Below are 72,089 nucleotides of genomic sequence, written 5' to 3'. Positions count from 1 at the left end.
CATAAAAGAGATCAGAAGAAACTCAAATAAGATTCATAGATAATCTGATCATAAATCCACAATTCATCGGATCTCGACGAACACACCACAAAAGAAGATTACATCGGATAGATCTCCATGAAAATCATGGAGAACTTTGTATTGAAGATCCAAGAGAGAGAAGAAGCCATCTAGCTACTAGCTATGGACCGGAAGGTCTATGGTGAACTGATGACCCACCAGCGTATGGGATCGCAGCAGTTTCGAGGGTAGAGTATTCGACCCAAATTTGTTGATTCGCCAAGACGGGAAGCGAAAGAATATTCTCAAGTATTAGCAGTTGAATGTGTCAGATTCGACCACACCTGAAAGATTAGTGTCTGCAAGCAAAGTATCAGTAGCAAAGTAGTATGATAGCAACGGTGCGAGAAACGATCTATGGACGACAGACTATTCCTAACTGTTGTATCAATGGCGCTAGTAGGTTGCACGTAGACGAGTAACTATTCTTCCCCGACAACAGGGTCAGAAAAGATCTTGCAACAAGTAACAATGAAGTAGCAAGGAACAGCAGTAGTAGCACCACCAAAGTAACAAGTAACAGAAGTAGTGACAGCAGTAGCAACAGTAGTAGCAAAGTGGCCCAATCCCTTTTGTAGCAAGGGACAAGCCTTGGCAAGGTAACATAGCGAGGACCAGTAGTAAAAGACTCGTAGGCAGTGGATCGGTGATGGATGAGTATGACGAATGTGATTCATCATGTAACAGCTATAACACAGAGAGATATGTAACTAGCTCCCATTCGTCAATCTAATGTAGGCATGTATTTCGTATGTAGTCATACGTGCTTAGGGAAAAGAACTTGCATGACATCTATTGTCCATCCATCCCGTGGCAGCGGGGTCCTAATGGAAACTATGGGATATTAAGGTTCTCCTTTTAATAAAGAACCAGACCAATGCATTAACACGTGGTGAATACATGAATTCCTCATACTATAGTCATCTCCGGGAGTGGTTCCGGATATTGTCACTCCGGGGTTGCCGGGTCATAACACATAGTAGGTGACTACAACTTGCAAGATAGGATCTAAAACACACATATATTGGCGACAACATAATAGGTTCAGATCTGAAATCATGGCACTCGGGCCCTAGTGACAAGCATTAAGCATAGCCAAGTAGTAGCAACATCAATCTAGAACATAGTGGATACTAGGGATCAATCCTCGTCAAGAACTAACTCAATTACTGTAACGACTAAGATGCGGTCCTTTCCGATTTGGGGATCAGGGCCCCGAATTGGAAAGAAGCGCATCGAAGTGTTTCGCAAACATGGTAACATAACACATACATAAATTATAGAGGAATGACAATAAGGGATTCAACTGTCATCTCATAAATATCTCAGAGTTACATCATGCATCCAAACAAGGTAGTTCCGCTATGGACTACAAAATAAGGGAAATGCCTATGCTACCCTGCATGCTTGCCCATGATCATGACCACGCCTCAATCTTCTGGATAGTTCACGTACAGGCGGTCGTTCTCCTCATCATACTGCCACGCCAGCTGCGTGCCGTCGGGATCACCTGTCTCGGGGGTACCTGAACCAGTTGGTGTTGTGAAGGAATCTGTGAGCCACGGGGACTCAGCAATCTATGACCTTGGTGCCAGAACTAGCCAAGTTATTAGGTTGGTAAGGTGGAGTATTTAGATTGCATCATCCTAAGCTTTATATGGTGGCTAACTTACGCAGAACTTGAATTGAAGGTGGTCTATTCTAGCGGTCGATAATAGATGATCACTAAGTGATCCTGAACACCTACCTACGTCAATCATAACCCCACCGTGTTCCCGATCGAAGAGAGATCTTCGAAGGGGACAGTCACGGTTACGCACACAGTTGGCAATTTTATTAGCTTATGTTTAAGTTATCTAATACCGGATGTTAACAAAATATTCCAAGTTGCCACATAACCGCGGGCATGGCTTTCCGAAAGATTAAACCCTGTAGGGGTGCTCCAACTAGTCCATCACAAACGTACACGGGCCGCAAAGTAATCCTCTATCACGAATCTCGTGATCTCGTCGGACTCCTTAGGGCCTCGTTTCGTTAAGGGGGATTGGGGAGGTTTTGGGAGGGAGGGATTTCAGGGGATTGGGTGAATCCCCCTCTTCCACCCAATCCTCTCAAATCCCCTCAAATCCTCTCAAATCCTCTCACATCCTTTCTATTTGATACACAAGGATTCATACACAGGAGTATACTATAATTAAAAATGTAATTTTTACACCTTCAAAAAATTATCGACAGCAAAGAAGATGCTACACGAATCACCATATAGAAGATGCTACACGAATCACCATAAAAGTAGAAACGTGAGAAATAGTATCGACAGCAAAGAAGATGCTACACGAATCACCATATAGAAGTGGATTCCAAAACCACGAATGGTCCACGAGAACTAAAATCTACTGATTTATCATTCGAGGCATGCAGTATAGATATAGGAACTCAAAACACATATACTGGATAGTTGGATACTTTTTAGAACGACCAAGCTAATGTTCACACCATCCATTTTAACACACAGTCACATGATTGGCAGCCGCGAGACCCCACCTGCTGGTGACCCTAACCCCGTCGTCCTCCTCTCCCCTTTCCAGCTCCCCCTCACACAGGAGCGAGCCGAGGCCCCCGCCATGGCCAAGGTGGCAACGAAAGCGCGTCATCCTTGGCTTATTTAAAGCCTCGACGTCTGCACCCCTCTAGGGTTCCTCCAAACCGAGGCCACCTCCTCTCTCTTCTCTCCCCCTCCTCTGTTTAGGGTGAAGCAGAGCAGATCGCCATGGGCCATGGCCGACAGGTGGTCGTCGTCGCCGGCGGTCTAGGGAGCATCTTCGTAGATGCCGTCGGTGCCAGGAGCTGCGCCGTCGTTGGGTGGTTCCATTCCCATGGAGTGGAGACGGCAGGACCCTCTCCAACGCGTCGTCCTCGTTGCCCCGTTCTTCTCCAGCTCCGACAGGAAGTAGCGGCATCAGCAGCAGGCCGTCGTCCCCGTCGTCGTCGTCTGATCCATGACGAGCCTACCCTCTGTAAGCACACGACCTCATCGCCTCCTTTGGATCACGTCTGTTTAGCATAAACATCGTCGCCGTCGCATATCGTCGCTGCCGTCTGATTCTGTGGCAGCAGTAGTAGCAGCAACGTGAAGTAGCAGCGGCAGCGGCACCGCTTCACAGTAGCGGCAGCATCATCGCAGCCAAAGTAGCAGTACAGTGCCCGCGTGGTGGTGCGCATCGCCTCGCCGTGGCTCGTCATCGCCGGTGAGCATCTCTGTCGCGGAGAGGAAGAGAGGGCTTTGCTACCTTATCTAGGTTGCATCCCCCTGTAGTGAGTAAACGACGCACACGCGCATAAACCCCCCTTTTATTCCATGTACTGTTGCATGCGAGCCACTGACAGTGGGCCATGTGGCCCACCTGTCATGCTCTTTAGGGCTCTGGTGTTTATGCTAGTGGGACTCCCATACAGTATTTCTTTTCCTGTGTTATTTTTATGTGTTGTGGATAATTCTAGATTTGGAATATATCCAAATATGGACATTGCCAAATCTGGCATATTCCATTTTAGTGTGTGATATGACATACAAGCCATATGTGACTTTGGGGGTTATTTTTGATTTAGTTTGTGAGTGATTTTCTCTGTTGAATATAGGAGTGTGATATATTATTTTGGGGTAGAAAACCAAGGAATCCAATGGTGGCATTGGATTTCACTTTTGAGCAAGTTTGCAAAAGTGACATTTTGTGATCAGGTGGCACTTTGAGAAAAAGGCATTAAATCTGAAGATGTCAGAAATCTACCACCTATCGAAGAGATCCATGGTCTCGATAACCCGATACAGGTAGTAGAAGTAAATTCTCTGCGTAGGTTTGATGAGAGTGATGTTCCTTTTGATAAACCTGCTAGCTTATGCATGGATGAATTTGATAACTTTGTTGCCAAACAATAGAGTTTCAATGATTATGTTAGCAGACAATTGGAAAAGAATGCTCGTATGCTTAGTCATTTAAGTGCTTGTGTGGACAGAAATGTCAATGATCTTAAGCTTCTGAGTAAGCATGCCTCTATGGTTACTACTCAGGTATAACAAGTACTTCAAGCTCAAAATGACTTGCTCAATGAGTTGAATGACAATGCCGTCAGAGTCGTTACTAGAGGCGGTAGAATGACCCAGGAACCTCTGTATCCTGAGGGTCATCCGAAGAGAATTGAACAAGATTCTCAAGGAGTTAGTACTGATGCACCTAGTCATCCTAGAAAGAAGAAGAGAGATGATAGGAATGTGCACGCTAGCAACCCTGTTGCTGCTACACCTGAGAGTCCAAACGATGCCTCTGTCTCTGATGCCGAAACACAATCTGGTGATGAACATGAGCCTAATTATGATATCAATAGTGATGTTCGTGTTGATGCTCAACCTAGCAATGATAAGGATGTGGAGATTGAACCTAGTGTTGATCTTGATAACCCATAGCCTAAGAATAGAAGATACGATGAGAATGACTTCGCTGCTAGGAAGCATGGTAAAGAAAGGGAACCATGGGTTCAGAAGCCCATGCCCTTTCCTCCCAAACCATCCAAGAAAAAGGATGATGAGGATTTTGAGCAATTCGTTGAGATGATTAGACCTGTCTTTCTGCAGATGCGTTTGACGGATATGCTCAAGATGTCTCTGTATGCTAAGTACATGAAAGATATTGTGACTAATAAGAGGAGGATACCTGAGGTTGAGATTTCCACCATGCTTGCTAATTACACTTTTAAGGGTGGAACTCCTAAGAAACAAGGTGATCCCGGTGTGCCCACTATACCTTGCTCCATTAAAGGCAACAACGTTAGAACTGCGTTGTGCGACCTTGGAGCCGGTGTTAGTGTTATGCATCTCTCTCTTTATCGTAGACTTGAACTGGATAAGTTGACACCCACTGAAATCTCTCTGCAAATGGCCGACAAATCAACTGCTTTCCCTATTGGCATTTGCGAGGATGTGCCTGTTCTGGTTGCTAACACCACTATCTTAACAGACGCTACTGGTATATTGTTGTTTTGTTTCAGTACCCTTCCGTATATTGTTCTGTAGTTTTCGAGAGTTCCATAACTCGGTTCGCGGCATTATTTATATGCTTTTGCACCGTTTTCTCATGATGCATCCATTCATGCCATGTTGATGCATGTCAAAATAAATTAACTTGAGGTTCTGGCCAGAATGTTAATAACTCAAGTAATGCATGAAATATGACTAGTATAGCAATGCATGCTTCCTTTCGCACCACACATGCATCATATTGCTTGTAGCATTGTCACTTGCGGGTGTTTATTGGATGCTTATTTATTTTGGGTAGAAATGGGTGCTGAGAACGAGTTCGAGGATTCAGTTGAGTACGTTCAGGAAGATGAAGAGCAGTTCCAGTCTGAAGATTTCACAGGCAAGATGATCATGACCTTGATAACATTTCCAGCTTTGTTATGCCTAGTTGAATCGTTCCCATCGTTACTCATTGCTACCTACCACTTGATAATTAAGCCTCCAAACATAGCCATGAAACCTCTAACCCTTCACCTCCTAGCAAACATTGATTGGCTTAGTTAGTGCTTGCTCAACCACTTGATAGAATTGCTAGTTGCACGTGCAAGATGGATCATGTGATAAGATGGACAATTGGATTATCATCTTATTTAAAAGCTATTTAATTAATGCACCTATATACTTGGTAAAAGTCAGAAGTCCTGGCCTTATGCCTGGTGATTTGTTCCACTTTTGCCGCCCTAGTTTTGGCTACCGGTGTTTTATTCCATAACTGAGCGCTCCTAACACGTTCGGGGTTGTTATGGGGACCCCCTTGGTAAATCGTTTATTCTAAGGCTTGTGTGGCAAAACCAACTTTGGTACTATATTTGCTAATAACTTAATAATTAAAGCATATGGAATAGCTACCCAGAGGAAACTTAATCAATCCCCCGGGCCAGTGCTCCTCATGAGTGTTGGGCCAACCCAGGGCAACTTGGGAGATCTCTATCAGGCCCTGTACACTAGCTTATCCATCGTGTCCTGAGACTGAGATACGTGGCTCTTATCGGTTTCGTCGACACGTCAAGAGGTCTTGTTGGACTTGTTCTTACCTTAACGATATATCTTGTGCATCGGGATTCCGGTGATACTTTGGGTTCTCTAAGAGTTGAGGTTTTCCACTAAGGAATCTGATGAGATCACGAGTTTCCTGGTCGGGGATTTTTATGCAGCCGGTGGTAGTTTGTGATAGACTAGTTGGAGCACCCCTATAGGGTTAAATCTTTCGGAAAGCCGAGCTCAAGGTTATGTGGCAAACATGGAAACTTTGTTTAACATAAGGTTCTATATAACTTGAAATAATTTAAATAAAACTTGCCAACTATGTGCGTAACCGTGATTGTCTCCTTCAGAGTTCCTTCTCTGATCGAGAACACGGTGGGGTTATGACTGATGTAAGTAGGTGTTCAGGATCACTTAGTGATTATTCTAGATCAGGACGTCATGCGTAGACCACTAAATTACTTCTTGTTCTTCGTAAGATAGCCACCATAAATGCTTAGGTGTTGCTGCAAACTCAAACACATACCCCATCCTCACCTAATAACTTAGTTAGATTCGATACCATGGTCATGAGATTGTTGAGTCCTTCTGGCTCACATATTACTACAACCACCCCACACGTACAGGTGCCGCAGATACAGATGCTTTCGAGGATACCCAGCTGAAGTGGGAGTTTGACGAGCACGGTGGTCGTATGTACATGACGTACCCCGACGACTACAGGTCCTTGGTCATGATCGTGGGCCTAGCGATGTGGGAACATTGCTTTTTGTCGTTTATCTTGTCTGTAGTCGGACCCTGCCTTCTGAATGATTTGAATAAACGTTGTGTGAATCTTGTTCTCAAATTTGTGGGAGTGTAAGCCAAATCTTATTACACATCCCTCTTGTATGTATTGCAATGTTTACCATTCTTGCGAAACGCTTAGATGCGCCCCTTTCCCCTTTTGAGGCATCGCCCCAAATAAGGAAAGAGCCGCATCTTGGACTTTACAAGTTGGTAATCAGAGCATTACGACCATAGGAGCCTTTGGTTGATAAAACTTGGCCGAGTTGAGTCTGGTGAAAAACTACTTTGAGTCTTAGTTATATCGGAGAGTAGGTTTCTTTTTAATCCTCTTCCCTGCTCTGGTGAGATTCACAACTTAGGAAATTTGAATTCTACTCCTTTGCTCGCTCAAAAAAATTTAGAAGTTTGGGTCCTGCTGTGTTGATTTTATTCCGGGGACTTGAGTTCCAGGGGATTCTTCTGCACATCATTATCGTTCGGAGTTCTTATTATCTAAGAACGGAGGATGTTCGAAATTGCTTCAATACTAGTAGTGGCGAGATGAGGCCGGCATCCCCAATACCGGTGAGAGTGACTGGATGTACTGCCATACTAAGTATCGCTGTGTTTTCGAGGGTCTGAGATAGATGAATTTGCGGATCTTCTCTCTTGTGTTTTAAAAAGTTGCGGGAAAGGTGTATCTGATTACACTAAGTACGTTCCCGGACCCGTAACCGGATTGCACAATCAAGAAAGTTTTCCGAAGTTCTTAGGTGGGAACTCCATTAGTTACTTAGGAAATTCTTTCATTGGATGTATATTGGGATGTACATTCGTTCTGAGCAATTCTAGCTCACACTTGACAATTGCAAGTGGCTTTTCAATCAGATGGTGTCAACAATAATTTTGTGGAAGCATTCTTACTAATTCTAGTTCGAGTGCAATTGCTAATAATTATTGTTGAGATATTTCTGTCAATTGATTCAACTTCATCTTTAAACTTTCATCCTGGTCTTTTCTGAAAATGAGGAAGAACATGATGAACATATCTGGCTTGTGCTTGATAAGCTAATAGAGCATAAGTTCTATGTGAAGTATTCAAAAATATGAATTTTGGCTGAAGGAAGTGGTGTACCTTAGGCACATCCTCTCTACGAAGGGAATCAAGGTTGACCCTCAGAAGGTCAAGGCCATTGTTCAGTAGGAACCTCCTCAGAATGTGAAGCGGCTTCGAAGCTTTCTCGGGCTTGCAAGCTATTGTAGAACGTTCGTTCAGAACTTCTCCAAGATTGCGAAGACTCTATCCAATCTTCTTCAGAAGAGCGTGAAATATGTGTGGACTCCAGAGTGTGAATTGACATTTAATACACTCAAGGAGAGGCTGGCCTCAACTCCAGTCTTGACTCCTCCTTATGATTCCAAGCCTTTCTAAGTGTTTTGTGATGCCTATCTCCAAGGTCTTGGTGCAGTTCTGATGCAAGAAAAGAAAGTGTTAGCTTATACCTCGAGGCAGTTGAAGCCAAGTGACAGAAACTACCCCACTCATGATCTTGAGTTGGCGACAGTGGTCCATGCTTTCATGACTTGGAGATACCTCTTGTTCGGAAGACAGGTTGAAGTCTACACCGATCACAAGAGTCTCAAAAACATCTTCATTCAACCGAATCTCAACCTTCGTCAAACTCGTTGGGTGGAAATGATCCAAGATTATAATCCAAGAATTGAATTTACTCCGGGCAAAGCAAATGTCATTGCAGATGCTTTGAGCAGAAAGGCTTATTGCAACTGTCTCATTCTGAAACCTCTCCAGCCTGATATTTGTGAATCTTTTAGCAAGCTCAACCTTCAAATAGTACCTCATGGATTTCTTGCTAATCTCTAGATTTCTCTTACCTTGGAAGACCAAGTCCGCCAAGCTCAACTTCTTGATGCTATCGTGAATAAAGTGAAGATAGGCTTGGCAAAGAGCATTCCAAAGTATAAGGGCCTCTGTGTTGATGACAAAGATACCTTGTTCTTCGAGGACCGCCTTGTCATACCGAAAAGATAGCTCAGGAAAGTTATCATGGATGAAGCCCATAATTCCCTCCTATCGATACATCCAACTAGCTCTAATATGTATCAAGATCTGAAGCAAACCTTCTGATGGACTCGCATGAAATGTGAAATTGCTTAGTTCGTGAACGAGTGTGATGTGTGTCGCAAAGTGAAGGCATAACATCAACGTCACCAGGTCTCCTTCATCCTGTGCATATACCCGAGTGGAAATTCGGTCATGTGGAGATGGATTTTATCACCGGGTTTCCGAAGTCCAAGAGAGGCAACGATGTCATATTCATCGTCATCGACAAGTTGACTAAAGTTGCTCATTTCCTTCTGGTCAAAGAATCTATCTCAGCACCTCAGCTGACAGAGCTGTACACTTCAAGGATAGTATCTTTGCACGGTGTTCCAATGTGTTGGGGAACGTTGCATGGGAAACAAAAAAATCCCTACGCACACGAAGACCTATCATGGTGATGTCCATCTACGAGAGGAGATTTGGATCTACGTACCCTTGTAGATTGCACAGCAGGAAGCGTTACAAAATGCGGTTCATGTAGTGGAACGTCTTCACGTCCCTTGATCCGCCCCACGAACCGTCCCACGAACCATCCCGCGATCCGTCCCACAATCCATTCCGATCTAGTGCCGAACGGACGGCACCTCCGCGTTCAGCACACGTACAGCTCGACGAGGATCTCGGCCTTCTTGATCCAGCAAGCCAGACGGAAAAGTAGATGAGTTCTCTGGTAGCGTGACGGCGCTCCGGTGGTGGTGATGATCTACTCCTGCACGGCTCTGCCCGAGCTCCGCAGAAATCTGATCTAGAGGTAGAACTATGTGGTCTAGGGTTGAGTTGCACGTGGCAAAAGTTGTCTCAAATCATCCCTAAATCACCACTATATATAGGAGGGAGGGGAAGGAGGCTTGCCTTGAGGGCCAAGCCCTCAAGGGTGCGCCGGCCAGGAGGAGAGGAGGAATCCTACTCCAATTAGGATTGGAAACTGGAGTCCTTCTCTTCCTTCCCACCTCCCCTTTTTTCTCTTTGGTTTTTCTTCTCTTGGCGCCAAGGTCTTCTTGGGCTGTCCCACCAGCCCACTAAGGGCTGGTGCGCCACCCTAAAGCCATTGGGATCCCTCCGGGTGGGTAGCCCCCCTCCCGGTGAACTTCCGGAACCCATTCGTCACTCCCGGTACAATGCCGGTAATGCCCGAAAACCTTCCGGTAACCAAATGAAACCATCCTATATATCAATCTTCGTTTCCGGACCATTCCGGAAACCCTCATGATGTCCGTGATCTCATCCGGGACTCCAAACAACATTCGGTAACCACATATATAACTCAACTATACTAAAACATCGTCGAACCTCAAGTGTGTAGACCATGTGGGTTCGAAAACTATGTAGACATGCCCCGAGGCACTCCTCGGTCAATATCCAATAGCGGGACCTGGATGCCCATATTGGATCCTACATATTCTCCGAAGATATTATCGGTTGAACCTCAGTGTCAAGGATTCATATAATCCAGTATGTCATTCCCTTTGTCCTTCGGTATGTTACTTGCCCGAGATTTGACCGTCGGTATCCGCATACCTATTTCAATCTCGTTACCGACAAGTCTCTTTACTCGTTCCGTAATACAAGATCTCGTGACTTACACTTAGTCACATTGCTTGCAAGGCTTGTGTGTGCTGTTGTATTACCGAGTGGGCCCCGAGATACCTCTCCGTCACACGGAGTGACAAATCCCAGTCTTGATCCATACTAACTCAACGGACACCTTCGGAGATACCTGTAGAGCACCTTTATATTCACCCAGTTACGTTGCGATGTTTGATGCACACAAGGTATCCCTCCGGTGCCAGTGAGTTATATGATCTCATGGTCATAGGAACAAATACTTGACACGCAGAAAACAATAACAATAAAACGACACGATCAATATGGTACGTTCATAGTTTGGGTCTAGTCCATCACACGATTATCCTAATCATGTGATCCAGTTATCAAGTGACAACACTTGCACATAGTCAGAAAACCTTGACTATCCTTGATCAACTGGCTAGCCAACTAGAGGCTTGCTAGGGACATTGTTTTGTCTATGTATCCACACATGTATCTATGTTTTCATTCAATACAATTATAGCATGGATAATAAACGATTATCACGAACAAAGAAATACCATAATAACTAATTTATTATTGCCTCTAGGGCATATTTCCAAGAGTCTCCCACTTGCACTAGAGTCAATAATCTAGTTCACATCATCATATGATTTTCAATGAAACTATCACCCATATAGTTCTGGGGTCTGATCACGTCTTGCTCGTGAGAGAGGTTTTAGTCAACGGTTCTGAATCTTTCAGATCCATGTGTGCTTTACAAATCTTTATGTCATCTTATATATGCTGCTACTACGTGCTATTCAGAAATACTCCAAATATCTACTCTACTATATGAATCCGTTTTACTACTCATAGTTATTCGGATTAGTGTCAAAGCTTGCATCAACGTAACCCTTTACGACGAATTCTTTAACCACTTCCATAATCGAGAAAAATTCCTTAGTCCATTATTTAATAAGGATAACTTTGACTGCTGTTTAGTGATTCGATCCTGGAGCACTCTCTTTACCTCTTAACAGACTTGTGGCAAGGCACACATCAGGTGCGGTACACAACATGGCATACTTTAGAGTCTACGGCTAAGGCCTAGGGGACGACCTTCGTCCTTTCTCTTTCTTCTGCCGTGGTCGGGCTTTTGAGTCTTACTCAATTTAACACCTTACAACACAGCCAACAACTCTTTCTTTGCTGATCTATTTCGAACTCCTTCAAAAACTTGTCAAGGCATGCATTTCATTTGAAAGTTCTGTTTAGCATTTTGATCTATCTCCATAGATCTTGATGCTGAATGTTCAAGTAGCTCTATCCAGGTCTTGCTTTAAAAAACCCCTTTCAAACAATCTTTCTGCTTCACAAAAATTCTACATTACTTCTTATCAACAATATGTCAACCACATATACTTATCAAAAATTCTATAGTGCTCCCACTCACTTCTTTGGAAATACAAGTTTCTCATAAACATTGTACAAACCCAAAAGCTTTGATCATCTCATCAAAGTGTATATTCCAACTCCGAGATGCTTGCACCATCCCATTGAAGGATCGATGGAGCTTGCATACTTGTTAGTATCCTTAGGATCGACAAAACCTTCTGGTGGTATCACATACATCCTTTCCTCAAGGAAACCGTCGAGGAAACAATGTTTTGACATCTTATGTGCAATATTTAATAAATAATGCAGCAACTACTAACATAATTCCAACAAACTTTTAGCATCGCTACGAGTGAGAAAGTCTCGTCATAGTCAACTCTTTGATCTTGTCGGAAACATCTTTGCGACAAGTCGAGCTTTTCTTAATGGTGACTTTTCACCATCATCGTGTGTCTTTCTTTTAAAGATCCACCTTTACTTAATAGTCCTACGACCATCAAGTAGTTCTTCCAAAGTCTACACCTTGTTTTCATGCACGGATCCTCTCTCGGATTTCATGGCCTCCAGCCATTTGTCAGAATCCGGGCCCACCATCGCTTCTCCATAGCTTGTAGGTTCATTGTTGTTCAACAACATGACCTTCAAGACAGGGTTACCATACCACTCTGTAGTAGCACGCGACCTTGTCAACCTACGATGTTTGTAGTAACTTGATCCGAAGCTCAATGATCACCATCATCGGTTTCCACTTCGATTGGTGTAGGCGCCACAGGAATATCTTCCTGCGCCCTACTACACATTGGTTGAAGTGACGGTTCACTAACCTAATCAAGTTCCACCACCCTCCCACTCAATTATTTCGATACAAACCTTTCCCCGAGAATGGACCCGTTTCTAGAAACAAACACTTTGCTTCCAGATCTAAGATAGGAGATGTATCCAACAGTTTTGGATATCCTATGACGATGCATTTTTCCGCTTTAGGTTCGAGCTTATCAGACTGAAACCTTTTCACATAAGCATCGCAGCCCCAAACTTTTAAGAAATGACAACTTAGGTTTCTCCAAACCATAGTCTATACTGTGTCATCTCAGCGGAAATACGCGGTGCCCTATTTAAAGTGAATGCGGTTGTCTCTAATGCGTAACCCATAAACGATAGTGGTAATTCGATAAGAGACATCATAGTATGCACCATATCTAAATAGGGCGTGGCTATGACGTTCGGACACACCATCACACTATGGTGTTCTAGGTGGCATGAATTGCGAAACAATTTCCAAATTATCTTAACTGCGTACCAAAAACTTGTAACTCAGATATTCATCTCTATGATCATATCGTAGACAGTTTATCCTCTTGTCACGATGATCTTCACTCTGTAATAGCTTTGAAATTTTCAATATTGCAGACTTGTGATTCATCAAGTAAATACTCTTGTATCTACTCAAATCGTCAGTGAAGTAAGAACATAACGATATCCACTATGTGCCTCACCACTCATTGTACTGCACACATCAAAATGAATTGCTTCCAACAAGTCACTTTCTTGTTCCATGTGGTATGATTTTGCATGTCTCAAGTGATTCAAAATCAAGTGAATCCAAACGATCCATCCGCATGGAGTTTCTTCATGCGTTTATACCAACAGGTATGGTTTGTATGTCTCAAACGTTTCAAAAATGAGTGAGTACAAAGATCCATCAGTATGGAGCTTCTTCATGCATTTTATACCAACATGACTCAAGTGGCAGTGCCACAAGTAAGTGGTACTATCATTATTACTTTGTATCTTTTGGCACCAATATTATGAACATGTGCAACACTACGATCGAGATTCCATAAACCATTGAGGGTAATTATTCAAGAAAATAGAATAACTATTATTCTCTTTAAATGAATAATCGTATTGCAACAAACACGATCCAATTATGTTCATGCTCAACACAAACACCAAATAACAATTATTTAGGTTTAACACCAATCCCGATGGTAGAGGGAGCGTGCGATGTTTGATCATATCAACCTTGGAAACACTTCCAACACTTATCGTCACCTCGCTTTTAGCTAGTCTCCGTTTATTCCGTAGCTTTTATTTCGAGTTACTAGTCACTTAGCAATCGAACCGGTATCTAATACCCTCGTGCTACTAGGAGCACTAGTAAAGTACACATCAATATCATGTATATCAAATATACATCTGTCAACTTTGCCAGCCTTCTTATCTACCAAGTATCTAGGGTAGCTCCGCCTCAATGACTGTTCCCTTCATAACAGAAGCACTTAGTCTCGGGTCTGGGTTCAATCTTGGGTTTCTTCATTAGAGCAGCAACTGGTTTGCCGTTTCATGAAGTATTCCTTCTAGCCTTTGCCCTTCTTGAAACTAGTGGTTTTACAAACCATCAACAATTGATGCTCCTTCTTGATTTCTACTTTCGGAGTGTGAAACATTGCGAATCGCTCAAGGATCATCATATCTATCCTAGATTTGTTATAGTTCATCACGAAGCTCTAGCAGCTTAGTGACAGTGACTTTGGAGAACCATCACTTATCTCATCTTGAAGATTAACTCCCACTTGATTCAAGCGATTGTTGTACTCAGACAATCTGTCACATGCTCAATGATTTGAGCTTTTCTCCTTTACTTTGTAGACAAAGAATCTTGTCCGAGGTCTCATACCTCTCAACAAGGGCACGAGCATGAAATCTTAATTTCATCTCTTAGAACATCTCTCATGTTCCGCGACATTTTCAAAACGTCTTTGGCGCCTTGCTTCTAAGCCATTAAGTATTACGCACTGAACTATCACGTAGTCATAAAAACGTGTATGTCGGATGTTCGCAACATCCACAGGCGACGCTCGAGGTGCAGCACACCGAGTGGTGCATTAAGGACATAAGCCTTCTGCGCAACAATGAGGACAATCCTCAGTTTTATGGACTCAGTCCGCAAAATTTGCTACTATCCACTTTCAACTAAATTTTCTCTAGGAACATATAAAAACAGTAGAGCTATAGCGCAAGTTACATCATAATTCGCAAAGACCATTAGACTATGTTAATGATAATTAGTTCAATTAATCATATTACTTAAGAACTCCCACTCAAAAAGGACATCTCTCTAGTCATTTGAGTGGTACATGATCCAAATCCACTAACTCAAGTCCGATCATCACGTGAGTTGAGAATAGTTTCAGTGGTAAGCATCTTTATGCTAATCATATCAACTATACGATTCATGCTCGACCTTTCGGTCTCATGTGTTCCGAGGCCATGTCTGCACATGCCAGGCTCGTCAAGCTTAACTCGAGTGTTCCGCGTGTGCAACTGTTTTGCACCAGTTGTATGTGAACGTTGAGTCTACCACAGCTGATCATCACGTGGTGTCTCGAAACAACGAACTGTCACAATGGTGCACACTCGGGGAGAACACAATTTCATCTTGAAATTTTAGTGAGAGATCACCTTATAATGTTGCCATCGTTCTAAGCAAAATAAGGTGCATAAAAGGATTAACATCACATGCAATTCATAAGTGACATGATATGGCCATCATCTTGTGCTTCTTGATCTCCACCACTTAAGCACCGGCATGATCTTCTTGTCACCGGCGCGACACCATGATCTCCATCATCATGATCTCCATCAACGTGTCGCCATCGAGGTTGTCATGCTACTTATTCTATTACTACTAAAGTTGCATCCTAGCAATATAGTAAACGCATCTGCAAACACAAACCTTAGTTTAAAGACAACCCTATGGCTCCTGCCGGTTGCCGTAGCTTCGACGTGCAAGTCGATATTAACTATTACAACATGATCATCTCATACATCCAATATATCACATCACGTCATTGACCATTGTTGGAAATATACCCTAGAGGCAATAATAAATTAGTTATTATTATATTTCCTTGTTCATAATAATCGTTTATTATCCATGCTAGAGTTGTATTGATTGGAAACTCAAATACATGTGTGGATACATAGACAACACACTGTCCCTAGTGAGATCTAGTTGACTAGTTCGTTGATCAAAGATGGTCAAGGTTTCCTGGCCATAGGCAAGTGTTGTCACTTGATAACAGGATCACATCATTAGGAGAATCATGTGATGGACAAGACCCAAACTATGAACGTAGCATATTGATCGTGTCATTTTATTGCTATTGTTTTCTGCGTGTCAAGTATTTGTTCCTATGACCATGAGATCATATAACTCACTGGCACTGGAGGAATATCTTGTGTGCATCAAATGTCGCAACGTAACTGGGTGACTATAAAGGTGCTCTACAGGTATCTCCGAAGATGTCCGTTGAGTTAGTATGGATCAAGACTGGGATTTGTCACTCCTTGTGACAGAGAGGTATCTCGGGGCCCACTCGATAATACAACATCACACACAAGCCTTGCAAGCAATGTGACTAAGTGTAAGTCACGGGATCTTGTATTACGAAACGAGTAAAGAGACTTGCCGGTAACGAGATTGAAAAAGGTATGCAGATACCGACGATCAAATCTCGGGCAAGTAACATACCGAAGGACAAAGGGAATGACATACGGGATTATATGAATCCTTGACACTGAGGTTCAACCGATAAGATCTTCGGAGAATATGTAGGATCCAATATGGGCATCCAGGTCCCGTTATTGGATATTGATCGAGGAGTGTCTCGGGTCATGTCTACATAGTTCTCGAACCCGCAAGGTCTGCACACTTAAGGTGCGGTGATGTTTCGGTATAGTTGAGTTATAGGTGTTGGTAATCGAAAGTTGTTCGAAGTCCCAGATGAGATCCAGGACGTCACGAGGAACTCCGGAATGGTCCGGAGGTAAAGATTGATATATAGGAAGTCCTGTTTTGGTCACCGGAAAAGTCTCGGGCTCATCTGTAGTGTACCGGGAGTGCCGAGAGGGGTGTCGGGGACCATCGGGAGGGGTGTCACGCCCCAAGGGGTCTCATGGGCTATGGGAAGAGATAAACCAGCCCCTAGTGGGCTGGAATAAGTTCCCACTAAGGCCCATAAGGTTTGAGAAGGAAAAAACACAAGGTGGAAAGAGTTTCCAATTGGGAAGGTGGAATCCTACTCCAAGTAGGATTGGAGTAGGACTCCTCCACCTCCAATTTCGGCCAAACCTTGAGGGTTTGAGGTTTCCTCCTCCCCTCCCTCCCTCCTACATATACTAGAGGTATTGAGGGTTTTTGAGACACAACTTTGCCACGTGCTGCTCGACCCTATACCACGCAGTTTTTCCTCTAGATCGTATTTCCGCGGAGCTTAGGCGAAGCTCTGCCGGAGTAGATCATCACCACCACCGGCGCGCCGTCATGCTGCCGAAGAACTCTTCTACCTCTCGGCCCCTCTTGCTGGATCAAGAAGGTGGAGATCGTCATCGAGTTGTACGTGTGCTGAACGCGGAGGTGCCGTCCGTTCGGCACTAGATCGGAACGGGTCATGAGACGGATCGCAAGACGTTTCGTGCAACGGATTGCAAGACAGTTCGTGGGACGATCGCGGGACAGTTCGTGGGGCGGTTCGAGGGACGTGAAGACGTTCCACTACATCAACCGCGTTTTCTTAACGCTTCCTGCTGTGTGATCTACTAGGGTACGTAGATCCAAACCTCCTCTCGTAGATGGACATCACCATGATAGGTCTTCGTGAGGTAGGAATTTTTTTGTTTCCCATGCAATGTTCCCCAATAGTGGCATCATGAGCTAGGTTCATGCATAGATGTAATCTCGAGTAGAACACAAAGGGTTTTGTGGACGGTGATGTTCGATTTGCTGCCCTCCTTAGTATTTTCTCGATTCGGCGGTATTGTTTGATTGAAGCGGCCCGGACCGACATTATTCGTACGCTTACGAAAGATTGGTTTCATCACTCGACATGCAACCTCGTTGCATAAATATGACTGGAGGGTGTTGGTTTCTTCAACTTTAGTTGAATTGGTTTTGACCAAGGCGGTCCTTGGAGAGGTTAAATACAATTTGCACATCTCCGTTGTGGTTTTTGCGTAAGCAAGATGCGATCTACTAGATACCCATAGCAGCCACGTAAAACATGCAACAACAAATTAGAGGACGTCTAACTTGTTTTTGCATGGTATGCTTGTCATATGATATGGCCAATGACGTGATGTGATATATTGGATGTATGTGATGATCATGTTGTAATAGTTAATATTGACTTGCACGTCGATGGTACGGCAACCGGCAGGAGCCATAGGGTTGTCTTTAACTAACGTTTGTGTTTGCAGATGCGTTTACTATATTGCTAGGAAGTAGCTTTAGTAGTAATAGCATAAGTAGCACGACAACACTGACGGCGACACGTTAATGGAGATCATGATGGTGGAGATCATGGTGTGGCGCCGGTGACAAGAAGATCATGCCGGTGCTTTGGTGATGGAGATCAAGAAGCACATGATGATGGCCATATCATGTCACTTATGAATTGCATGTGATGTTAATCCTTTTACGCACCTTATTTTGCTTAGAACGACGATAGCATTATGAGGTGATCTCTCACTAAAATTTCAAGACAAAATTGTGTTCTCCCCGACTGTTGGGGATATTACCTGTTGATAACCCACCCTAGTTGGGCCGGGTCACCAAATCAGGCGATTCATCTAAGCGTGGTTCGGGCCTTGGCCTGGCAAGACCGAAGGTTGTATGGCGGTTTACAACTTCCGGAAGGTCTCCAAGCTTTGGAAGATGGCGACTTAGAGATCGTAAAAGTCATGGTTTGTAGAAAGGAAAGTACCCTTGTAAACCCTAGGGACTCGACCTGTATATAAAGGCGAGTCCCAGGGAAGAAGAGGGCAGGTTAGAAATCATCGAGTGGTAGGTCTGGCGAGTTACACCCTCCTTGTAATCGAAACTCCATCAATACAACTCAAAGCAGGACGTAGGCCTTTACCTCCTCACGAGGGGCCGAACCTGGATAAATCGTCGTCTCTCTCCCGTTCAACCCCTTTGAGTCTTCACCAAAGTGCGATGGCTCCAGTACTAAGTCCTTTCACGAGGACATCTGCCGTGAGAAAACCACGACAGTTGGCGCCCACCTTGGGGCCTGCGCACGGTGGAGTTGAGTTCTCAAAGGGAGCCCTACCAGGGATTGGGAGCTACGCGACGGGGCTCATGACCCGGAGCCACCGTGGGAAGATCTACATCGACAACCTGCAATGGGGACCCGAGGCGGATTTGATCGAATCTGGCTACAGGGTCCCCTTCGGCAAGATCGGATCATCCGTGGCTGAGCCGGACATCTCCACCGACATCGTCGAGCGGGCCAGGTACGTCCGCCCAGTAGTGATGCCAAATCTGACTCGCCCGGTCTTTGTTGGGTTCACGCAGGGATCGGAGGAACCAGAACACTCAGCGTCCCAGGAAACTACACCAGTCAACACTGACGACGAATCATCCATGGGTGATTCAGATTCAATCCGGTCTCTACATGGGGATTGTCTTGGGGGCTTGTCGCTGGCCATGGACCCCGAAGTCCTTGACCGAACCCGCCACCAGATCGCCATTTATATGTCTGGGGCGACTCAACCCTCGCAAAACCCAACAGGAGGCGACGGAACTGGTGAAACGTCTAGAAGCCCGGCCGCTGTCTTGGTGGAATTAGCGGCGGAAATCACAAGGCTGATGGCGACTCCCCTCACACCGGAAAACCAGGAGGTAGTAAACGCGGAGTTGGCGAAACTCAGAGAAGCAGTGGCAAAGGCTCATCGGGATACCGAGGTGGCGTCCGCCAGGATCGAGACCCGGCAAGCTCAAATTACCGCCGAAAGAACTCGCTTAAATACTGACAACTGACGGCTCGAAAGACACCAGCGCGCATCCGACGCCGTCCATCAGCGGAGACACCAGGGTCGCCTGCCCCCTGATCTCAACCCGACCCGCCTGTTCGATACTCCACGAACTCTTGGGGCGGGAGCCGCCCCAGGGGAGGACCGGGTCAACCACCTAACCCGCCGGTTCAGCCAATTGAGGATCGCATTCCCCGATTCCGGACACCTCAAGGTCACTTTTCCAACCCAGTGGACAACGTCCTTGCTGCAACTCGCCATTTGGAATCTCTTCAGATTCACGGCAACACTCCTACCGAGATAGAAGCAAGGAACGCCATTGAGATGTTGAAGACGACGGTGGTTCAAAACGCCCAGTTCTCACATAGCCTAGATAGGCTACATTCCACTCCCCAGGCGAGTTACACCAGGAGTCGGCCAGAGGACCAGCCCGCCGTAAACAGCGGGCCGCGACTCATCCCCAAGGACAACCCGCCTGATCATCAGAACCCGCCGGGCCGGGATCTCCCGAACATCCAAGTCGCCCCGGCCCCTCTTGTCGGGAGCGGTGGACGAGTGGGGGTGCCGTGCTTGGCCCCCGCCCTTTGCAACGAACGAATGCCCAAGGATTTTAAGGGACCAAGAAAGGTGCCTAACTACACCCCGGACCTTGAGCCGGCATTATGGGTCGAGAGTTATGAAATCGCCATGGACATGCTCTACGTAAACGAAGCAGTTTGCGCCAGATACTTCACGATGACGCTCGAGGGGTCATCACGTACTTGGTTAAAAAACTTACCCCCCCAACTCCATCCAGACCTGGGCTGAATTGAAAGAGCGCTTCATCAAAAACTTCTGAGGAACCTGCAAACGCCCAATGACGATCGTCGATCTGCAGCACTGCGTTCAGCGCCCCGATGAGTCGGCCCACCATTGGTCACGACGGGTTGCGGAAATTATCCATTCATCAGACGGTATTACGGCGGCTCAGGCTGTGTTGATCCTCGAGCAGAATTGCCATTGCGAACCCCTGGTACAAAAATTGGGGCGACTCAAGCGAAAGGTCCAAGACATGGGGGAGCTGATGGATACCCTCACTAGGTACGCTGAAGCGGACGACACCAAAGATCCCGGTGAGGACGGTAAAGCTAATTCGCCCAAGAAGGGCGAGTCATCCAAAAATCATACCCGGTTCCAGGGACGTAACCGCCACAATCAAGGAGCCAATGGGAAGAGAAGGCAGCAAGAGGAACCTTCGGATTTAGTCGCCAATACCAACACCAACAGTGGCAACCAACGCCAGAAGAAAAACAGGGGATATAGTGGTAAGAGGCCGCGTAACTATGAAGAGTTACTCAAGGGCCCTTGTCCGCATCATGCCACGGCAGACGGACCGGCGACTCACTCCTGGGAGAACTGTTTCGTGATGCGGGAGTTTCGGGTGGAGGCGATCAAGAAAAGCCAAAATGATGACCCGGACCAACGGCAGGAGCAGTTTGCTGCACCCAACCAACGATAGAACCCCTTTGGCGGTTTTCCTGAACCGGGGGCTCAGGGAGGCTCGCAGCCAAGCAGCGGCCAGTATCCGGTGCATCACCAGCGGCGGTATAACCCGCCAGGAGCCTTTCAGTAGCCGCCCCCACAGGGGGCTTCGCAGGGTCAAGATGACAATGGAGGCTTTCGCAACGACCCCAAACAGTTAAGCAATGGGCAGTATCACATTTTCACCACCAATGCTTGCAGACGTGATAAGAAGGCGAGTCACCGGGCGTACAGTGTGTCTGAGCCAACGCTTCCCAGGTACCTCCACTGGTCTGAACAGACCATATCATGGAGTAGGGAGGATCACCCGCCAAGAGTTGACAATCCTGGCGACTTAGCGTTGGTCGTAGCTCCCCAAGTTGGGGGGTACACCCTGTCCAAAGTACTAATGGATGGTGGCAGCAACATTAACATCTTGTATTTTGACACTTTCCAAAGGATGAACCTATTGGAAAGGACTTGATGCCTTCAACCACGGTTTTCCACGGAATCGTCCCGGGCAAGTCGGCGTACCCCATAGGCCGAGTCAGGCTCACAGTGGCATTTGGAATGGCACATAACTACAGGTCTGAGTGGCTGATGTTTGAGGTGGTCAAATTGAAAAGCCCCTATCATGCGCTATTTGGGCGGCCGGCTTATGCCCGTTTCATGGCTCGCCCATGCTATGTTTACCTTAAGCTCAAGATGCCTGGTCCTACGGGACCCATCACGGTTGATGGGGATAGAAGGATTGCAAAGGAATGTGAAGAAGGGGACGCGGCTTATGCGGAAGTCGCCTGCGCTGCAGAAGAGCTCAAACATCATCGGGCCAATGTTGACCCGGCGGACATGTCACCCCTAAAGAAGCCAACAACAGATGCTGAGTCACCCCTCAAGTTCAAACCAATGGATGACACTAAAACAGTCGATTTCGTTCCCGGCGATTAATCCAAGCAGTTCACCATTGGGACGGGTCTGGATCCCAAATAGGAAAGCGCACTCATCGAATTCATCCGTGAGAATCGGGACATCTTCGCATGGAAACCTTCTGTCATGCCTAGTGTGCCGAGAGAATTCGCTGAGCACCATCTTAATGTTGACCCAAAGGCAAAACCCATCTAGCAGTATCTTCGCAGGTTTAACGAGGAGCGACGCAAGGCAATCGGGGAAGAGGTTGCCCGTCTCTTAGCCACCGGATTCATCGTGGAAGTTTTCCACCTTAAATGGGTGGACAACCCGGTTTTGGTACTCAAGAAGAATGGTACCTTCCGTATGTGCATTGATTACACGGATCTCAACAGAGCTTGTCCGAAATACCCTTTCGCTCTTCCCCACATCGACCAGATCATTGACTCTGTGGCGGGATGCGAACGATTGTGCTTTTTGGACGCCTACTCTGGATATCACCAGATCAAGATGGCTGTGGAGGATCAAGAGAAAATAGCTTTTATAACCCCCTTTGGGGCTTTTTGCTATGTGTCCGTGCCGTTTGGGCTCAAGAGTGCGGGGGTGACTTATCAACGCTGCATCCAGAATTGCCTCCCCAGCCAAATCGGGCGCAACGTCCACGCCTACGTCGACGATATTGTGGTCAAAACCCGCCAGGGGGAGACGCTACTGGAGGATCTCAAGGAAACTTTCGATAATCTGCGGGTGTATCAGATGAAGCTGAATCCCACCAGGTGTGTTTTTGGTGTTCCTGCAGGGAAATTGTTGGGCTTCCTGGTGTCTGAGCGTGGCATTGAAGCTAACCCGGACAAAATCAAAGCAGTTACATCCCTTGGAAAACCGGCAAATGTTAATCAAGTTCAACGAATGGCGGGTCGCATTGCGGCTCTAAGTCGCTTCGTAAGCCACCTGGGAGAAAAGGCGATTCCCCTTTATCAATTACTAAAGAAATCTGACCATTTTGTTTGGACAAATAAAGCAGACGAGGCGTTTGAAGCCTTGAAACGGCAACTGGTCAACCCGCCGGTCTTGGCCGCCCCGACTGAGAAAGAACCCATGCTTCTGTATATTGCGGCAAACTCCAAAGCAGTAAGTGTGGCAGTGGTCGTTGAAAGAAAGGAGGAAGGGAAGGAGTATCCAGTGCAACGCCCGGTGTATTTTATCAGCGAGGTGCTAACCCTTTCCAAGCAACGGTACCCACATTGGCAGAAGTTAGTGTATGGGGTGTTTATGGCGAGTTGGAAACTTAAGCATTATTTCCAAGAACATCCTATCACCGTGGTTAGTTCCGCCCCCTCGGGGACATCATCCAGAATCGGGAGGCAACAGGGCGAATTGCCAAGTGGGCGATTGAACTTGGGCCGCATCACGTACGATACACCCCTCGCACGACCATCAAGTCTCAAGCCTTAGTTGATTTTGTCAATGACTGGACGGAGTTGCAGGCCCCGGAGGACAGGCCTGATCTTACATACTGGACTATTTATTTTGATGGATCTAGACAGCTGGAAGGCTCGGGGGCTGGTGTGGTACTGGTATCCCCTCAAGGAGATTAATTCTGTTATGTCCTCCGACTCATGTTTCCGTGCACTAACAATGCTGCGGAATACGAAGCTTTGCTTCACGGCTTGCGACTCGCCAAGGAGATGAATCTGACGCGAGTCAGATGTTTTGGCGACTCTGATCTGGTGGTGCAGCAAGTTTCAGGTACGTGGGATTCTCGAGACCCCATGATGGCGGCTTACAGAAGAGTTGTGTCTGACGTGGCGGGTCATTTTCATGGCTATCAAGTTGACCACATTGATCGGCGCCTCAATGAGGCAGCTGATGCCCTTTCACGTCTTGGTTCCCAGCGAAAGCCAGTTCCCCCCTAATGTTTTTCTCGATATTTTGCATAATCCATCCGTGAGTTTACCATCGGAGGAGGAGTTGGCAATACCGGATCCTGAGTCTCAGTTCGTGGCGGCTCTCCACGTCACGCCGGATTGGGTTCTTCCCTATCTGGCTTATCTCGCCCGGGGCGAGTTACCAAGAGATGAAGTTTCGGCCCGTCAAATCGTTCGGCGGAGCAAATCGATGGTGATCATCAATGGCGAATTATATAAGCGGAGCGCCTCTCGAGTTTTTCAACGATGTGTTTCCTCCGAAGAAGGATGCATAATCCTAAATGACATTCATTTCGGGGACTCTGGGCATCATGCCGGGTCACGCTCTTTGGTGTCAAAGGCATTCCGTCATGGTTTGTTTTGGTTGACGGCTGTAACACCCCAGTTTTTGGCTTTCCTGACTAACTACTTATTTCAAAATTTAGGACCAATTAAAATTTTTGTGAATGCTTGTGATGCTTGGAGTGACTACTGTCTGCCTGTTTGTTTAATTGCATGTGATTGATCCCCGTTAATTCTTGCCATCCTCCTAATGACCTCCTCACTCCATGATCTCCTCCTAATGATCATACCATGTGTTTAGGACAAATATCTATTTTTACCAAATATTATTTTCACCAAAAAGCTTTTCTTTGAATTAAACTTTCAAACCCCTCAGATGAGGTTTGTACTACAAGTCCTCAAATTAGGGAGTTTCTTTTGCACCAATTGTTTTATTTAAAACCATTATCAAAATGACTTCCAAAAACCACCATATTATTATTTTAAAAGTTATTTTATTATTTTATTTAAAAGCCTTTCTGTGAGGCCAAAAATGGTCTCCTATGAAGGAAAGTTATTTTTATTGCTTTCAAAATATTTAAGAAAATTTAGGGAAACTCAGTGGATATATTTATTCCATATTTATGAGTTTCAACACATGGTCATGTTCAAAATATTGGGCAAACCCCTCCAAAACCATTCCTGCCTATTTCAAGCTTTTGGAATATTTCTATAAGAAATATTCTCAATAAATTCCAGTAAACTTCTAGCATGTCATCTATGATATTCTTGATGATCTTGCCAAGTTTCATTTCAATCCAAGTTGATTTGACCCCCTTAATCACTCTAAAACCCTATCTGTCCAGAATCAAATTTGAGCAAGTCTACATTGTGAAGTGTCTCCAATTGTGCTCAAATTTGGTGGACATGTTCCAGTACTCCAATGAGGCATCCACACCAAGTGGTACACCAAGGAGAATAGAGCAACTTGTCCTAAGAGCCCCAAAACCCTCTCTGTTGATTTCTGACTTTGACAAACTTTACATTATAAGGTTTGTCTAATTGACCTCAAACTTTTTGTGCATGCCTTAATGCTCAAATAATGCCCCTACACCAAATATTGGATTTGTGGGAATTTATTTGAATAGGGTTCTAAGCAGAAACCCATTTCTGCCCATTTCTAGGGGTTTTCAAGTCTACACTGGAAAACTCCTCCAGCAAATCCCAAATTTGGTGTGCAAGCCTATTTTAATCTATTATTTGATCCTGTTAAGTTTCATAGCCATTGGAATTCATCTGGTAGCCCACCACAGATCAAACACCTTGTGTGCACTCACTAATTTGGCTTCTTTTGACCCTTCCACTTTATTCCTTGAGCTCAACTTTCTACCACAACCTCGCATAGTTACATTTCACCTCCAGCAACTTTCCCATGACCACTGGTCAATTATTTGGAAAGGACCCTTGTAAGTTTCTCTCATTTTCACCCTTGGTAGCACTGTTTTACCCTTCTTTCCATTATTCTGCTTAAGCTATCACCCCCAACTCTTTCTAGAGCATCCATTATATTCCAAGTCTTCATTTAGAACCAAGATATGGCATGCTCATGTGGAGAAAATGAGCAGCACCTCCTCAAGTTCATTTCTGGCTCAAAAGTAGCTTTGTATAGCAAGTGCTAGCTACACTTCTTTTCTTGAGCTGAATTTTTGCACACGTGTAGTCTTTCCATACCAAATGCTCCAGGACATGGTTTCACCTCTCCTCTCTGCCTTTGAAAACCATTTGTATCAGCCCCTAGTTTCCTGCTGAAATGTTTACAACAGTCAAAACTAGTTCAAACCAACTGTGCTAGTTGCCAAACTCCAGAGTTCCCTTGCTGCAGGTATGTCTTACGTGCTTGACATGTTGGACTGGCCATTGCGACCATGTAGACACGGGATGCCGTGGTGACCACCACTCTGGCCTGCAGTATGGGCGCTCTCCGCCTTGTCTCCTTCCTCCAGACCACACCAAGCCGAGCCAGTGTGCCCCAGCGCGTCTCAAAGGCTCCCCTTGACCGTTCAAACCATCCCCCGCCATCAGCTAGCCTCCAAGACCCCTCAGGCATGCGTGGCGACCATGCATCGAGAGCTCCAGAGAGCTCCCGAGCTTTCCCTCTCTCTCTCCCCTCTTATTCCCTCTTCCCCGAGCCCCTTTGACTCTGGTCTCTCTTCCCCGCTCCCTTGGGCATCTCCTAAGCATCTCTCCTTCTCCCTGCTCTCTCCCCAAGCCTCCCCCTCCTTCTGTCATAGCCATGGCCGGAGGGGTAGAGCTCCGGCCTCTGCGGGTTGGCATGCAGGGCCTCCCTTCGCCTCCTTCCTCCCTGTTGGAGATCCCCAGGCCGCTGCACCGCCCTCCCTCGAGCCCCTCCGGGCCCTCCTCCTCACTGCGGGTGCCGAGGGCAATGGCGTCGTCGGCTTCCCGCAGATGCGCATCGGCTCCCCTGTGCAGCCCCTCTCCGCGGGCGCCGTGGGTGGGAATGGAGGCGGCGCGGACTCCTGAGCCCGCCGGTGCTCTCACCTGGGCAGGGGGTGGCCCGAGGCGTGGCGCCCCCCACGGCAACCATGCCCTGCTGCTCTCCCGTGCCGGCTGGAGGTTAGGGACGGAGCTGACGGGCGGGGCCCACCATCAGCCTCTCCTCATCAGACCGCCCCTTTAAGTGGAGGCGCACCCTCGCTGTTTCCGCTTTCATGTGGGGAAAGCGCCCCCATGAAAGGCGCCATCGGCGTGGCTCCTCTTTCCCCCGCAGCCGTGCAACCGGGCCGGCCCAGTGCGCCACAGTGCTATGCTGCGTTTGTGCAAGGCCGAGGCCCGTTGGGCGCACCCTTTTCCTTACTATTTTTCTTCTGTAACTTATATAATCCATAGAATATTCATTTGGAGTCCAAAATTGATGATTCAAAATGTTGCAGGTTTCTAAAATCCTGTTCTATCCAGATCTCGGCATGGCGCCTTTTTCCAAAATACTTTCCTGTGATAATAATATCTAAATGCCCATTTAGACATTTTAAGCACCACCTTTCAAAAATCCCATAGGCTTCAATTCAACTCCAAATGGAGTTATTCAAACTTCCAGAGACTTCTAAAATCCTTCTGTATTTTTAGAACCCCGGTCAACATTTGTGTGTGACTTATTTCTATTGCTTATAATAAATAGCTCCCTATTGCTATTTATCCCACATTAGAAATTCCTAGTAAATTCATTTCAACTCCAAATCCAGTGAAACCACTTCCCAAAAATTTCTAAAACCATTCTGTGTTAAATGGGTGCCTCCACTCATTTTTAACAGAATGATTTCTGTTGGTTTGTACAATGATCACCTATTGCTCTTTCCATCCATTCAAAAATCCTTGGTGATCCAAATCTCCTATGAAAAGATTCAGGTATTTTTCTTATGACCAGAGAGGTCCAAGAAAAATATAACTTCTATTTATAGAACACTTTTATTCTGCTTGATGTGTGGCTTACTATGGTTATTTCCGATGATAGTTGACGGTAGACGGAGTATTCGGAGTTGGAGCGGAAGACCTCGAAGACCCCGAGGACTTACATGAGCAAGGCAAGCAGCCCTTTGACCATGACTTGAGCACAAACATTGTTGCATGCTAGTATAGTTGGTATTCTCCCATTGCATGTGATCACGATGCCAATTCATCATTGTGGTGATGGTACCGAAGGCTTCTTCGAAGCACTTTCATGGTAGTGATGTTATTCATATGGCTCCTTGGAGCACAAGCATGATGAGCTTGACCCTACCATCTATGAGGATCATGCTACTGTCATGTTGGCTAGTAAATTTATAGGGTCATTGCACTGAGTTTGACCCTACCCCTTGAGGGTCATGTTGATACCATGTTGACAAGTAAAGATAGAAGCATATTATCATGAGCATGATGATGAGTAAAATAAAGAGTTTATGAAAACCCCGTCGGGTGCCACTAATGCCCGAGGGTGATGATGAGTTGGTGGCCACTTTTGGAGAAGTGGTGCACCGGGTATTTTGCGTGTGTGGTTTCGGAAATGGGATTAGATTTATGATGTGTCGACCGTCCCAACCTTACGAGTACGACCACGATACCCCTTTATGGGACGGGGCTTTGTTGATTACTCTGGTCGGTACTAGCAAAGAGCCACATTACTAGTGGCGGGAGTGATCGGTGTCACTCTCGTGATGGGGTCGTGCCAGGTAGGACGACTATGCCATTATTATGAGTTCCATGCACACCGTTGGTCCCTGCATGGTTGATACAGTCCAGAGTCGGTGCTCGTAAGACGTACAACATGTGGGCTGGGTACCAATCGAGTGGACCTCTTTGTCTAGTATCGTCAGGGGAAAGATAATGATCGGGTACTTACCTCGGGTATATGTGATATACCGCGAGTCGTGGATGACATGGAAGTTTGCCGTTTCTCGTGGGTCCAGCGTACTACCTCTGCAGAGTGTCAAACTATTCGAATAGCCGTGTCCACGGTCAAGTACAGTTGGGTGGTGCTGCTTAAACTACGTCCAGTGTTTCCGCATAAACCAAGTGTGTGTGTGTGAGTTCGGTGAATGGTGTTAATAACTGGAGTTACTTGAGGAATTGATATGACCAAGTTCGATGACTTGGCATATAGGGTGAACCCGGTGTGTTCAACCCTTGTGAGATATGTCGATATCTGTAACCTATTCTTCAAGAGTAGTTCTTTAACTTGTTGCATATACCTGATCATTCCACCAAATTGCATTCCACTAAAGATGCATGATACTGTTATCCTTCACTTTCATTGTTCGTATCATGGGCTGTTTGCGAGTACATTCAAAGTAATCATTGGCTTGCCACTGGTTATTTCATTGACCAGGTGTGAAAGACAGGATATGGTGAAGATTAACTCGGTGACGTTCTTGCGAGCTAGGATGCTTCCCAGTCAGAATGCCTGTAGGTTAAGGCTGATGGCATGGGTTCACGCTTTCAACCAATAATTCCGCTATTGGTCTAGTTTGGTGCTTTGGCCTTTAAGGCCCTATGTATGTAATACTCGACCGAAGTGGTCATTTATTGTATCAAACGGTATGTATGGATGTAAGACTCTATTATTCAGTATCTGTGTTCAGTGAGCATTGATCCTTGGGATCACTGGGCACGGCGATCTCGACTTACCAGTCGGGGTCCCCACAGAGCTGGTATCAGAGCCATCCTGACTGTAGGAAGCCCTTAGTTAGCACGGACGTTAGTTAGGATAAAACTGCTTTCCAGATCCTTCAAAATACTTACCAAACTTATATATTTTCTCAACTCTCCTAAAACTTCAAAGAAATTGAAGGTTATGCTCTAGCCTTCCACTCTTATTTTCTTGACACTCCTCATCTACTTTTTCAAAACTTGCTAATGGTCGCTAGAACCTTATGCCCTTCTGACCACGGGATAAATTGAAATCCTCGTGGGCAGCCCGGAAGGAAGTAACCTTTCCAGGCAAACACCTGTGCTGAAGGACAGAGAAGACCACTCCGCGACCAGACGACACCAACAGAAGTATCTCCATGAAGGACAAGGATACCGAGGCTTAGAAGATGGTGAAACCCTGGGCACTGTTCAAGAGTGATGCCACTTTCGCCTACGATAATATGGACATAATATATGCAAACCTTGATCTGCATCACTAATAGAGCGACCCTGTCAGTTATAGGGAATTGTGTCGACCACCACCGGTGGATGAGAACCTTGCCATTTGGTCCACCTCACCTTAGTGAGCAGGAAAACGGTTCTCTTCATCCCCCGCTCTAGGTGCCGATATTGCAATTAGTATGATTGACAGATCAGAACTCTATCATGTCATGCAAATATCAGTGCATGAAGGTGTCCACCTAAGACTCTCGAAGCCTCGGAAGACAAGAAGACACTGACAAGATCATGAAGACAACAGAAGACCCTGTCAGTGACAGCTATGAAGAACCACCTTCATCAGCAACTTCCCAGACGAGAAGACAGCCAGAGTTCTTTACAACTTAAGCGAATTGCTTCAGCAAGCGACAACAAGAGGCATGACAATACCATGAGAAGGTCTAGAAGACTTAGCGGACTCCTCTCCGGGGCAAGAAGCAAGCACGACTGTCGAGTCCCTGAACCTAGGATAGGATGAGTCGTGAATCCCCTATGCGAAGTCGAGTCCGTGAAATGGTTCGGATGGACCATGTTGTGTGTTGCTTATTTTGTTGTTTGTGCCTTGATATGAGTCGTGCTTTTGCTTAGGCAACAAGCATGCAGTGATATCACTTGTCTTATTTTGATGTTCAAAATAATTTTAGCACTTGTTTGAGTTGATTTTTCAACGCTTGTTTGATTGCACTGAAACCCTTAGACACTCCCCTTTGTGCTCTCTCTCTTTCTCTCACCTCTCTCGACAACTGAAGACAGCAAGACAAGATGCACCAAGGATCCACTTCGAAGGACGACTGACGTTGAAGACACTGACTGTGCTATGCCTAATCGCACGCAACCCGTAGTAGTGATGTTTTTCCCTCAAGACGGAAAAACCACACCAGACCAGACTAACCTCCACAAGCCTTTCCGGCTCAAATTTTCTGGTCACGTGTCTAGTACACGGACTTGCCAGAACTCGTGTAGGTCCCCGATAAACCCTGCTAAGCACCGGGTTCCTTGTGGAACAAGTGATCATCGTGAACAAGTATCCTTCCATCTCAAGTTAGCACTCTAACCTTGATGCCATAAGAGGACCGATCTCCGATATGAGAGCTTTAGACTAAGATTGTTGTGATGATAATAGTTGTCTTGAGGATATAGCTAGACTATTTTGGTGGATCATGAGACCCTTATAAAGGTAGGTAAACTTGGTGGAACGAGTTGATACAGTAGTATAACCTGCATAATCTGGAGTAAGATTGGATTTAGTAGGATGATTATGATCGTGAACTTTATTCTTGGTGGTATAGATGACTTTAGCAAGTAGTTGGCATGATTTGATGCCTTTACCATAATGACTTGGAGTATCAAGTAGACTTCTTATTGGATTTGAGTCTTGGATTTAAATAGGTAATCTTAATAGAGTATTGAGGATGACAAAGACCACATGGTTCGGAGTAAATTGGATTTAGCTCGTTAATCTCGATCAAGATACCATGATTCTCGGTGGATATAGAGTGCGTATACTTGGAGTTGTCAAATAGATTTACAACCTATGTAGTTTGGCCTTGGAGATTAGATGGCCATGATTATTGAAGTTGGTGGATATACTATGACATAATTCTTACAGTATTATGTGAATATTGAGGACTCTAAGAGATTATGTAGAACCCCATCCGTGTTGGATTTGTAGGAGTGGTGAGTCTAGTCATGATTGATCAGATTGATGGATCACTTGATCGGATTCATAGGAAGGAAACAAAATATTGGATTGGTCTACTACGTGTTTCCTTAATATAGTAATGCGGTACCCTGTTCATTATATGATCTAGCGGGACATTGGATTTGTAGCATCCCAGTGCAACCTTAGCAGCTTATATACCTCCCCGAGGTTCTTGCATAGTAATGCATGTGCATCGTAGCTACGCCATACTTGTAAGTGTTTGGGTTCAGTTCTTCCCTCAACCCGGAGTTGACTAGCTTGAGCGGTGTGGAGTTGACCCACGTAGGATGATATCCTTGATGAGATGAGGTGATGTTGTCTCAAGTTAGAGGTCGAACTACTAGCATCTAAGGGATGTGCTTAGAGATAAGATGATAACTGTTCGCCCACATCCTAAGTTCCTTAAGACCCTAAAGCTTCGCTGAGCCACAACATGGATGGACTACGACCATAGAAGATGACTCTAAGTCGTTGAAATGTGGCCAGTACCCGCCCATAGCAAGTCCCGTTCTCCTCACCTGACTTTTGAGCACTGTGCTTATGTCGTGTTTGGGAAGGTAGGTTGTCATCCTCACTGATGACATACTTACTCACCCAGTAAGAGGAAGAACACCTTAGTCGTGTTTGGTCGAGCCCAGGAACGCTGATTGTTATTCCTCTCGAAGGTACAGTGATATCTCGAGAAGATGGACTTCTTGAAGCAATCCCAAGATAACGGAAGACTATCCTACGCAAGTCGAGACGAAGAACCGCCATGACAAGGAAGCCACAACAATGACGATGAAGCCACAATAAGTCAACCACCGACCGCGCACCGACCACATCAACGACGTCAAGAAGCCTCGACGATTCAAGATGACGAAGCCCTTGGGCAAGCGAAAGAATCAGACGACCTCTCCTTGGTCCAAATCAAGGACGAGAGTACTAGTGAGTCGTGGTGGAAACCTGCTAAAGGTGATTCCCGCTTGCCGAGTCGCAGACCTTGGGAATGGATGACTGGTCTATACTCTTGGGTAGCCAGCTTATCCAGAAACACTCGCAAACTCCCAAGATGGCAGGACCTGTTCGGGACATGAGCCTCCGAGCTTAGACTCATAGGTGAGACCCAGCCCGGACCCTTTCACGAGAAGCCTACGATGAGTATTTGCGACCATAGATTGAATGCCGAAAGAAAGTCAAGGACTTCCCCGTAAGCAGGAAGCTATACGTAGACTTGGGCAGAGCGTTCTGACGCGAGACATCTTGATGTCACTAACCGGCATGCGAAACCCCAGGACCAGATCCCACACACACCATCTTGCCACGTATTCTGACTTTGGAATACACTCGCACGCCAGAACCTTGCACACACATTAGCTCACCAAACCTTGACCTTAGTCAAGCATAACTTATTGCCAGATCCCGCTCACGATCAGTCAAGGACGTGCGGACATTCTAAGTTGTATCATCAACCACCTCGATATCACCACAGCAACATGGGGACATGAAGACGACCTCCGACTCAAGATTTTGTATCTCACCAACCCCTAGCCTAGAAATCTCGGGGACGAGATTTTCTTAAGAGGGTAAGGTCTGTAACACCCGAGTTTTTGGCTTTCCTGACTAACTACTTATTTCAAAATTTAGGACCAATTAAATTTTTTGTGAATGCTTGTGATGCTTGGAGTGACTATTGTCTGCCTGTTTGTTTAATTGCATGTGATTGATCCCCCTTAATTCTTGCCATCCTCCTAATCACCTCCTCACTCCATGATCTCCTGCCTAATGATCATACCATGTGTTTAGGACAAATATCTATTTTTACCAAATATTATTTTCACCAAAAAGCTTTTCTTTGAATTAAACTTTCAAACCCGTGAGATGAGGTTTGTACTACAAGTCCTCAAATTAGGGAGTTTCTTTTGCACCAATTGTTTTATTTAAAACCATTATCAAAATGACTTCCAAAAACCACCATATTATTATTTCAAAAGTTATTTTATTATTTTATTTAAAAGCCTTTCCGTGAGGCCATAAAAGGTCTCCTATGAAGGAAAGTTGTTTTTATTGCTTTCAAAATATTTAGGAAAATTTAGGGAAACTCAGTGGATATATTATTCCATATTTATGAGTTTCAACACATGGCCATGTTCAAAATATTGGGCAAACCCCTCCAAAACCATTCCTGCATATTTCAAGCTTTTGGAATATTTCTATAAGAAATATTCTCAATAAATTCCAGTAAACTTCTAGCATGTCATCTATGATATTCTTGATGATCTTGCCAAGTTTCATTTCAATCCAAGTTGATTTGACCCCCCTAATCACTCTAAAACCCTATCTGTCCAGAATCAAATTTGAGCAACTCTACATTGTGAAGTGTCTCCAATTGTGCTCAAATTTGGTGGACATGTTCCAGTACTCCAATGAGGCATCCACACCAAGTGGTACACCAAGGAGAATAGAGCAACTTGTCCTAAGACCCCCCAAACCCTCTCTGTTGATTTCTGATTTTGACAAACTTTACATTATAAGGTTTGTCTAATTGACCTCAAACTTTTTGTGCATGCCTTAATGCTCAAATAATGCCCCTACACCAAATATTGGATTTGTGGGAATTTATTTGAATAGGGTTCTAAGCAGAAACCAATTTCTGCCCATTTCTAGGGTTTTTCAAGTCTACATTGGAAAACTCCTCCAGCAAATCCCAAATTTGGTGTGCAAGCCTATTTTAATCTATTATTTGATCCTGTTAAGTTTCATAGCCATTGGAATTCATCTGGTAGCCCAACCACAGATCAAACACCTTGTGTGCACTCACTAATTTGGCTTCTTTTGCCCCCTTCCACTTTATTCCTTGAGCTCAACTTTCTACCACAGCCTCGCATAGTTACATTTCACCTCCAGTAACTTTCCCATGACCACTGGTCAATTATTTGGAAAGGACCCTTGTAAGTTTCTCTCATTTTCACCCTTGGCAGCACTGTTTTACCCTTCTTTCCATTATTCTGGTTAAGCTATCACCCCCAACTCTTTCGAGAGCATCCATTATATTCCAAGTCTTCATTTAGAACCAAGATATGGCATGCTCATGTGGAGAAAATGAGCAGCACCTCCTCAAGTTCATTTCTGGCTGAAAAGTAGCTTTCTATAGCAAGTGCTAGCTACACTTCTTTTCTTGAGCTGAATTTTTGCACACGTGTAGTCTTTCCATACCAAATGCTCCAGGACATGGTTTCACCTCTCCTCTCTCCCTATGAAAACCATTTGTATCAGCCCCTAGTTTCCTGCTGAAATGTTTACAACAGTCAAAACTAGTTCAAACCAACTGTGCTAGTTGCCAAACTCCAGAGTTCCCTTGCTGCAGGTATGTCTTACGTGCTTGACATGTTGGACTGGCCATTGCGACCATGTAGACACGGGATGCCATGGTGACCACCACTCTGGCCTGCAGTATGGGCGCTCTCCGCCTTGTCTCCTTCCTCCAGACCACACCAAGCCGAGCCAATGTGCCCCAGCGCGTCTCAAAGGCTCCCCTTGACCGTTCAAACCATCCCCCGCCATCAGCTAGCCTCCAAGACCCCTCAGGCATGCGTGGCGACCATGCATCGAGAGCTCCCGAGCTTTCCCTCTCTCTCTCCCCTCTTATTCCCTCTTCCCCGAGCCCCTTTGACTCTGGTCTCTCTTCCCCGCCCCCTTGGGCATGTCCTGAGCATCTCTCCTTCTCCCTGATCTCTCCCCAAGCCTCCCCCTCCTTCTGTCATAGCATGGCCGGAGGGGATAGAGTGATGGGGAACGTCGCATGGGAAACAAAAAATTTCCTACGCGCACGAAGACCTATCATGGTGATGTCCATCTACGAGAGGGGATGAGTGATCTACGTACCCTTGTAGATCGTACAGCAGAAGCGTTAGAGAACGCGGTTGATGTAGTGGAACGTCCTCACGTCCCTCGATCCGCCCCGCGAACAATCCCGCGATCAGTCCCACGATCTAGTACCGAACGGACGGCACCTCCGCGTTCAGCACACGTACAGCTCGACGATGATCTCGGCCTTCTTGATCCAGCAAGAGAGACGGAGAGGTAGAAGAGTTCTCCGGCAGCGTGACGGCGCTCCGGAGGTTGGTGATGATCTCGTCTCAGCAGGGCTCCGCCCGAGCTCCGCAGAAACGCGATCTAGAGGAAAAACTATGGAGGTATGTGGTCGGGCTGCCGTGGCAAAAGTTGTCTCAAATCAGCCCTAATACCTTAGTATATATAGGAGGGAGGGGAGGGAAGAGGCAGCCTCAAACCCTCAAGGTTTGGCCGAAATTGGAGGTGGAGGAGTCCTACTCCAATCCTACTTGGAGTAGGATTCCACCTTCCCACTTGGAAACTCTTTCCACCTTGTGTTTTTTCCTTCTCAAACCTTATGGGCCTTAGTGGGAACTTATTCCAGCCCACTAGGGGCTGGTTTATCTCTTCCCATAGCCCATGAGACCCCTTGGGGCGTGACACCCCTCCCGATGGTCCCCGGCACCCCTCCCGGCACTCCCGGTACACTACCGATGAGCCCGAAACTTTTCCGGTAATGCACGAAAACCTTCCGGTAACCAAATGGGGTCATCCTATATATCAATCTTCGTTTCCGGACCATTCCGGAAACCCTCGTGACGTCCGTGATCTCATCCGGGACTCCGAACAACATTCGGTAACCAACCATATAACTCAAATACGCATAAAACAACGTCGAACCTTAAGTGTGCAGACCCTGCGGGTTCGAGAACTATGTAGACATGACCCGAGAGACTCCTCGGTCAATATCCAATAGCGGGACCTGGATGCCCATATTGGATCCTACATATTCTACGAAGATCTTATCGTTTGAACCTCAGTGCCAAGGATTCATATAATCCCGTATGTCATTCCCTTTGTCCTTCGGTATGTTACTTGCCCGAGATTCGATCGTCAGTATCCGTATACCTATTTCAATCTCGTTTACTGGCAAGTCTCTTTACTCGTTCCGTAATACAAGATCCCGCAACTTACACTAAGTTACATTGCTTGCAAGGCTTGTGTGTGATGTTGTATTACCGAGTGGGCCCCGAGATACCTCTCCGTTCACACGGAGTGACAAATCCCAGTCTTGATCCATACTAACTCAACTAACACCTTCGGAGATACCTGTAGAGCATCTTTATAGTCACCCAGTTACGTTGCGACGTTTGATACACACAAAGCATTCCTCTGGTGTCAGTGAGTTATATGATCTCATGGTCATAGGAATAAATACTTGACACGCAGAAAACAGTAGCAACAAAATGACACGATCAACATGCTACGTCTATTAGTTTGGGTCTAGTCCATCACATGATTCTCCTAATGATGTGATCCCGTTATCAAGTGACAACACTTGCCTATGGCCAGGAAACCTTGACCATCTTTGATCAACGAGCTAGTCAACTAGAGGCTTACTAGGGACAGTGTTTTGTCTATGTATCCACACAAGTATTGTGTTTCCAATCAATACAATTATAGCATGGATAATAAACGATTATCATGAACTAAGAAATATAATAATAACTAATTTATTATTGCCTCTAGGGCATATTTCCAACAGTCTCCCACTTGCACTAGAGTCAATAATCTAGTTCACATCACCATGTGATTCCAACGAATCCAACACCCATATAGTTATGGGGTCTGATCACGTCTTGCTCGTGAGAGAGGTTTTAGTCAACGGTTCTGAAACTTTCAGATTCGTGCGTTCTCTACAAATCTTTATGTCATCTTATAGATGCTGCTACTACGTGCTATTCGAAAATGCTCCAAATATCTACTCTACTATACGAATCCGTTTCACTACTCATAGTTATCCGGATTAGTGTCAAAGCTTGCATTGACGTAACCCTTTACGACAAACTCTTTAACCACCTCCATAATCGAGAAAAATTCCTTAGTCCATTAGTTACTAAGGATAAATTTCGACCGCTGCTAGTGATTCAATCATGGATCACTCTCTGTACCTCTCAACATACTTTGAGTCAAGGCACACTTCAGGTGCGGTACACAGCATGGCATACTTTAGATTTCTACGGCTAAGGCATAGAAGACGACCTTCGTCTATTCTCTTTATTCTGCCGTGGTCGGTTTTTGAGTCTTACTCAAATTCACACCTCACAACGCAACCAAGAACTCCTTCTTTGCTGGTCTATTTTGAACTCTTTCAAAAACTTGTCAAGGCATGCATCTTGTTGAAACTTCTATTAAGCGCTTTCGATCTATCTCCATAGATCTTTGATGCTCAACGTTCAAGTAGCGTAATCCAGGTACTCCTTTGAAAACTTCTTTCAAATAACCTTGTATGCTTTACAGAAATTCTACATTACTTCTGATCCACAATATGTCAACCACATATACCTATCAGAAATTCTACAGTGCTCCCACTCACTTCTTTGGAAATACAAGTTTCTCATAAACCTTGTACATACCCAAAATCTTTGATCATCTCATCAAAGTGCTTATTCCAACTCCGAGATGCTTGCACCAGTCCATTGAAGGATCACTGGAGCTTGCATACTTGCTAGCATCTTTAGGATCGACAAAAACTTCTGGTTGTATCACATACAATGTTTGCTCAAGGAAACCGTCGAGGAAACAATGTTTTGACATCCTACGTGCAATATTTCATAAATAATGCATCAACAACTAACATAATTCTAACAGACCTTTAGCATCGCTACGAGTGAGAAAGTCTCATCATAGTCAACTGTTTGATCTTGTCGAAAACATCTTTGTGACAAGTCGAGCTTTTCTTAATAGTGACTTATCACCATCATCGTCTGTTTTCCTTTAAAGATCCATCTTTACTCAATAGTCCTATGACCATCAAGTAATTCTTCCAAAGTCTACACTTTGTTTTCATACATGGATCCTCTCTCGGATTTCATGGCTTCCAGCCATTTGTCGGAATCTGGGCCCACCATCGCTTTCTCCATAGCTCGTAGGTTCATTGTTGCTCAACAACATGACCTCCAAGACAGGGTTACCGTACTACTCTCCAGCAGTACGCGACCTTGTCGACCTACGAGGTTTGTAGTAACTTGATTCGAAGCTCAATGATCACCATCATCATCTTCCACTTCAATTGGTGTAGGCGCCACAGGAACAACTTCCTGCGCCCTGCTACACACTGGTTGAAGTGATGGTTCAATAACCTCATCAAGTTCTACTACCCTCCCACTCAATTCGAGAGAAACCTTTCCTTGAGAAAGGATCCGTTTCTAGAAACAAACACTTTGCTTTCGGATCTGAGATAGGAGATGTACCCAACTGTTTTGGATACCCTATGAAGAAGCATTTATCCGCTTTGGGTTCGAGCTTATCAGACTGAAACTTTTTCACATAAGTGTCGAAACCCCAAACTTTCAGGAAACGACAATTTAGATTTCTCTAAACCTCAGTCTATACTGTGTCATCTCAACGGAAATACGCGGTGCCCTATTTAAAGTGAGTGCGGTTGTCTCTAATGCAAAACCCATAAACGATAGTGGTAATTCGATAAGAGACATCATAGTATGCACCATACCAAATAGTGCGTGGCTATGACGTTCAGACACATCATCACACTATGATGTTCCAGGTGGCATGAACTGCGAAACAATTTCCACATTGTCTTAACTGCGTACCAAAAACCCGTAACTCAGATTTTCATTTCCATGATCATATCGTAGACAGTTTATCCTCTTGTTACGATGAACTTCACTCTAAAACGGAATTGAACTTTTCAACATTTCAGACTTGTGATTCATTAAGTAAATACTCCTGTATCTACTCAAATCGTCAGTGAAGTAAGAACATAATGATATCCACTGCGTGCCTCAGCACCCATTGGACTGCATACATCAAAATGTATCACTTCCAACAAGTTACTATCTTATTTCATCTCAATGAAAACAAGGCCTTGCTCATGTGGTATGATTTGCATGTCACTAGTGATTCGAAATCAGGTGAGTACAAAGATCCATCAGCATGGAGCCTCTTCATGCAATTTATACTAACATGACTCAAGCGGCAGTGCCACAAGTAAGTGGTACAATCATCATTAACTCGTATCTTTTGGCACCAATATCATGAACATGTGTAACACTACGATCGAGATTCAATAAACCATTGAAGGTGAATATTCAAGAAAATAGAGTAACCATTATTCTCCTTAAATGAATAATCGTATTGCAATAAACACGATACAATCATGTTCATGCTTAACGTAAGCACCAAATAACAATTATTTAGGTTTAACACCAATCCCGATGGTAGAGGGAGCGTGCGACGTTTGATCATATCAACCTTGGAAACACTTCCAACACGTATCGTCACCTCGCCTTTAGCTAGTCTCCGTTTATGCCGTAGCTTTCATTTCGTGTTACTAATCACTTAGCAACCGAACCGGTATCCAATACCCTCATGCTACTAGGAGTACTAGTAAAGTACACATCAACATCATGTATATCAAATACACTTCTTTCGACTTTTGCCAGCCTTCTTATCTACCAAGTATCTAGAGTTGCTCCGCCTCAGTGACTGTTCCCCTCATTACAGAAGCACTTAGTCTCGGGTTTGGGTTTAATCTTGGGTCTCTTCATTAGTGCAGCAACTGTTTTGCCGTTTCACGAAGTATCCCTTCTAGCCCTTGCCTTTCTTGAAACTTAGTGGTTTTACAAACCATCAACTATTGACGCTCCTTCTTGATTTCTACTTTCGCAGTGTCAAACATCACGAATCGCTCAAGGATCATTGTATCTATCCTTGATATGTTATAGTTCATCACGAAGCTCTCACAGCTTGGTGGCAGTGACTTTGGAGAACCATCACTATCTCATCTGGAAGATTAACTCCCACTTGATTCAAGCGATTGTAGTACTCAGACAATCTGAGCACATGCTCAACGATTGAGCTTTTCTCCTTTACTTTGTGGAAAAAGAGTCTTGTTTGGAGGTCTCGTACCTCTTAACAAGGGCACAAGCATGAAATCACAATTTCATCTCTTCGGAACATCACTTATGTTCCGTGACGTTTTACAACGTTTTCGGCGCCTTGCTTCTAAGCCATCAAGTATCTTGCACTGAACTACTGTGTAGTCATCAGTAACGTGTATGTCGGATGTTCATAGCATCCACAGACGACGCTCGAGGTGCAGCACACCGAGTGGTGCATTAAGGACATAAGCCTTCTGTGTAGCAACGAGGACAATCCTCGGTTTTACAGACTCAGTCTGCAAAGGTTGCTACTATCAATTTTCAACTAAATTTTCTCTAGGAACATATAAAAACAGTAGAGCTATAGCGCAAGCTACATCGTAATTCGCAAAGACCATTAGACTATGTTCATGACAATTAGTTCAATTAATCATATTACTTAAGAACTCCCACTCAAAAAGTACATCTCTCTAGTCATTTGAGTGGTACATGATCCAAATTCGCTATCTCAAGTCCGATCATCACGTGAGTCGAGAATAGTTTCAGTGGTAAGCATCCCTATGCTAATCATATCAACTATACGATTCATGCTCGACCTTTCGGTCTCATGTGTTCCGAGGCCATGTCTGCACATGCTAGGCTCGTCAAGCTTAACCCGAGTGTTCCGCGTGTGCAACTGTTTTGCACCCGTTGTATGTGAACGTTGAGTCTATCACACCCGATCATCACGTGGTGTCTCGAAACGAAGAACTTTCGCAACGGTGCACAGTCGGGGAGAACACAATTTCGTCTTGAAATTTTAGTGAGAGATCACCTCATAATGCTACCGTCGTTCTAAGCAAAATAAGGTGCATAAAAGGATTAACATCACATGCAATTCATAAGTGACATGATATGGCCATCAACACGTGCTTCTTGATCTCCATCACCAAAGCACCGGCACGATCTTCTTGTCACCGGCGCCACACCATGATCATCCATCAACGTGTTGCCATCGGGGTTGTCGTGCTACTTATGCTATTACTACTAAAGCTACATCCTAGCAAAATAGTAAACGCATCTGCAAGCACATATGTTAGTATAAAGACAACCCTATGGCTCCTGCCGGTTGCCGTACCATCGACGTGCAAGTCGATATTTCTATTACAACATGATCATCTCATACATCCAATATATCACATCACATCAATGGCCATATCACATCACAATCATACCCTGCAAAAACAAGTTAGACGTCCTCTAATTTTGTTGTTGCATGTTTTACGTGGTGACCGAGGGTATCTAGTAGGATCGCATCTTACTTACGCAAACACCACAACGGAGATATATGAATTGCTATTTAACCTCATCCAAGGACCTCCTCGGTCAAATCCGATTCAACTAAATTTGGAGAAACCGTCACTTGCCAGTCAGCTTTGAGCAAAGGGGGTTACTCGTAACGATGAAACCAGTCTCTCGTAAGCGTACGAGTAATGTCGGTCCAAGCCGCTTCAATCCAACAATACCGCGGAATCAAGAAAAGACTAAGGAGGGCAGCAAAACGCACATCACCGCCCACAAAACCTTTTGTGTTCTACTCGAGAAGACATCTACGCATGAACCTAGCTCATGATGCCACTGTTGGGGAACGTCGCATGGGAAACAAAAATTTTCCTACGCGCACGAAGACCTATCATGGTGATGTCCATCTACGAGAGGGGATGAGTGATCTACGTACCCTTGTAGATCGTACAGCAGAAGCGTTAGAGAACGCGGTTGATGTAGTGGAACGTCCTCACGTCCCTCGATCCGCCCCGCGAACAATCCCGCGATCAGTCCCACGATCTAGTACCGAACGGACGGCACCTCCGCGTTCAGCACACGTACAGCTCGACGATGATCTCGGCCTTCTTGATCCAGCAAGAGAGACGGAGAGGTAGAAGAGTTCTCCGGCAGCGTGACGGCGCTCCGGAGGTTGGTGATGATCTCGTCTCAGCAGGGCTCCGCCCGAGCTCCGCAGAAACGCGATCTAGAGGAAAAACTATGGAGGTATGTGGTCGGGCTGCCGTGGCAAAAGTTGTCTCAAATCAGCCCTAATACCTTAGTATATATAGGAGGGAGGGGAGGGAAGAGGCAGCCTCAAACCCTCAAGGTTTGGCCGAAATTGGAGGTGGAGGAGTCCTACTCCAATCCTACTTGGAGTAGGATTCCACCTTCCCACTTGGAAACTCTTTCCACCTTGTGTTTTTTCCTTCTCAAACCTTATGGGCCTTAGTGGGAACTTATTCCAGCCCACTAGGGGCTGGTTTATCTCTTCCCATAGCCCATGAGACCCCTTGGGGGCGTGACACCCCTCCCGATGGTCCCCGGCACCCCTCCCGGCACTCCCGGTACACTACCGATGAGCCCGAAACTTTTCCGGTAATGCACGAAAACCTTCCGGTAACCAAATGGGGTCATCCTATATATCAATCTTCGTTTCCGGACCATTCCGGAAACCCTCGTGACGTCCGTGATCTCATCCGGGACTCCGAACAACATTCGGTAACCAACCATATAACTCAAATACGCATAAAACAACGTCGAACCTTAAGTGTGCAGACCCTGCGGGTTCGAGAACTATGTAGACATGACCCGAGAGACTCCTCGGTCAATATCCAATAGCGGGACCTGGATGCCCATATTGGATCCTACATATTCTACGAAGATCTTATCGTTTGAACCTCAGTGCCAAGGATTCATATAATCCCGTATGTCATTCCCTTTGTCCTTCGGTATGTTACTTGCCCGAGATTCGATCGTCAGTATCCGTATACCTATTTCAATCTCGTTTACTGGCAAGTCTCTTTACTCGTTCCGTAATACAAGATCCCGCAACTTACACTAAGTTACATTGCTTGCAAGGCTTGTGTGTGATGTTGTATTACCGAGTGGGCCCCGAGATACCTCTCCGTTCACACGGAGTGACAAATCCCAGTCTTGATCCATACTAACTCAACTAACACCTTCGGAGATACCTGTAGAGCATCTTTATAGTCACCCAGTTACGTTGCGACGTTTGATACACACAAAGCATTCCTCCGGTGTCAGTGAGTTATATGATCTCATGGTCATAGGAATAAATACTTGACACGCAAAAAACAGTAGCAACAAAATGACACGATCAACATGCTACGTCTATTAGTTTGGGTCTAGTCCATCACATGATTCTCCTAATGATGTGATCCCGTTATCAAGTGACAACACTTGCCTATGGCCAGGAAACCTTGACCATCTTTGATCAACGAGCTAGTCAACAAGAGGCTTACTAGGGACAGTGTTTTGTCTATGTATCCACACAAGTATTGTGTTTCCAATCAATACAATTATAGCATGGATAATAAACGATTATCATGAACTAAGAAATATAATAATAACTAATTTATTATTGCCTCTAGGGCATATTTCCAACATAGAGCTCCGGCCTCTGCGGGTTGGCATGCAGGGCCTCCCTTCGCCTCCTTCCTCCCTGTTGGAGATCCCCAGGCCGCTGCACCGCCCTCCCTCGAGCCCCTCCGGGCCCTCCTCCTCGCTGCGGGTGCCGAGGGCAATGGCGTCGTCGGCTTCCCGCAGATGCGCATCGGCTCCCCTGTGCAGCCCCTCTCCGCGGGCGCCGTGGGTGGGAATGGAGGCGGCGCGGACTCCTGAGCCCGCCGGTGCTCTCACCTGGGCAGGGGGTGGCCCGAGGCGTGGCGCCCCCCACGGCAACCATGCCCTGCTGCTCTCCCGTGCTGGCTGGAGGTTAGGGACGGAGCTGACGGGCGGGGCCCACCATCAGCCTCTCCTCATCAGACCGCCCCTTTAAGTGGAGGCGCACCCTCGCTGTTTCCGCTTTCATGTGGGGAAAGCGCCCCCATGAAAGGCGCCATCGGCGTGGCTCCTCTTTCCCCCGCAGCCGTGCAACCGGGCTGGCCCAGTGCGCCATAGTGCTATGCTGCGTTTGTGCAAGGCCGAGGCCCGTTGGGCGCACCCTTTTCCTTACTGTTTTTCTTCTGTAACTTATATAATCCATAGAATATTCATTTGGAGTCCAAAATTGATGATTCAAAATTTTGCAGGTTTCTAAAATCCTGTTCTATCCAGATCTCGGCATGGCGCCTTTTTCCAAAATACTTTCCTGTGATAATAATATCTAAATGCCCATTTAGACATTTTAAGCACCACCTTTCAAAAATCCCACAGGCTTCAATTCAACTCCAAATGGAGTTATTCAAACTTCCAGAGACTTCTAAAATCCTTCTCTATTTTTAGAACCCTGGTCAACATTTTTGTGTGACTTATTTCTGTTGCTTATAATAAATAGCTACCTATTGCTATTTATCCCACATTAGAAATTCCTAGTAAATTCATTTCAACTCCAAATCCAGTGAAACCACTTCCCAAAAATTTCTAAAATCATTCTCTGTTAAATGGGTGCCTCCACTCATTTTTAACAGAATTATTTCTGTTGGTTTGTACAATGATCACCTATTGCTCTTTCCATCCATTCAAAAATCCTTGGTGATCCAAATCTCCTATGAAAAGATTCAGGTATTTTCCTTATGACTAGAGAGGTCCAAGAAAAATATAACTTCTATTTATAGAACACTTTTATTCTGCTTGATGTGTGGCTTACTATGGTTATTTCCGACGATAGTTGACGGTAGACAGAGTATTCGGAGTTGGAGCGGAAGACCTCGAAGACCCCGAGGACTTACGTGAGCAAGGCAAGCAGCCCTTTGACCATGACTTGAGCACAAACATTGTTGCATGCTAGTATAGTTGGTATTCTCCCGTTGCATGTGATCACGATGCCGGTTCATCATTGTGGTGATGGTACCGAAGGCTTCTTCGAAGCACTTGCATGGTAGTGATGTTATTCATATGGCTCCTTGGAGCACAAGCATGATGAGCTTGACCCTACCATCTATGAGGATCATGCTACTGTCATGTTGGCTAGTAAAGTTATAGGGTCATTGCACTGAGCTTGACCCTACCCCTTGAGGGTCATGTTGATACCATGTTGACAAGTAAAATAGAAGCATATTATCATGAGCATGATGATGAGTAAAATAAAGAGTTTATGAAAACCCCGTCGGGTGCCACTAATGCCCGAGGGTGATGATGAGTTGGTGGCCACTTTTGGAGAAGTGGTGCACCGGGTATTTTGCGTGTGTGGTTTCGGAAATGGGATTAGATTTATGATGTGTCGACCGTCCCAACCTTACCAGTACGACCACGATACCCCTTTATGGGACGAGGCTTTGTTGATTACTCTGGTCGGTACTAGCAAAGAGCCACATTACTAGTGGCGGGAGTGATCGGTGTCGCTCTCGTGATGGGGTCGTGCTAGGTAGGACGACTATGCCATTATTATGAGTTCCATGCACACCGTTGGTCCCTGCATGGTTGATACCGTCCAGAGTCGGTGCTCGTAAGACGTACAACATGTGGGCTGGGTACCAATCGAGTGGACCTCGTTGTCTAGTATCGTCAGGGGAAAGATGATGATCGGGTACTTACCTCGGGTATATGTGATATACCGCGAGTCCTGGATGACATGGAAGTTTCCCGTTTCTCGTGGGTCCGGCGTACTACCTCTGCAGAGTGTCAAACTATTCGAATAGCCGTGTCCACGGTTAAGGACAGTTGGGTGGTGCTGCTTGAACTACGTCCAGCGTTTCCACATAAACCAAGTGTGTGTGTGTGAGTTCGGTGAATGGTGTTAATAACCGGAGTTACTTGAGGAATTGATATGACCAAGTTCGGTGACTTGGCATATAGGGTGAACCCGGTGTGTTCAACCCTTGTTAGATATGTCGATATCTGTAACATGTTCTTCAAGAGTAGTTCTTTAACTTGTTGCATATAGCTGATCATTCCACCAAATTGCATTCCACTAAAGATGCATGATACTATTATCCTTCACTTTCGTTGTTCGTATCATGGGTTGTTTACGAGTACATTCAAAGTACTCATTGGCTTGCCACTGGTTATTTCATTGACCAGGTGTGAAAGACAGGATATGGTGAAGATTAACTCGGTGACGTTCTTGCGAGCTAGGACGCTTCCCAGTCAGAATGCCTGTAGGTTAAGGCTGATGGCATGGGTTCACGCTTTCAACCAATAATTTCGCTATTGGTCTAGTTTGGTGCTTTGGCCTTTAAGGCCCTATGTATGTAAGACTCGACCAAAGTGGTCATTTATTGTATCAAACGGTATGTATGGATGTAAGACTCCATTATTCAGTATCTGTGTTCAGCGAGCATTGATCCTTGGGATCACTAGGCACGGCGATCTCGACTTACCAGTCGGGGTCCCCACAACGGCTCATGCAGATGCAGAAGAGATAGTTCGTCCGTGCGAGGGATGCCAGCGTTATGGACGACAGGCTCATGTGCCGGCTCAAGAACTAAGAATGTTTCCCATCACTTGGCCTTTCGCGGTCTTGGGGTTAGACATGGTCGGCCCCTTTAAAATGTCATCCAACAAGAAAACCCATTTGCTGGTGGCGGTTGATAAGTTCACCAAGTGGGTTGAGGCAGAACCTATTGGAACTTGGGATGCGGAGACAACGATCAAGTTCTTGAAGAAGCTGATCTTCTGGTTTGGATATCCACACAGTATCATTACTGATAATGGCACTAACCTGTCCCAAGGGCCGATGCAGGAGTTTTGCCATCGAGAGCATACCCGGCTTGATGTTTCTGCGGTTGCTCACCCATAATCTAATGGGAAGGCGGAACGGGCGAATCAGGAGGTTTTACGAGGAATCAAGCCCCGACTCATGGCTCCCTTGGAGAAAACCCCAGGATGTTGGGTCGAAGAATTGCCTTCAGTGCTATGGAGCATCGGACCACCCCGAACCGGTCCACGGTTTTTACCCCTTTCTTTCTGGTCTACGGAGCAGAAGCGGTTCTTCCTACTGACATAAGGCATGACTCGCCTAGAGTCGCCGCATATGTGGAGCAAGACAACGAACTGGCGCGTCAAGACTCCTTGGACGCTTTAGAGGAGGCACGTGACTTGGCTGCGGCCCGTTCGACCATCTATCAGCACGATCTACGACGCTATCACAACCGCCGGGTTAAGAGCCGAACCTTTCAGGAAGGCGACTTAGTGCTTCGGTTGATACAGGACGTGCTCGCATGCATAAGTTGTCACCACCATGGGACGGACCGTTCGTCGTCAGCAAAAATCTTCGCAACGGCTCTTACTATCTGGTGGATCTCCGGCCTAACCGGCCAACCACGGAGGCTGAGTCAACTCGCCCCTGGAATATTGCCCACTTGCGGCCTTATTACACTTGAGCTTTTAAGCTCTGCATTTTGTATTTTTTTCGGTTTTTATTATGAAGCAATAAAATTAGAACGCTTCCCGACTTGGGGGCTTCCTCATTGAGATCAATTTTGTTATCCTTATGAGCTGATAAAATCAATATCTTGGGTGGCGCTTGAGCTTTCTCACTCGCCCGATCCTGTCGCGACCTTATGAGCCGACGAAATCATTATCTAGGGTGGCGCTTGAGTTTTCTGACTCGCCCCATCCTGTCGCGACCTTATGAGCCGACGAAATCAATATCTAGGGTGGCGCTTGAGCTTTCTGACTCGCCCCATCCTGTCGCGACCTTATGAGCCGACGAAATCATTATCTAGGGTGGCGCTTGAGCTTTCTGACTCGCCCCATCCTGTGGCGACCTTATGAGCCAACGAAACCATTATCTAGGGTGGCGCTTGAGCTTTCTGACTCACCCCATCCTATCGCGACCTTATGAGCCAACGAAACCATTATCTTGGGTGGCGCTTGAGCTTTCTGACTCGCCCCATCCTGTCGCGACCTTATGAGCCGACGAAATCATTATCTTGGGTGGCGCTTGAGCTTTCTGACTCGCCCCATCCTGTCGCGACCTTATGAGCCGACGAAATCATTATCTAGGGTGGCGCTTGATCTTTCTGACTCGCCCCATCCTATCGCGACCTTATGAGCCGACGAAATCATTATCTTGGGTGGCGCTTGAGCTTTTTGACTCACCCCATCCTGTCGCGACCTTATGAGCCGATGAAATCATTATCTAGGGTGGCGCTTGAGCTTTCTGACTCGCCCCTTCCTGTCCTGACCTTATGAGCCGACGAAATCATTATCTTGGGTGGCGCTTGAGCTTTTTGACTCGCCCCATCCTGTCGCGACCTTATGAGCCGACGAAATTGCTATTTTTTACCTTCCTGGCACTGCCATAAGGTTTTCCAGACTTTTTTCTGATTCATCTCAAAATATTTTGGGACAGCTGCAATTTGCTATCACTTATTATTAATTAAGATGATTTCACATATGTTTTTCAAGCTTAGAACAGGTTGATGATCAAAATCACTTTATCCGTGGCAGATTAAGCATCATAAAGAAGCTTCAAATGGCGGATCAAGTATTTCAAATCGCCTTAAGGGCGACATAAGGATTCTTTTTGAAGGTATCAAAAAAGCAGTACCGATTCCTAAAGGAGACCTATTACATGGCTCTTATGGCCAAATTCAATGAAGTTTATTCTGCTGACGCCCTTGGATCAGTTTGCTGTGAGCTTTGGCCAACCTCAATCTGCAAGTCGCCCAGTACCCAGTTACACTTGGCCAGAGCTGCAAAGTCATCTTCATCGGTCAGGATTGATGAAAGATCTGCGTCCAAGTCAAAAGGATTCTTGGGTCACCGTGGAGTTAAGCTGGTCGTCACAAAGGTTGGCGGGTTGACCTTCTTGTTCTTACTATCATAAGCAACCTGGTACTTTGATAAGTCCAGACTTGCAGCAAGTTGAGTCGCCGCCAGACGGGAGTCCTTGACGACACGCTGGTAGTCCTCTTCAGCGAATTCTGACCCGTCATCCTTGAGTTGGGGAAAGCCCGCTGCTACTTCTTCTGGGTTGATCTCTGGAGCATATGCTGAGCAGCGACTTAATGTAGTCAGCACTCCCTTCCGGGCGGCTGACCGAGTCAACTCGCCAATCTGGGGAGGAAGCGTGGATAGGCAGCCAAGCATTTTATTTATGGAGGTTATAGGCTCCTTGGCGACCATCACTGCTTTCACAGTCAGGACACTGCCGGTATATAGCTGCTCTCTTAGTGTGTAAATCGCCTTCAGCGTCAGCATGCAATCATCCTGAAGGTTGGCGACTCTCGGACCTGTACAAGGGGTAATGATAATCAGCGACTCAAGATAAGAGTTATTTGTTTAAAAAAGGTCAAGGGTTAGTATTTTACCAAAGACGGCTTGCGCCATGTTTGAGATATGACGTTTCAACCCGGACAGCTCTTGTTGCACAGTAGCCAGCTTGGCTTCAGCTTTCTCTGCTCGTTTTATTGAAGCATCTTGGTCAGCCTGAGCCCTTTTTAAATCGGCTTTTAGTTTTTCCATCTCAGCTAAGACCAGTTGATACTTCTCCTCCGATTTGGCTCGGGCATCCTGCTGATCAGATAAGCTTTTCTTCAAGTCGCCAAGTGCTGATTCTGTCTGGATAAGAGATTCCTGTTGAAGCACATGATAAGGGGAAAGTCTTAGAACTATTGCAAGCAATATCCCTGACACTTGGGGGCTAATGTATAATTTTTTTAAACAAAATTATACAGCATCAAGACCCGACTCATCTTTTTACTGATGATCCGACCCTTGGGGGTTACTGGTCGAAAGTTTTTTTAAAGTCATCAAGACCCGACTCATCTTTTTACTGATGACCCGACCCTTGGGGGTTACTGGTCGAAATTTTTTTCTAGTCATCAAGACCTGGCTCATCTTTTTGCTGATGACCTGGCCCTTGGGGGTTACTGGTCTAAAGTTTTTTAAGAAAGTCATCAAGACCCGGCTCATCTTTTTACTAATGACCCGGCCCTTGGGGGTTACTGGTCGAAAGTTCTTTAAAGTCATCAAGACCCGGCTCATCTTTTTACTGATGACCCGGCCCTTGGGGGTTAATGGGGATAATATAGTATACAACAAAATTTACCTCATGTTTATTTTTTAGCATCCGAAGCAGGCTTTTCTCCATCTCATAACTCGCCTCCAGGCGACTTGCAAAACCAGAGCAAAGTTCTTTGAATTCCAAATGTTCATATTCAGAGAGCTTAGCCTTGGAGAGTCCAGACTCAGGAACGGTTTGAGATGACGATGGCACATGCTTTGATAAAACCACTGTGGCCGGTTTAGAGAAGCTGGTACCAGTGATAATTACAGTGTCTGGGTCTTCTGCTGTTGTCAATGGACTTGGCGGCTTGGGGGCATCCATTGTTTCCTTGGGCGAGCTAGGGAGATCCACTTGATCCTCAGGTTTGTCTTGGTCTGGGTTATCTTGGATCGGCGCCGGATCTTTGATGGGCTCTGAGATTATGATAGGAATTGACCCGCTGGTTTTCCTCTTCTTCGCCTGTGCCCTGAAAGAGGGAAGAGGTGCGTTTAAGGACTGAAAATTTATCACCATCAGACTCAAAGTAAAATTATCAAAGGACTTACCCAGGGACATGGATCATTGGCGGAAGTGTCGACATTACTGAGTCGCCAAATGTACGAGGAGAATTCTGCAAGAGTTGTACGTCGAAGATATAAGCGGGTTACACATGCGATCCAAAGAAACATGAAGAAGTGTTGTTCATGGGTACCTCATTTGGCCTTTTCTTGTTCTTTGTTGGTAAGCCGGACACCAGATCACTGGAATGACTTCGGGTCTTCCGATTTGAAGTGTATTGTGCTTTCTTCAGACGAAAATTTGGGTCCAAACAAGCATTTGGATGTGAGAAGGGAACATTCCCACAAATTCGCCTGGCCGGCTTAGGTGGAGAAGGAGATGAATCGGAGGAAACAGAAATTACCTCTACGGGATCCTCCTGGCTTTCGTTGTCTTCATTCTATTCAAGAGATGCAGAGATATAAATACAAAGTTAACACTAATGGATGGCAAGTTAAGAGGAGATAGGTTTTTACCTCCGAAGGTGCGTCGCCGACTTGAGATTCATCAGCCTCGGATGGTTCGGCCACAACAGCTTTGCCCTTGCCCTTGGTTTTCTTTTTTGGGGGCGGCCTAGCTTGCTTCATGGCTGGCTTTTTGGACCAAAATTTATCACCTTTCTGAAATGGTGTATGTTATAAAAGGCCATAATTCGAATGAAACATAAGGAGTAAAGACAAAAGGCGGGTTAAAGTTGCTTACCTTGGGCGCCGGGGTTTAAGGCCTATTTGGCCGCATTTTCCCGCAGGCTCGTTGGTCAGCTTCTTGATGATGGTGACAATATCATTTTCCATTAAAGCCGTGCGGAAGTAACATTGTGGATGATCTAGGGTGCCGTCAAATTCGCACATTAACCCGTCCCGGCGACTTAAAGGGAGGATGCGCCATTCGACCCAGCAGCGGATCAAGTCAACCCTAGTAAGGCCGTTGTTTGTCAAAGATCTTAACTCGGACAATACTGGGATAAAATTTGATTCCTCCTCTTCGGTGAGCTTATCCGGGAGCTTGAAATTCGTTGGAAGGTGATCTTCCCTATAACCCAGAAGCTTGTTTGCACCTACACGTGAGGTCTCTTGACAATAGAACCAAGACTCGCCCCAGCCTTTGGGGTGGCTTGGCATGGCGAGTGACGGAAATGGGCTATCCCTGTGGATCTGAAAATTTACACCGCCAAGCTCCAGGCTGGGGCGTTGTGAAATTCCGTTTGGCGACTTAAGTGGAACAAATACCAGAATAAGGGAATTGAGGGTTCCATCCGTAGGTAAGCTTCACAAAACACTTGGAACTGGCATAGGTTGCTTATCGAATTGGGTCCTAGATCCTGGAGGCGGACGTTCATGAAAGCCATGGCGTCTCTAAGGAACTTTGATCGAGGCGGCTTAAAACTCCGCTCAAGGTGTTCGACGAAAACAACTATCTCCCCTTTTTTGGGATTGGGGATTTCCTCTCCGAACCCGGTACGCAAACCGATAACATCTTGACGGTCCAAATTTCCCCTTTTCACATAATCCTCTAGTATGACATCATTGACCTTGGTAGGGAGCCAGTCACTTTTGAATATGGTGCCCATGCTACAAAGGAATAAAGTACGGGTGAATTGACACGCCTGAACATCTACCGTAAGAGGTGAAATAATTTCATTTGAGTCGCCAAGTAATTTGTCTGCGGGCTGAGGAGAAATCTTGACCCGCCATATAAAGACCCGAGTCAGGTTGCTATGGCGACTTACGAAGTTTGGCTACTTACAAGAGTTGTGTCTTAAGGCGTCAGAGGCATTTATCCAAAAATGGTGAAGTATGGAGACTACAAACATCTTTCACATAACGAGCGGTAGATTATGGATCTACTAGACAACTGAAAATAAATGCGGAAAAATACCGGATACGGCAACCTACGACCAAGATGGGATAATGCTGTTGGTTTGGTGAAATATTACTCTAAGAGTGCGAATCGAGGGCAGACAAATAAAGGTATTAGAGACAGTGGTCATCTCGTCGTCATCGATATCAACTAATCAAGGACAAGTAACAACTATTCAGGAAAGCATCAAGAACATGGCAGTGATGAACTTCGAAAAAGAATGGGGATCTGCTCTTGAGTAAACGGCGACCTAACGTGGTGGGTTCGGCCGGAGATGGTCGACGGCGACGAAGGTTTCTGGAGGGGCGCGAAAACCTCGGTCGGGCGCGGAAGTCTTCGGCGGCGACGAAGCGCTTGGCAGCAGCGAAGTGGTCGACGACGATGAGATGGTCGATGACGGCGAGCAGCTCAGCCGCGGTGAAGTGCTTGACGGCGATAAGATCCTTGGGCGGCACCAAAGTTTTCGGGCGACGGCAAGAAATGCGGCAGGTGGCGGAGCTCTCGGAAGGCGATAAGGGTTTTTTGCTGTGATAATGGGGAGAAGGTTGACAAGACTGGTGGGTGGAATGCGCCAGACCTGTCCCCCACCTATTTAACAGGGCAGGCACTGGAATCGAGGCGCCGTGAGCGGGAACCACCAAAGGATAAAAGATTCGCCATAATGGCGCTCCGAAAATTTTGGGATAGCGATACCAAAGGATCCATTCGGATTACGTCATTATCTTTTCCGGAATTCAAGGGATAAGAACATACCAACGAGAAATGGTTTGGCGATTTAAGTTTTCCGCGACAGATGGCGGGTTAAGTTCATGGTGTATGGAGGAGGATGAAAAATGAATCGCCCTTAACTGAGCAAGAATATTGGCGTGAAGAGAATTCAAGTCAATCTGGGGCCTAATGTTGGGGATATTACCTGTTGATAACCCGCCCTAGTTGGGTCGGGTCACCAAATCAGGCGATTCATCTAAGCGTGGTTCGGGCCTTGGTCTGGCAAGACCGAAGGTTGTATGGCGGTTTACAACTTCCGGAAGGTCTCCAAGCTTTGGAAGATGGCGACTTAGAGATCGTAAAAGTCACGGTTTGTAGAAAGGAAAGTACCCTTGTAAACCCTAGGGACTCGACCTGTATATAAAGGCGAGTCCCAGGGAAGAAGAGGGCAGGTTAGAAATCATCGAGTGCTAGGTCTAGCGAGTTACGCCCTCCTTGTAATCGAAACTCCATCAATACAACTCAAAGCAGGACGTAGGCCTTTACCTCCTCACGAGGGGCCGAACTTGGATAAATCGCCGTCTCTCTCCCGTTCAACCCCTTTGAGTCGCCACCAAAGTGCGATGGCTCCAGTACTAAGTCCTTTCACGAAGACATCTGCCATGACAAAACCACGACACCGACTGTGCACCGTTGCTATAGTTCATCGTTTCGAGACACCACGTGATGATCGGGTGTGATAGACTCAACGTTCACATACAACGGGTGCAAAACAGTTGCACACGCGGAACACTCGGGTTAAACTCGACGAGCCTAGCATGTGCAAACATGGCCTCAGAACTTAAGAGATCGAAAGGTCAAGCATGAATCGTACAGTTGATATGATTAGCATAGAGATGCTTACCACTGAAACTATTCTCGACTCACGTGATGATCGGACTTGAGATAGTGGATTTGGATCATGTACCACTCAAATGACTAGAGAGATGTACTTTTTGAGTGGGAGTTCTTAAGTAATATGATTAATTGAACTAATTATCATGAACATAGTCTAATGGTCTTTGCGAATTACGGTCTAGCTTGCGCTATACCTCTACTGTTTTTATATGTTCCTAGAGAAAATTTAGTTGAAAGTTCATAGTAGCAACTTTGCGGACTTAGTCCGTAAAACTGAGGATTGTCCTCATTGCTGTGCAGAAGGCGTATGTCCTTAATGCACCACTCGGTGTGGTGCACCTCGAGCGTCGTCTGTGGATGTTGCGAACATATGACATACACGTTTTTGATGACTACTGATAGTTTAGTGCACAATACTTAATAGTTTAGAAGCAAGGCGCCGAAGACGTTTTGAAAATGTCGCAGAACATAAGAGATGTTCAAAGAGATGAAATTGAAATTTCATGCTCGTGCCATTGTTGAGAGATATAAGACCTCCGACAAGATTCTTTGCCTACAAAGTAAAGTAGAAAAGCTCAAATCGTTGAGCATGTTCTCAGATTGTCTGAGTACAACAATCGCTTGAATAAAGTAGGAGTTAATCTTCCATATGAGATAGTGATCATTCTCCAAAGTCACTGCCACTAAGCTGCTAGAGCTTCGTGATGAACTATAAACAAATCAAGGATAGATATGATGATCCTTAAGTGATTCGCAATGTTTGACACTGCGAAAGTAGAAATCAAGAAGGAGCATCAATTGTTGATGGTTAGTAAAACCTCTAGTTTCAAGAAGGGCAAGGGCTAGAAGGGATACTTCATGAAACAACAAACTAGTTACTGCTCTAATGAAGAAACCCAAAATTGAACCCGAACCCGAGACTAAGTGCTTCTGTTATGAGGGAAACGGTCACTGAGGCAGAGCTACCCTAGATACTTGGTAGATAAGAAGGCTGGCAAAGTCGACAAAAGTATATTTGATATACATGATATTGATGTGTACTTTACTAGTACTTCTAGTAGCACGAGGGTATTGGATACCGGTTCGGTTGCTAAGTGATTAGTAACTCGAAATGAAAGCTACGGTATAAACGGAGACTAGCTAAAGGCGAGGTGACGATACGTGTTGGAAGTGTTTCCAAGGTTGATGTGATCAACCATCGCACACTCCCTCTATCATCGGGATTGGTGGTAAAACCTAAATAATTGTTATTTGGTGTTTGCGTTGGCCATGAACATGATTGGATCATATTTATTGCAATACGATTATTCATTTAAAGAGAATAATAGTTATTCAATTTGGCTTGAATAATTACCCTCAATGGTTTATTGAATCTCGATCGTAGTGTTACACATGTTCATAATATTGGTGCCAAAAGATACAAAATAATAATGATAGTACCACTTAGTTGTGGCACTGCCACTTGAGTCATGTTGGTATAAAATGCATGAAGAAGCTCCATGCCGATGGATCTTTGTACTCACTCATTTTTGAAATGTTTAAGGCATGCAAACCATACCTGTTGGTATAAACGCATGAAGAAACTCCATGTGGATGGATAGTTTGGACTCACTTGATTTTGAATCACTCGAGACATGCAAATCATGCCACATGAAACAAGAGAGTAACTTATTGGCAGTAATACATTTTTGGTGTGTGCAGTCCAATAAGTGCTGAGGCATGTAGTGGATATCGTTATGTTCTTACTTCACTGACGGTTTGAGTAGATACAGGAGTATTTACTTGATGAATCACAATTCTGAAATATTGAAAAGTTCAAGGCTATTTCAGAGTGAAGATCGTCGTGAAAAGAGGATAAACTGTCTACGATATGATCATAGGGATGAATATCTGAGTTACGAGTTTTGGTACGCAGTTAAGACAATGTGGAAATTGTTTCGCAGTTCATGCCACCTGGAACACCATAGTGTGATGATGTGCCTAAACGTCATAGCCACGCCCTATTGGATATAGCGCATACTATGATGTCTCATATAGAATTACCACTATCGTTTATGGGTTATGCATTAGAGAAAACCACATTCACTTTAAATAAGGCACCACGTATTTCCGTTGAGATGACACAGTAAAGACTATGGTTTGGAGAAACTTAAGGTGTCGTTTCTTAAAAGTTTGGGGCTGCGACGCTTATGTGAAAAAGTTCCAGTCTGATAAGCTCGAACCCAAAGAAGATAAAATGCATCTTCATAGGATATCCAAAACAGTTGGATACATCTCCTATCTTAGATCTAGAAGCAAAGTGTTTGTTTCTAGAAACGGTCCTTTCTCGAGGAAAGGTTTCTCTCGAAAGAATTGAGTGGGAGGGTGGTGGAACTTGATGAGTTTAGTGAACCGTCGCTTCAACCAGTGTGTAGCAGGGCGCAGGAAGATGTTCCTGTGGCACCTACACCAATTGAAGTGGAAACTGATGATGGTGATCATTGAGCTTCAGATCAAGTTACTACAAACCTCGTAGGTCGACAAGGTCGCGTACTTTCGTGGTTTTGTCACGGCAGATGTCCTCGTGAAAGGACTTAGTACTGGAGCTATCACACCTTTGGTGGCGACTCAAAGGGGTTGAGCAGGAGAGACACGGCGATTTACCCAGGTTCGGCCCCTCGTGAGGAGGTAAAAGCGACTGGCTCCCTACCAAAGTCAACGACACCATACTAGCAGATTATGTGAAAACGGGCAACTTGGACCCTCAAGATGTTATCGATTGGCGTACCGGGTTCGGAGAGGATCTCCCCAATCCCAAAGAAGGGGAGATAGTCGTTTTCGTCGAACACCTTGAGCGAGGTTTTAAGCCGCCCGGATCAAAGTTCCTTAGAGACGCCATGGCTTTCATGAACGTCCGCCTCCAGGATATGGGACCTAACTCGATAAGTAACCTATGCCAGTTCCAAGTGTTCTGTGAGGCTTACCTACGGATGGAACCCTCAATTCCCTTATTCTGGCACGTTTTCCACTTAAATCGCCAAACGGAATTTCACAATGGCCCCAGCCTGGAACTTGGCGGTGTAAATGTTTAGCGCCGCAGGGATAGCCCGTTTCCCTCACTCGCCATGCCAAGCCATCCCAAAGGCTGGGGCGAGTCTTGGTTCTATTGTCAAGAGACCTCACCTGCAGGCGAAAACAAGCTTCCGGGCTATAGGAAAGATCGCCTTCCAACGAACTTCAAGCTTCCGGACAAGCTCACCAAAGAGGAGGAATCAGATTTTATCCCAGTATTGTCCGAGTTAAGATCTTTGACAAACAACGGCCTTACTGGGGTCGACTTGATCCACTGCTAGGTCGAATGGCGCATCCTCCCTTTGAGTCGCCGGGACGGGCTAATGTGCGAATTTGATGGCACCTTAGACCAATGTTATTTCCATACGACTTTAACGGAAAAGGATATTGTCACCATCATCAAGAAGCTGACCGGCGAGCCTGCGGGAAAATGCGGCCAAATCGGCCTCAAACCCTTCTGCAAAATTAATCCGGCGCCCAAGGTAAGCAATTTTAACCTGCCTTTTGTCTTTACTTCTTATGTTTCATTCGAATTGTGGCCTTTTATAACATATGTCATTCCAGAAAGGTGATAAATTTTGGTCCAAGAAACCCAAAAGGCCATCCATGAAGCAAGCTAAGCCGCCCCCAAAGAAAACTAAGGGCAAGGGCAAAGCTGCTGTGGCCGAGCCATCCAAAGCCGATGAATCTCAAGTCGGCGACGCACCTTCAGAGGTAAAAGCCTATCCGCTTTTCACTCGCCATCCACTACTGTTAACTTTGTATTTATGTCTCTGCCTGTCTTGAATAGAATGAAGACAACGAAAGCCAGGAGGATTCTGTAGAGGTAATTTCTGTTTCCTCCGATTCATCTCCTTCTCCACCTAAGCCGGCCAGGCGAATTTGTGGGAAAGTTCCCTTCTCACATCCAAATGCTTGTTTGGACCCAAATTTTCTACTGAAGAAAGCACAACATACCTCAAATCGGAAGACCCGAAGTCATTCCGGTGATCTGGTGTCCGGCTTACCAACAAAGAACAAGAGGAAACCAAATGAGGTACCCATGAACAACACTTCTTCATGTTTCTTTGGATCACATATGTAACCCGCCTATATCTTTGACGTATAATTCTTGCAGAAATCTCCTCCTACATGTGGCGACTCAGTAATGTCGACACTTCCGCAAATGATTCGAGTCCCTGGGTAAGTCCTTTGATAATTTTACTTTGAATCTTAGGGTGATAAATTTTCAGTCCTTTAATGCGCTTCTCCCCTCTTTTAGGGCACATGTGAAGAAGAGGAAGACCAGTGGGTCAACTCTTATCATAATTTCAGAGCCCATCAAAGAGTCAGCGCCGGTCCAAGATAACCCGGATCAAGACGAGCCTGAGGATCAAATGGATCTTCCTAGCCCGCCCAAGGAAACAAGGGATGCCCCTAAGCCGCCGAGTCCATTGACAACAACAGAAGACCCGGATGCTGTAATTATCACTGGTACCAGCTTCTCCAAACCGGCCACAACGGTTTTGTCAAAGCATGTGCCATCATACTCTCAAACCATTCCCGAGTCTGAACTCTCCAAGGCTAAGCTTTCTGAATATGAACATCTGGAATTCAAAGAACTCTGCTCTGGTTTTGCAAGTAGCCTGGAGGCGAGTTATGAGATGGAGGAAAGCCTGCTCCGGATGCTAAAAATAAACATGAGGTAAGCTTTGTTATATTATATTATCCCCATTAACCCCCAAGGGCCGGGTCATCAGTAAAAAGATGAGCCGAGACTTGATTATTTAGAAAAACTTTCGACGAGTAACCCCCAAGGGCCAGGTCATCAGTAAAAAGATGAGCCGGGTCTTGATTATTTAGAAAAACTTTCGACCAGTAACCCCCAAGGGCCGGGTCATCAGTAAAAAGATGAGCCGGGTCTTGATCACTTAGAATTTTTTTTGACCAGTAACCCCCAAGGGCCGGGTCATCAGTAAAAAGATGAGCCGGGTCTTGATGCTGTATAATTTTATCCGAAAAAATTATACATTAGCCCCCAAGTGTCAGGGATATTGCTTGCAATAGTTCTGAGACTTGCCCCTTATCATGTACTTCAACAGGAAACTCTTATTCAGACTGAATCAACACTTGGCGATTTAAAGAAAAACTTATCTGATCAGCAAGATGCCCGAACCAAGTCGGAGGAGAAGTATCAATTGGTATTAGCTGAAATGGAAAAACTAAAAGCCGATTTGGGAAGGGCTCAAGCTGACCAAGATGCTGCAACAAAAAGAGCAGAGAAAGCTGAAGCCAAGCTGGCTAGTGTGCAACAAGAGCTATCTGGCTTGAAACGTCATATCTCAAACATGGCGCAAGCCGTCTTTGGTAAAATACTCAAAACTTTGATCTTTGTTTAAACCAATAACTCTTATCCTGAGTCGCTGATTATCATTACCCCTTTCACAGGTCCAAGAGCCGCCAATCTTCATGATGATTGCGTGCTGATGCTGAAGGCGATTTACACGCTGACAGAGCAGCTGTATACCGGCAGTGTACTAACTGTTAAAGTAGTGATGGGCGCCAAGGAGCCTATAACCTCCATAAAGAAGATGCTTGGCTACCTATCCATGCTTCCTCCCCAGATTGGCGAGTTGACACGGTCAGCCACCCGGAAGGGAGTGCTGACTACATTAAGTCGCTGCTTGGCGTATGCTCCAGAGATCAACCCGGAAGAAGTAGCAGTGGGCTTTCCTCAACTTAAGGATGACGGGTCAGAATTCGTCGAAGAGGACTATCAGCGTGTCGCCAAGGACTCCCGGCTGGCGGCAACTCAACTTGCTACAAGTCTGGACTTATCAAAGTATCAGGCTGCTTATGATAGCAAGAACAAAAAGGTCAACCCGCCAACCTTTGTGACGACCAGCTTAACTCCACGGCGACCCAAGAACCCTTTTGACTTGGACGCGGATCTTGCATCAATCTTGACCGATGAAGATGACTTCGCGGCTCTGACCAAGTGTAACTGGGTACTGGGCGACTTGCAAATTGAGGTCGGCCAAAGCTCGCAGCAAAACGATCCAAGGGCGCCAGCAGAATAAACTTCATTGATTTGGCCCTAAGAGCCATGTAATAGGTCTTTTTTAGGAATCGGTACTGCTTTTATGATACTTTCGAAAAGAATCCTTATGTCGCCCTTAAGGCGATTTGAAATACTGGATCCGCCGTTTGAAAATCCTTTATAATGGTTAATCCGCCATGGATGAAGTGATTTTGATCATCAACCTGTTTTAAGCTTGAAAAAACATATGTGAAATCAAATAAATGATAACAAATATTTTCAAGATGAATCAGGAAAAAAGGTTTGGAAAACCTTGTGGCAGTGCCATGAAGGAAAATAAAAAATAGCAATTTCGTTGGCTCATAAGGTCGTGACAGGATGGGGCGAGTCAGAAAACTCAAGCGCCACCCTAGATGATGGTTTCATCGGCTCATAAGGTCGCGACAGGATGGGGCGAGTCAGAAAGCTCAAGCGCGCACCCTAAATGGTAGCTTCGTCGGCTCATAAGGTCGCGACAGGATGGGGCGAGTCAGAAAGCTCAAGCACACACCCTAAATTATGTTTTCGTCGGCTCATAAGGTCGCGACAGGATGGGGCGAGTCAGAAATCTCAAGCGCGCACCCTAAATGATTTCGTCGGCTCATAAGGTCGAGACAGGATGGGGCGAGTCAAAAAGCTCAAGCACACACCCTAAATGATGGTTTCGTCGGCTCATAAGGTCACGACAGGATGGGGCGAGTCAGAAAGCTCAAGCACACACCCTAAATGATTTCGTCGGCTCATAAAGTCGCGACAGGATGGGGCGAGTCAGAAAGCTCAATCACACACCCTAAATGATGGTTTCGTCGGCTCATAAGGTCGCGACAGGATGGGGCGAGTCAAAAAGATCAAGCGCCACCCTAAGATGATGGTTTCGTTGGCTCATAAGGTCGCCACAGGATGGGGCGAGTCAGAAAGCTCAAGCGCCACCCTAGATAATGATTTCGTCAGCTCATAAGGTCGCGAAAGGATGGGGCGAGTCAGAAAGCTCAAGCACACACCCTAAATGATGGTTTCGTCGGCTCATAAGGTCGCGACAGGATGGGGTGAGTCAGAAAGCTCAAGCGCCACCCTAAGATGATGGTTTCGTCGGCTCATAAGGTCGCGACAGGATGGGGCGAGTCAGAAAGCTCAAGCGCCACCCTAAGATAATAATTCTGTCGGCTCATAAGGTCGCAACAGGATGACAAAATTGATCTCAATGAAGAAGCCCCCAAGTCGGGAAGCATTTTAATTTTATTACTTCATAATGAAACTGAAAAACTTACAAAATGCAGAGCTTAAGAGCTCAAGTGTAATAAGGCCGCAAGTGGGCAATATTCTAGGGGCGAGTTGACTCAGCCTCCATGGTTGGCCGGTTAGGCCGAAGATCCACCACATAATAAGAGCCGTTGCGAAGATTCTTGCTGACGACGAACGGTCCTTCCCATGGTGGTGACAACTTATGCATGCCAGCACGATCTTGTATCAACCGAAGAACTAAGTCGCCTTCCTAGAAGGTCCGGCTCTTAACCCGGCGGTTGTGATAACGCCGTAGATCCTGCTGACAGATGGCCGAACGGGCCGCAACCAGGTCACGTGCCTCCTCTAAGGCGTCCAAGGAGTCTTGACGCGCCAGCTCATTGTCTTGCTCCACATATGCGGCGACTCTAGGTGAGTCATGCCTTATGTTAGTAGGAAGAACGGCTTCTGCTCCGTAGAGCAAAAAGAAAGGGGTGAAACCCGTGGACCGGTTCGGGGTGGTCCGGATACTCCACAGCAATGAAGGCAATTCTTCGACCCAACAGCCTGGGGTTTTCTCCAGGGGAACCATGAGTCGGGGCTTAATTCCTCGTAAAACCTCCTGATTCGCCCGTTCCGCCTACCCATTAGATTGTGGGTGAGCGACCGCAGAAACATCAAGCCAGATATGTTCTCGACGGCAAAACTCCTGCATCGCCCCTTGGGATAAGTTAGTACCATCATCAGTGATGATACTGTGTGGATATTCAAACCGGAAGATCAGCTTCTTCAAGAATTTGACCGCTGTCTCCGCATGGCAAGTTCCAATAGGTTCCGCCTCAACCCACTTGGTGAACTTATCAACCGCCAACAACAAATGGGTTTTCTTGTTGGATGACATTTTAAAGGGGCCGACCATGTCTAACCCCCAGACCGCAAAAGGCCAAGTGATGGGAATCATTCTTAATTCTTGAGCCGACACATGAGCCTGTCGTCCATAACACTGGCATCGCTCGCACCAACGAACTATATCTTCTGCATCTGCATGAGCCGTCAACCAAAAGAAACCATGACAGAATGCTTTTGACACCAAAGAGCGTGACCCGGCAGGATGCCCACAGTCTCCGGAATGAATGTCATTTAAGATTATGCATCCTTCTTCGGAGGAAACGCATCGTTGAAAGACTCCAGAGGCGCTCCGCTTATATAACTCGCCATTGATGATCACCATGGATTTGCTGCGCCGAACGATTTGACGGGCCGAAACTTCGTCTGTTGGTAACTCGCCCCGGGCGAGATAAGCCAGATAGGGAAGAACCCAATCCGGCGTGACGTGGAGAGCCGCCACGAGCTGAGACTCAGGATCTGGTATTGCCAACTCCTCCTCCGATGGTAAAATCATGGATGGTTTATGCAAAATATCCAGAAAAACATTGGGAGGAACTGGCTTTCGCTGGGAACCAAGTCGTGAGAGGGCGTCAGCCGCCTCGTTGAGGCGCCGATCAATGTGGTCAACCTGATAACCATGAAAATGACCCGCCACGTCAGACACAGCTCTTCTGTAAGCCGCCATCATGGGGTCCCGAGAATCCCAGGTACCCAAAACTTGCTGCGCCACCAAATCAGAGTCGCCAAAACACATGACTCGCGTTAGATTCATCTCCTTGGCGAGTCGCAAGCCGTGAAGCAAAGCTTCATATTCTGCAGCATTGTTAGTGCATGGAAACATGAGTCGGAGAACATAACCGAATTTATCTCCTTGAGGGGATACCAATACCACACCAGCCCCCGAGCCTTCCAGCTGTCTAGATCCATCAAAATAAATAGTCCAGTAAGTAAGATTAGGCTTGTCTTCCGGAGCCTGCAACTCCGTCCAGTCATTGACGAAATCAACTAAGGCCCGAGACTTGATGGCTGTGCAGGGGGTGTACTGCACATGATGCGGCCCAAGTTCAATCGCCCACTTGGCAATCCGCCCTGTTGCCTCCCGATTCTGGATGATGTCCCCAAGGGGGGCAGAGCTAACCACTGTGATAGTGTGTTCTTGGAAATAATGCTTACGTTTCCGACTCGCCATAAACACCGCATACACTAACTTCTGCCAGTGTGGGTACCGTTGCTTGGAAAGGGTTAGCACCTCGCTGATAAAATACACCGGGCGTTGCACTGGGTACTCCTTCCCTTCCTCCTTTCTTTCAACAACCACTGCCACACTTACCGCTTTGGAATTTGCCGCAATATACAGAAGCATGGGCTCTTTTTCAGTCGGCGCGGCCAGGACCGGCGGGTTAACCAATTGTCGTTTCAAGGCTTCGAGCGCCTCGTCTGCCTCATTTGTCCAAACAAACCGGTCAGATTTCTTTAGTAACTGATAAAGAGGAATCGCCTTTTCACCCAGGCGACTTACGAAGCGACTTAGAGCCGCAATGCGACCCGCCAGTCGTTGAACTTGATTAACGTTTGCCGACTTTCCAAGGGATGTAACTGCTTCGATTTTGTCCGGGTTAGCTTCAATGCCAAGCTCCCACACCAGGAAGCCCAACAATTTCCCTGCAGGAACACCAAAAACACACTTGGTGGGATTCAGCTTCATCTGATATACCCGCAGATTATCGAAAGTTTCCTTGAGATCCTCCAGTAGCGTCTCCCCCTGGCGGGTTTTGATCACAATATCGCCGACATAGGCGTGGACGTTGCGACCGATTTGGCTGCAAAGGCAATTCTGGATGCAGCGCTGATAAGTCGCCCCCGCACTCTTGAGTCCAAAAGGCATGGACACATAGCAAAAAGCCCCAAAGGGGGTTATAAAAGCTGTTTTCTCTTGATCCTACACGACCATCTTGATCTGGTGATATCCTGAGTAGGCGTCCAAAAAGCACAATCGTTCGCATCCCGCCACTGAGTCAATGATCTGGTCGATGCGGGGAAGAGCGAAAGGATCTTTCGGACAAGCTCTGTTGAGGTCTGTGTAATCAATGCACATACGGAAGGTACCATTCTTCTTGAGTACCAAAACCGGGTTAGCCAGCCACTTGGGGTGGAAAACTTCCACGATGAATCCGACGGCTAAGAGACGGGCGACCTCTTCCCCGATCGCCTTGCGTCGCTCCTCGTTAAACCTGCGAAGATACTGCTGGATGGGTTTTGCCTTTGGGTCAACATTAAGATGGTGCTCAGCGAATTCTCTCGGCACACCAGGCATGTCAGAAGGTTTCCATGCAAAGATGTCCCGATTCTCACGGATGAATTCGATGAGCGCGCTTTCCTATTTGGGATCCAGACCCGTCCCGATGGTGAACTGCTTGGATGAATCGTCGGGAACGAAATCGATTGTTTTAGTGTCATCCGTTGGTTTGAACTTGAGGGGCGACTTATCATCTGTCGTTGGCTTCTTTAGGGGTGACATGTTCGCCGGGTTAACATTGGACCCATGGTGTTTGAGCTCCTCTGTAGCGCAGGCGACTTCCGCATAAGCCGCGTCCCCTTCTTCACATTCCTGTGCAATCCTTCTATCCCCATCAACCGTGATGGGTCCCTTGGGACCGGGCATCTTGAGCTTAAGGTAAACATAGCACGGGCGAGCCATGAAACGGGCGTAAGCCGGCCGCCCAAATAACGCATGGTAGGGGCTTTTCAATTTGACCACCTCGAATATCAGTGACTCGGACCTGTAATTCTGCGCCGTTCCAAACGCCAGTGTGAGTTTGACTCGGCCTATGGGGTACGCCGACTTGCCCGCGACGATTCCGTGGAAAACCGTGGTTGAAGGCATCAGGTCCTTTTCCAATAGGTTCATCCTTTGGAAAGTGTCAAAATATAAGATATTAATGCTGCTGCCACCATCCATTAGCACTTTGGACAAGGTGTAGCCCCCAACTTGGGGAGCCACGGCCAACGCTAAATCGCCAGGATTGTCAACTCTTGGCGGGTGATCCTCCCTACTCCATGATATGGTCTGTTCAGACCAGTGGAGGCACCTGGGAAGCACCGGCTCAGACACACTGTACGCCCGGTGACTCACCTTCTTATCACGTCTGCAAGCATTGGTGGTGAAAACGTGATACTGCCCATTGCTTAACTGTTTGGGATTGCTGCGGAAACCTCCGTCGTCATCCTGACCCTGCGGAGCCCCCTGTGGGGGCGGCTGCTGAAAGGCTCCTGGCGGGTTATACCGCCGCTGGTGGTGCACTAGATACTGGCCGCTGCGTGGCTGCGGGCCTCCCTGAGGCCCTTGTTCAGGAAAACCGCCAAAGGGGTTCTGTCGTTGGTTGGGTGCAGCAAAGTGCTCCTGGCGTTGATCCGGGTCATCGTTTTGGCTTTTCTTGATCGCCTCCGCCCGAAACTCCTGCATTACGAAGCAGTTCTCCCAGGAGTGAGTCGCCGGACCGTCTGCCGTGGCATGGTGTGGGCTAGGGCCCTTGAGTAGCTCTTCATAGTTACGCGGCCTCTTCCCACTAAATCCCCTGTTTTTCTTCTGGCGTTGGTTGCCACTGTTGGCGTTGGTATTGGCGACTAAATCCGAGGGTTCCTCTTGCTGCCTTCGCTTGCCATTGGCTCCTTGATTGTGGCGGTTACGTCCCTGGAAACGGGTATGATTTATGGATGACTCGCCCTTCTTGGGCGAATTAGCTTTACCGTCCTCACCGAGATCTTTGGTGCCATCTGCTTCAACGTACCTAGTGAGGGTGTCCATCAGCTCTCCCATGTCTTGGACCTTTCGCTTGAGTCGCCCCAATTTTTGTACCAAGGGTTTGTAATGGCAATTCTGCTCGAGGATCAACACAGCCTGAGCCGCCGTAATACCATCTGACAAATGGATAATTTCCGCAACCCGCCGTGACCAATGGTGGGCCGACTCATCAGGGCGCTGAACGCAGTGCTGCAGATCGACGATCGTCATTGGACGTTTGCAGGTTCCTCGGAAGTTTTTGATGAATCGCTCTTTCAAGTCGGCCCAGGTCTGGATGGAGTTGGGAGGTAAGTTTTTCAACCAAGTACGTGCTGACCCCTCGAGCATCATCGTGAAGTATCTGGCGCAAACTGCCTCGTTTACGTCGAGCATGTCCATGGCGATTTCATAACTCTCGACCCACGATGCCGGCTCAAGGTCCGGGGTGTAGTTAGGCACCTTTCTTGGTCCCTTAAAATCTTTGGGCATCCTTTCGTTGCGAAGGGCGGGGGCCAAGCATGGCACCCCACTCGCCCACCGCTCCCAACGAGTGGGGCCGGGGCGACTTGGATGTTTGGGGGATCCCGGCCCGGCGGGTTCTGATGATCAGGCGGGTTGTCCTGAGGGACGGGTCGTGGCCCGCTATTCATGGCGGGCTGGTCCTTTGGCCGACTCCTGGTGTAACTCTCCTGGGGGGTGGAATGCAGCTTATCTAGGCTATGTGAGAACTGGGCATTTTGAACCACCGCCGTCTTCAACATCTCAATGGCGTTCCTTGCTTCTATCTCGGCAGGAGTGTTGCCGTGAATCGGCAGAGATTCCAGATGGCGAGTTGTAGCAAGGACATTGTCCACCGGGTTGGAAAAGTGGCCTTGAGGCGTCCGGAATTAGGGAATGCGATCCTCAACTGTCTAACCCGGTGGGTTAGGCGGTTGACCCGGTCCTCCCCCCGGGGCGGCTCCCGCCCCAGGGGTTCGTGGAGTATCGAACAGGCGGGTCGGATTGAGATCATGGGGCAGGCGACCTTGGTGTCTCCGTTGATGGACGACGTCGGATGCGCGTTGGTGTCTTTCGAGCCGCCAGTTGTCAGTCTTTAAGTGAATCCTTTCGGCCGCAATTTGAGCTTGCCGAGTCTCGATCCTGGCGGACTCAACCTCGGCATCCCGATGAGCCTTTGCCACTGCCTCTCTGAGTTTCGCCAGCTCCGCGTTTATCTCCTCCTGGTTTTCTGGTGTGAGGGGAGTCGCCATCAGCCTCGTGATTTCCGCCGCTAATTCCACCAGGACAGCGGCCGGGCTTCTAGACGTCTTGCCGGTTCCATCGCCTCCTGTAGGGTTTTGCGAGGGTTGAGTCGCCCCCGCCATATAAATGGTGATCTGGCGACGGGTTCGGTCAAGGACTTCGGGGTCCATGGCCAGCGACAAGCCCCCAAGACAATCCCCATGTAGAGACCGGATTGAATCTGAATCGCCCATGGATGATTCGTCATCTTAGTTGACTGGTGTAGTTTCCTGGGTCGCCGAGCGTTCTGGCTCCTCGATCCCTGCGTGAACCCAACAAAGACCGAGCGAGTCAGATTTGGCGTCACTACTGGGCGGATGTACCTGGCCGGTTCGACGATGTCGGTGGAGATGTCCGGCTCAGGCACGGATGATCCGATCATGCCGATGAAGATGTTGATCTTGCCGAAGGGGACCCTGTAACCAGATTCGATCGAATCCGCCTCGGGCCCCCATTGCTGGTTGTCGATGTAGGTCTTCCCGCGGTGGCTCCGGGTAATGAGCCCCGTCGCGTAACTCCCAAACCCTGGTAGGGCTCCCTTTGAGAACTCAACTCCACCGTGCGTAGGCCCCACGGTGGGCGCCAACTGTCGTGGTTTTGTCACGGCAGATGTCCTCGTGAAAGGACTTAGTACTGGAGCCATCGCACCTTTGGTGGCGACTCAAAGGGGTTGAGCAGGAGAGACACGACGATTTACCCAGGCTCGGCCCCTCGTGAGGAGGTAAAAGCCTACGTCCTGCTTTGAGTTGTATTGATGTGGTTTCGATTACAAGGAGGGCGTAACTCGCCAAACCTAGCACTCGATGATTTCTAACCTACCCTCCGCTTCCCTGGGACTCGCCTTTATATACAGGTCGAATCCCTAGGGTTTACAAGGGTACTTTCCTTCCTACAAATCGTGACCTCTACGATCTCCAAGTCGCCATCTTCTAAAGCTTGGAGACCTTCCGGAAATTGTAAACCGCCACACAACTTTCGGCCTCGCCACGCCAAGGCCCGAACCATGCTCAGATGAATCACCTGATTCGGTGACCCGACCCAACTAGGGCGGGTTATTAACAGGTAATATCCCCAACACGTACTGCTACAGAGTGGTACGTAACCCTTTCTTAGAGGTCATGGTGTTGAGCAACAATAAACCTACGAGCTATGGAGAAGCGATGGTGGGCCCGGATTCCAACAAATGGCTGGAGGCCATGAAATCTGAGAGAGGATCCTTGTATGAAAACAAAGTGTAGACTTTGGAAGAACTACTTGATGGTAGTAAGACTATTAAGCAAAGATGGATCTTTAAAAGGAAGACAAACGATGATGGTGATAAGTCACTATTAAGAAAGGCTCGACTTGTCGCAAAGATGTTTTCGACAATATCAAAGAGTTGACTATGATGTGACTTTCTCACTCGTAGCGATGCTAAAAGTCTGTTGGAATTATGTTAGTAGTTGCTGCATTATTTGTGAAATATTGCACATAGGAGGTCAAAACATTGTTTTCTCGACGATTTCCTTGAGGAAAGATTGTATGTGATACAACCAGAAGGTTTTGTCGATCCTAAAGATACTAACAAGTATGCAAGTTCCAACGATCCTTTTATGGACTGATGCAAGCATCTCGGAGTTGGAATATACACTTTGATGTGATGATCAAAGCTTTTGGGTTTGTGCAAGGTTTATGAGAAACTTGTATTTCCAAAGAAGTGAGTGGGAGCACTATAGAATTTCTGATAAGTATATGTGGTTGACATATTGTTGATCAGAAGTAATGTAGAATTTTTGTGAAGCATAAAAGGTTGTTCGAAAGGAGTTTTTCAAAGGAAGACCTGGATAGAGCTATTTGAACATTGAGCATCAAGATCTATAGAGATAGATCAATACGCTTAATAGAAATTTCAAATGAAATGCATGCCTTGACAAGTTTTTGAAGGAGTTGAAAATAGATCGATAAAGAAGGAGTTCTTGGTTGTGTTGTAAGGTGTGAATTTGAGTAAGACTCAAAAGCCCGACCACGACAGAAGAAAGAGAAAGGACAAAGGTCGTCCCCTATGCCTTAGCCATAGACTCTACAGTATGCCATGTTGTGTGCCGCACCTGATGTGTGCCTTGCCACAAGTCTGTTAAGAGGTACAGAGAGTGATCCAGGGTTGAATCACTGAACAACGGTCAAAGTTATCCTTAGTAACTAATGGACTAAGGAAATTTTTCTCGATTATGGAGGTGGTTAAAGAGTTCATCGTAAAAGGTTACGTTGATGCAAGCGTTGACACTAATCCGAATAACTATGAGTAGTGAAACGGATTCGTATAGTAGAGTAGATATTTGGAGTATTTCCGAATAGCACGTACTAGCAGCATCTATCAGATGACATAAATATTTGTAAACCACACACGGATCTGAAAGTTTCAGAACCGTTGACTAAAACCTCTCTCACGGGCAAGACGTGATCAGACCCCAGAACTATATGGGTTTTGGGTTCATTAAAATCACATGGTGATGTGAACTAGATTATTGACTCTAGTGCAAGTGGGAGACTGTTGGAAATATGCCCTAGAGGCAATAATAAATTAGTTATTATTATATTTCCTTGTTCATAATAATCATTTATTATCCATGCTAGAATTGTATTGATTGGAAACTCAAATACATGTGTGGATACATAGACAACACACTGTCCCTAGTGAGCTCTAGTTGACTAGTTCATTGATCAAAGATGGTCAATGTTTCCTAGCCATAGGCAAGTGTTGTCACTTGATAACGGGATCACATCATTAGGAGAATCATGTGATGGACAAGACCCAAACTATGAACGTAGCATATTGATCGTGTCATTTTATTGCTATTGTTTTCTGCGTGTCAAGTATTTGTTCCTATGACCATGAGATCATATAACTCACTGGCACTGGAGGAATACCTTGTGTGCATCAAACGTCGCAACGTAACTGGGTGACTACAAAGGTGCTCTATAGGTATCTCCGAAGGTGTCCGTTGAGTTAGTATGGATCAAGACTGGGATTTGTCACTCCTTGTGACGGGAGGTATCTCGGGGCCCACTCGGTAATACAACATCACACACAAGCCTTGCAAGCAATGTGACTAAGTGTAAGTCACGGGATCTTGTATTACGAAACGAGTAAAGAGACTTGCCAGTAACAAGATTGAAATAGGTATGCGGATACCGACGATCAAATCTCGGGCAAGTAACATACCGAAGGACAAAGGGAATGCCATACAGGATTATATGAATCCTTGACACTAAGGTTCAACCGATAAGATCTTCGGAGGATATGTAGGATCCAATATGGGCATCTAGGTCCCGCTATTGGATATTGATCGAGGAGTGTCTCGGGTCATGTCTACATAGTTCTCGAACCCGCAGGGTCTGCACACTTAAGGTTCGGTGACGTTTCTGTATAGTTGAGTTATAGGTGTTGGTAACCGAAAGTTGTTCGGAGTCCCAAATGAGATCCAGGACATCACGAGGAACTCCGGAATGGTCCGGAGGTAAAGATTGATTTATAGGAAGTCCTGTTTTGGTCACTGGAAAAGTTTCGGGCTCATCGGTAGTGTACCGAGAGTGCCGAGAGGGGTGCCGGGGACCATCGGAGGGGTGTCACGCCCCAAGGGGTCTCATGGGCTATGGGAAGAGATAAACCAGGCCCTAGTGGGATGGAATAAGTTCCCACTAAGGCCCATAAGGTTTGAGAAGGAAAAAACATAAGGTGGAAAGAGTTTCCAAGTGGGAAGGTGGAATCCTACTCCAAGTAGGATTGGAGTAGGACTCCTCCACCTCCAATTTCGGCCAAACCTTAAGGGTTTGAGGTTGCCTCCTCCCCTCCCTCCATCCTATATATACTAGAGGTATTGAGGGTTTTTGAGACACAACTTTGCCACGTGTTGCTCGACCCTATACCACACAGTTTTTCCTCTAGATCGTATTTCTGCGGAGCTTAGGCGAAGCCCTGCCGGAGTAGATCATCACCACCACCGGCGCGCCGTCACGCTGCCGGAGAACTTTTCTACCTCTCCGCCCCCTCTTGCTGGATCAAGAAGGTGGAGATCGTCATCGACTTGTACGTGTGCTAAACGCAGAGGTGCCGTCCGTTCGGCACTAGATCGGAACGAATCATGAGACGGATCGCAAGACGGTTCGTGCAACGGATCGCGAGACGGTTCGTGGGACGATCGCGGGACGGATCATGGGACGG

The sequence above is a fragment of the Hordeum vulgare genome, chromosome 7H, assembly GCF_904849725.1.
Source record: "Hordeum vulgare subsp. vulgare chromosome 7H, MorexV3_pseudomolecules_assembly, whole genome shotgun sequence".
Classification (NCBI taxonomy): domain Eukaryota; kingdom Viridiplantae; phylum Streptophyta; class Magnoliopsida; order Poales; family Poaceae; genus Hordeum; species Hordeum vulgare.
This window is presented reverse-complemented; position numbering follows the sequence as displayed.